At 37.7% G+C, this 72,089-nt stretch overlaps 2 protein-coding genes across 2 annotated transcripts; both read left to right on the top strand.

The window, feature by feature from the left end:
- The first annotated feature begins 3,331 nt into the window (after positions 1-3,331).
- On the top strand, positions 3,332-10,540 carry LOC106543057 (proepiregulin). The gene is made up of 5 exons (XM_014058961.2): positions 3,332-3,866; positions 6,621-6,707; positions 7,709-7,826; positions 9,036-9,185; positions 9,970-10,540. Exons 1-5 carry the CDS (start codon positions 3,818-3,820, stop codon positions 10,061-10,063), a joined length of 498 nt encoding a protein of 165 aa, XP_013914436.1. The 5' UTR covers positions 3,332-3,817; the 3' UTR covers positions 10,064-10,540.
- A 27,893-nt stretch (positions 10,541-38,433) lies between these two features.
- Positions 38,434-56,507, top strand: LOC106543050 (amphiregulin). The gene is made up of 6 exons (XM_014058948.2): positions 38,434-38,714; positions 39,921-40,094; positions 47,219-47,405; positions 48,528-48,686; positions 53,860-53,958; positions 55,332-56,507. The coding sequence occupies exons 1-5, from the start codon at positions 38,663-38,665 to the stop codon at positions 53,945-53,947; spliced, it is 660 nt and encodes a 219-aa protein (XP_013914423.2). The 5' UTR covers positions 38,434-38,662; the 3' UTR covers positions 53,948-53,958; positions 55,332-56,507.
- The last annotated feature ends 15,582 nt before the right edge of the window (positions 56,508-72,089 follow it).

The following is a 72,089-nucleotide window of genomic DNA, read 5'->3' as shown; positions in this document are numbered from 1 at the left end:
TGTGGACACAACCTCCCCAAGCTCCATTTTTGCTGGCAGAGGGCTAGCAAAACAGACTAAAAGCAAAACAAAACAAAAGGAGAAATGTTTCCCCTTTCACATTTGAGCATCCAAGACAGGACAAGAAAGGAGTAAGGGAAAGAGGGAGGGCAAAGAAAAAAATGGGAAGAGAGCAAGGAAGGAAAAAGAAGGGAAGAGGGGAAGGAAGAAGAAAGGAGAATGAAGAGGGAAGGAAAAACGAAGGAAGGAAGGAAGGAAGGAAGGAAGGAAGGAAGGAAGGAAGGAAGGAAGGAAGGAAGGAAGGAAGGAAGGAAGGAAATTATAATGGGAGGGAAGATTTGGGGGAAGTCCTGCCTTAGCATTTGACCACCACAGGTGCCCCTGACACAAGCAATGCTAAACTGGCCACAACCACTCTGGTCACACACACACACAATGCCCCTCCTCCCCTGAAATCAAACACAACCCTAATGCGCGGCCTTCAATGAAATCGAATTTGACACCCCTGGCCTAAACACTAACTCTGAGTTTAGCTGTAAGCATTGCTAGTATAAATTATCTGGGAGGCCAATGAACAGATCACTTTGGAAAGTTGGCTGAAATATTCTAAGATTGTTCACATACATGCACAGACACACAGAAATCCCTGGAAACTGTCAAACTATTTAGAGTTATGGGATAGATCAGATTTCATCAGCTTGCAACATTCAAATATGCTGCTGACTAGAGGCCAGTCATTCACTGCTCTCCTACCTCATAAACCTGCATGTACAAGTTTAAATCTCTTAGATCTCGCTTTTTCATTAAATTTCATTAAAATCTAAAACTGGACCTGGGGGGGGGGGGAAGCATTCAGCAGAGGCTCATATTTTATGGGTAAGGAATTAAAGCTTGAAATGTTTAGTAGAGCTCAGCTATTGAACAGGCAGTTCAATATTTGTAAATCAATTACTTGGGAAACTCTCAAAGACCAGTTAAAAATTCAAACATAAATCCTCATATCCATGTTCATTTTTTATTTTTAAAACTAAAACACAAAACAAAAAATAGGAAGCAAATTAACAACCACCCAATGCCAACAACAGAAACAAAAAAAAAATGTACCCCCCAAAATAACAAATAATGAATACACCATTGACACTAACACTGAATATAAAAAATCCACCTTGGTTGAATTCTAACAAACATATAAAAAATCTGGTGTACCGTATTCTCTTCGCCTCACATAACAAGTCTACATGTAGTTATAAACTTTCCTATCTACATTATATTTGATGAAAATACTATATTACATAAAAAGTTGTCCCTGTTGTGAAAATCTATTTGTCTAGCAATCAAATGTCCCAATCTCTGTTCAAACAATCAACAGGTAATCTCAAAGATAAAACTAATCTTCAAATTCCTCTGTTAACAATCAGTTGTTGTATTGTATACAGAGAAAACCCACAAATCACTTCCAATCTCTTACAAACTTATCTAATCCATTGTCTATAATCAGTGCATAAATCCTTATATTTTGTTTTCGTTATACAGTATACAATTTTTGTCTTTTTCCCATTTCCCTGTTACTGTTTTCCCTCTTTATTGAATAAATAAAGCAAAAAAAGCAATTTTCATGAATATACTTTATTTAGGTGAATGGCTTCATTTTAGTTAAACTATCACTCAAAAACTGGGCTTGGGAAACCTAGAAGACCTAATACAAAATTCAAGTAGCAAGGTATTCATTGAACAAGGCAGTTGAAAAAGGAAGGGACTATTGAGGGACTTTTGTTTTCCTAATCCCAAGTAATTATCATGAATACATGATAGTGTTAATATATCTTGCTATATTGGTCTTTAATACTAAACTGTATAGGTAGTCCTCAAGTTACTACCATACCTTCAGTGATCAATTCAAAGATACAATGGCCCTGAAAAATGTGATATGAATATTTTTCACACATAGGACTGTTACAGCATCCCTGTGATCATCACATGATCAAAATTTAGATGCTTGGTAATTGGCATGTATTTATGACTGTTGCAGTATCCCATTTTTTGCAACCTTCTGACAAGCAAAGTCAGTGGGGAAGCCAGATTCACTTAATTGTGTTACTAACAGCGGCAGTGATTCCCTTAACAGCTGTAGCAAGAAAGGTCAGAAAATGGGACAAAACACACTTAACAACCATCTTGATATTTTGGGCTCAATTCTGGGCATAAATCAATGACAACCTCTAATGTGCATTATGCGTAGAGATTCTCAGTCATCCAAATCATGGTTGTCCCAAAAGTGCTTTTTCAGGAGGCAACAGGATCTTTCATTTCCCACTATACTGTCAGAAGCTTCTTGGATGGAAAGCGAAACATCTTCAAAGAAAAAGCAAGGAAGTCCCGTTGCCTCCTGAAAAAGCACCATGACAACCAGGACCTGGATGACTGAGAGTCTCTACAGACTTTTACCTATACAATTTGGGATGAACCCTCTTTAAATGATGTGGGACTAGGAATGGATTTCCAGAGAAAGAAATGGCAGACTACAAGAACCAGGAGCACTACTCAGGTGACCCCATGGACACAGATAAACCTCTAAGTGCTTCAAGGACCCTCTAAAAGGATGCACATTACCTCTCTGCAAGGAATATAAATCCTTCCATTCCCCACTATCCTGTCACAGCTGAAGAAGCTTCTTGGATGAGAAGCCAAACCTCTTCAAACAAAAAAAAACAAGACAGTCCAGTTGTGCCCTGAAAAAGCACCTTTGGGACTAATGTGTGTTGCTTCTTTGTGGTTTACTGAGAAGTAAGGTCCATTGACTAAACCTTAATAATGTCCAAATCTAGATTTCCATGAAACCTGGATTAGCACTATATGTAACACCAGCTTCAGAGTGGAATTCAGTGGGAGGCATCTACTTTAAACGCGTCTAAACCGGGATTCGATGCAGGAGAATCGGGTACTTTGGATTTGACCATTAAATGGCCTTTTCTGCCATCTCTATTGCGTTGCCAACATTCAGATGTTTCAATTGAGAGCCGAAAGGTCATTTTCACAGCCGCTTGAGGACTCACGTCACTCGCGATTGATACCTATTCAGATTATCTAATCTGGCTGTTATTTCTTTATTTGCCAACCTCATCACAACAGGAATTGAAGCAAGAAACAGCAAACCAGTCCTTAAATGGGAGCTAGCCCTTCCGCTTCCTCCCTCTTACTTCCCCCGCCTCTGGATCCGCAGCTGCGATCGCGGAGTGGGGGGGGGGAGGTGAGAAAAATCACCTGCCCTTGCACCTGCATTTTCTAGTCCAGCTCTACCTATCAGGACTCCGCCCGCAGACATCCTGGAGCCATGCCTGGAGCTCTTGGGACCGCACCATTGAAAGAAAGGCTTCCTCGAGAGGAGATACTACTGGAATCCAACTTAACAGGAAACCAGAATCAGGCCCAGATTCACCTATTTCCCAACAGAAGCGGTGAAGGTTCCGCGGCCGCCTTTTTCGCGCGGTTGAATTTGAGAGGGCCGCGCTCCCTCCCTACTTCCTTTCTGCCTTTAGAACGAAGCAGGTGAAGGGAGCAGCCCTGCCTTCACCTTTCTGTGGAAAGACACCTAGCCGTGATTTCGTCAGCGGGGAAATTCAAACGTTTTGCATAGGCTTGGCTGTGCCCGGCCTCCGCCCGCCCCCGGATCCGCAGGCTATAAAATGGGAAGGCGCGCCGAGCGTAGCAGAAGAGTAGCGCTTTCCTTCGACGGCCAACAGAAACCAGGCGGCAATTCTTTACTTCGCGTAAAAAACTGCCCGCCATCAAAGACAGCTTGCTCTGTGACAGTGGACAAATGGCTAGTTGCAGCTCTCAGAGCCTCGGAGGCGCCCTGCTCTTCTTAGGTAAGCTGTCCTTCCTACTTTTCCCTCCAGCCGCTGACCAACGACGCGAATGCCCGCGCCCGGTGCAAACGAAAGGCAGGATAGCTTACACTGCTTTCGATCTTACCATGTCTTTATTGCCTCTTTGGGTAGTCATTGCCAGTCACTTAACTCCTCTCCGGTGATGTAGGTAAATTTTTAAAGGAAAGAGAACCCACCTTTAACACTGGTATAGTTAAAGCTGCCCTAGTCGCAAATTGGGAACAGTACACAGTTAATGCCATGGGGATGTGGCAAGTAGAGATGTGGCTGAGGCAGAGTTGTGTTGTACTTAAATACAAGGGGCGCCATCTCCTAAGAGTGCTTATTGGTCATTCCATTGTAAGAATTTCCTGCTGCTGCTATCCAATGATTTTGTTATAGAAGTAGAAAAAAATGTTAGCTGTACAGCATCATTGTTTTGGGGGTGATAGGATGGATACTTCTGGCTGGATGCAAGGAAGAGAAACATATCCCTGAGGATCCAGATGCTGTATTTTACAGACTTGACCCAGAAGATTATTGCAGTTTCAACCTTTTTTTTTTTAATGCTGAATTTTTGGAGAGTGAATGCAAAGATAAGATCATACCTTTTCAAGATCTCTTTGCCATGGTCCTCAAAAGTTAAAGTGTGAATAAATATTGAGTTTCATGTGGCTGGTCTTTCTTCTGCAACGCAGTATAACAGAGTTGGAAGGGGTTCAGACAAATGGTTATCCAATCTCTTCTTTAAAACTTCCAGTGTTGAAGCATTCACAACCTCTGGAGGCAAGTTGTTCCACTGATTAATTGTTCTAACTGTCAGGAAATGTCTCCTTAGTATTAAGTTATTTCTCTCTTTGATTAGTTTCCACCCATTGCTTCTTGTCCTGTCCTCAGATACTTTGGAGAATGACTCCCTCTTCTTTGTGGTAACGATACTGGAACACTGCTATCATGTCCTTCTTCTCTTGTCCTTTTCATCAAACTAGACATATCCAGTTCCCGCAACCATTCTTCATATGTTTTAGCCTCCAGTCCCTAATCATTCTTGTTGCTCTTCTCTGCACCTTTTCTAGAGTCTCAAAAATCTCTCCAAAAGAAGAAATTATAGAATATATTGTTTGGGAGAGGAGAGGAACTAATCACCAAATTGCACAACAGCTAATTTCCATGAGGGGAATTCAGTTCATGAATTTAAATATCAACTTAATTAATTCAGCCATCCTTTTTCCTTACGTAGGCTTGGAAAGTTGAAAATATCAAAAGAAACTCTGATTTCCCAATTCTCTTTAGAATTAAAACTAGGTTAGCCTTCTGATAAGTAGCTCCTTCCAAGGTGGATAAAATGAGGACTTGGATTGTTGGGGGCAATATGCTGATTCTGTAAACTGCGTAGAGGGGAATGTAAAGCACTGTAAAGTGGCATTTAAATCTAAGTGCTACTGCTATTTAAGCTTTGCTGAATATGGTTTAGTGTTAAAAATTGAGTTTATCCAGTCCATTAAAAGTCAGAGGTTGTGTTGATACATTACGTTAAGCTAAGTATTTACGACCTAAAAACCTGGCACCTCATACAATATTCAATAGTTCAGAGTACAGCTTCCAGAAATTCTCCCAAGAATTATTCATTTCTAACTTTGATGATAAACTTATTAAATACAAAAGGACCAATGCAAGTTTATTTCATTTTAATTAAAATTGAATGAAAGCTCTCAAGATAATATCTTTACTAGTTTAACTCATCAGTCATAGAAATTTCAGCAACTTTGTGATCCTCTGCTATAATATAACATAAATTAAAGAAGTGATGAAATTACCAAGAATTGTGTTTAGGTATTAGAAGTGCAAATTGCCTAAATCAACACTTTTACTCTTTGATTAAAAGATTTGTTAACTGAGTTGTTCAGTGGCTCAAGACTGTCACTTTCAGCATATTTTCTGCACTTTGAGAAAATTCTGCGCTTTTCTCAAAGAAATACAGCTACTAATTTCATCTCCTAATTATAGATCAGGTCTTTCATCTGCCAAACCCATCTCAACAGGAGGTGCTCAGTTTGTTGTTGTTTTTTTACTCCAGGATATGTAGTTTCTTCACCATCTTATCCATTACGCAACATTCTGACCCAACACTTGAATGTAGGCAGTAGGAAAAGGGAAACCTGATGATAAAAGGAGTGCTGCTACACATATTATACCACTACTGGAAATATTTTTGGTACATCTGATAGCAATTATGGACCACTGGCTAAATTGGAGAACTTTGTTCTGTATAGTCTGTTCATGAAAGACACTGTTTAGGGAACAGGATTCTTTAGGCAAACTGCCTTCTGGCTACAGTTTCCAAACAGTTTCAGCTGTACCTTGAACTTTGAAACTACATAGTTTAGAATTGCTGGGGCCAAGGAGAAGGATTCAACATTTTAACTGCAAGGTTGAATCATTAGTTTTTTCCCCTCAGTGTTTAAGAATGCAATATTCTCCTTGTTTGCACCATAAATTTGATTATGAGTCTAGAAATGGGGTGACTCCTTCTTTAACCTGAGATTTTCCTTAAATTAGGACTACTGTGTGTCAGGGGTGGCTGGAAATTTGTAGATGGCACATTCTGTTATGTTAGCCTTTGAGGTGAAGTAAAGTGGCATAAAACAGTGAACTGTTCATTGACATGACACAATGGAAACTTTTCATGATGACATGGAAACTTTTTCTGGAAGTGTCTATTTCTCTTAAAGCTGTTTTTTTGTTTTGTTTTAGGATGGCACCTAGTTCAAACAACTCTTAGTACAACAGTAATTCCATTATGTGGCATCAATAAGACTGAAAACTGTGTAACTACTGTAGGTAAGTCATATTATTCTCTAGTATTCAGTATAATATCAGGACATCATCCAGATAATGAATAAAATAAATGAGTACTCCCAGTATCCTTAAGAGTTGGCATTTCTTCTGCTTCTTGACACTTTTGCACTCCTCATAGTCACATCTTCTTTCTGTCAAAATTAATACTGCATTTCCTTGGAAATGAGATTTGTTTCTGAGTTTTGTTTCTGCTACATGTTCCACTCTAAAGTGCCAGGGATACAGATGGCATCTTTAAGCATTTTAAAGGCACTTTTGTGAATTCTTAGTCAGTTTCCATTCCAATCCATTTTCCAATAGACTTTTCAGAAAATATTTCAGATGCATTGTGCTCTAAATGGCAAACCATATGAAATGACCACATTAAATCTGGAAGCCCTTATAATATCAAGATATTGAAAGCAAATGGTTTTTATGCACTCTAAAAATTTTTTAATAAGCCAACATCTCATCTTTCTGACAAGTAATTATTGTTTTTCTAATGAGTAATACCATTTTAACTTTCTTTTAAAAAGAGACATCTGGAAATAATAGAAAAATATTTTATATTTTTAAAAAACCTACCTTTTTACCTTTGTTACAATCCTATAAAATAAGTTAGATTGAGAAAAAGCATCAATCTGGACTGTATATATTCCCAGCTGAGCCTGGATTTTCTCAGACCTAATTCTAAAGATCTTACCCTCTTTGCCATCTAGCCTTCACCTTCTGCCAATCCATGTTAAGGAAGAGAAAGTTTTATCCTTAACATGAAAAATAAATTGACTCTAGAGATTAGGAAGACCAAAGTGAACATGCAGAAAATGCATTACACCAAGTTAAAGGAGGAATCCATTTTGCCCATGATGGTTGACACCATAGCTTTCAAGACTAGTAGAGTCATCCTACCTGCATGTCTTTGATCCTTGAAGAAAGCCATGTCTTCACAGACAGTAATGCAGGTTAGCTTTTATTTATGTACATGTTTACTGTCATTCAAACAGGAACTGCTGTACCTATAACTCAGGTGGCAAGAGAGTCAGAATGCAAGCCAGAATGGCGAAGTTACTGTTTCAATGGAATTTGCAGATACTCAGAGACTTTGGACCGATATTATTGCAGGTAAAAGAGATGCTGTAAAGTAAAGGGCGGAAATGGTGGTGATATAAATAATGACGATAATGCTTAGCTTTTTAAGTAAACACACTTTTTTAAAAACTGCTGCTCCTGTCCCTCTACTTTGAAGACACAGAAATTTAGGAACTATTTTTCTCACCTCCATATCCTTCTAGAAGCTTGCTGTTAAACTCGAACAGAATTAATCAAAGTTTGATCACATTCTAGCTTGATATTGATCTTTCTCCTCCCTGCTTGAACTAATTATTGCATAGAAAGTGTAGAAACCTTTGAAACTGTCAATAATTTTGATTAATGATTATGTGTCATTGAATTGGCATCTTAAGTGTCCACACGGATTGATTTTCTCTATTCAACCTTATCTTCTCTGCTCAATCTGATTTTTTTCAACACTTCTAACCCTAACTAGCTAGATAGAAACAACAAGAATCCCAGAATACTTCAAAACTAGCCACAGTTCTGTTTTATTGGGCTTTATCTTGTTAGTTGGGAGATAAAAGCTATCTTTGTGCATGGATTCTAATGTTGCTTGCCCTTTTGATTTAGGAAAAAATATCTTATAACTGCTTATATTAGATAATATTTCTGGATATAGGAAAAATACCACAGCTTTATTAAACATATGGCCCTAAGAATCATTAATGGGACTGGACTGGATTTTTTTTTATTTTCTTTATTTTTTTTTTATTTTTTTGCTTCTGGATGTCATTTTAAGCTGTAAGGACTCAGCCAAAGGCAGGAAAGTGAGTCACATGTTAAGAGCTTGTTTCAGGAGCTGCTAAATTGTCATCATATTGGGGTTGTTGTTGTGGTGTTTTTTTTTGTTTTGTTTTTTGGCAAATTGCACGCACATCAAACTGGCAATAATGCCAGCAGCAACCTACTCCTGACCCCAGAGTGCCAGACTGCATAGTTAGGGAACTGCTAGGGGTGATATGAAATGAGAAAGGTTGACAAACTGTGTCTTAAAAGAATTTTGGGAATCGTAATTTGTTGAGAACATCAATAAATCTGTTCCCTTTCCCAGAAGTTCACTCCTTCGGATTCTCTATTAAAAAGGAGTTACTGCAATGTAGTACTTTGGTGGATACTTTGGAATAGTGCTTCATTATTCACTGTGGTCTCAGCTTGCAATTTCTTTGATACTAACAAAAACCAGTATGCCTACTATTGACTTTTTCTTGTCTCTCTTAGGTGTAAGGAAGGCTGGATTGGTGAACGATGTAGCCATTCAAATCTGAATCCGGTCATAAAACCCCTGAGCAATGAATACTTGGCATTTACTATCCTTGTGTGTCTATTTTTCTTCAGTGCAATTTTATTATCAATATACTTTTACCGAAGGTAAGCTACACTTCTAGAGATGGGATGGTAAACATTCCACAGCTTCTATTTAATAGTAATTCAAATACAAAGCTAGGCTGTTGCATTTCTTTTTGTATTTTCTGATATATACAAACTCTTCAAAGTGAATTTAGCAAACACACAAACACAGACATGAGGATCTGAAATTGGGAATAAAGAACATTTTATCTGAACAAAATCTGCATATCAAAAAGCTGTCAAAGGGACAGAAGCAAATCGGGGGCTTTAATGCATTTTAAGAGTCTAATCTGATCTCATTTGCAGAATGTCATGATGGTATTAATAATTTTGTTTCCATTTCTGGAGCTTATTCAGATCACTACATATGCACAATTTCTTGCTGTTTTTAAATATGCCCTTTTGTAAAATTCAAGTAAAGCATCTGTGCATAGTGTGAAAAAAGATTTTGATATAATTATGATATTGACCACAGTGATAATTTTTTACAAATTCAAAATGTTATAGCATAGGCCTTCATGCCTTAATTTGCTAAAACGTAACTTTTGAAATCCTCTAATTAGAAAATAAGAGAAAGAGAATTCTAGAAAAAGCAAATATCATAAAACAGGGACAGATGAGGAAATCTCATTTACATATCTACACCCCTGCCTTTCTCTGTTTTTTAAACTTATTGTAACATCTTTTTAAGGTATTAACTTAGAACCTAAGTTGTATATTGAAGAAATAAAAGAAGATAATTCCATGACCTGAAATAGATTCAACTTATTTTATGTTCTTCTAAAGATGTTCTTTCTTCTCACAGGTATCTAAAGAAGAAGGAGAGACTTGCTACAAACAAAAACTATAAAGAGGTTACTACAGATAGTGAAAAAGAACAGAATCTTCTTCATGTGTGAAATAAAGATTCATTCAGAATCCATTTATTTAATAATATAAACACAAATATTTTATTAATATTTATAAGTGAAAGAATTTCAAAGTTTTGATCAGAGAAGAATATATGTAGAAGCACTATTTTTATAAATATCATTTATATTTGTATTTTATTTTTTATTCAATGCTATGTCTGTGGAATGTTTTCATAATGTAATTCAGTGATGTCTTGCATTCATACCTGTGAACTGTTACATGTGAATTCATGTAAAATTTATTTTATCATGGTTATATTTAATGCACTACAAAATATTAAATATTGCTGTTTTGTTCACTGGAAGAAAGGTTTTAATTGGAAAAGATTAGAAGGAATCTTCATTGGTTATAAAGATGAAATCTTACTAATCATTCTAATTAGCTGTTTCCTTAGAAATAAGAACAGAAAATGTCATATTATAAACTTGTGCACTTATTTATTTGTTCATTAAAATATTGTTTGCTTACCCAGTCTTTGAAAGAATTGGATATTTATAAAAGTTCAACAGCACAACTAAAGTAAACACAAAAAAACAAAGCTTTCTTTAAAATATGCAATATAATTTCCATCGAAGTTATCCAATTTTTTTTAAAAAACCCAGCATCTTAATCTTAAAAATAGGTAGTGTTCTAAATATAGATAATACAATAAAAATGAGGAAATAAATCATTTTCAATGGTTTAGATCAGGGATGTCAAAATCAATTTCATTGAGGGCCACATTACCATTATGGTTGCCCTCAAAGGGCCAGTTGCATGTAAAATTATGACAACTCACAGCGGCCAGGTGTGGTGTGGCTGAGTGGTCACAGCTGGGTTGCCACAACTAAGTGGGGATGGCTGGGTGGGCCAGCTCAATGTGGAGACAGCTTGACAAGTGCCTTGTCTCCCCAAACTGCTGGCAAGTGCGCACACACTGCATTCCACATTTGGGGACTTTTATCCACAGAGGAAGGAAAGGCCTTTCTCCCTAAGCCCAGGCATGATTGGCAGTTTGCTAGTTCAGATGTGGATAAATTTCCAAGCTTGGAATGGTATGTGTTTATATGTACTCCAAAGGAGACATTCTTCTCCCAATCTCAGACATCGCTGGCATTTCCCTGTCTGGTGTCCCTACCAGCAAAGCAGGAGGTGAAGGACAATGCTGCTGCATTTGGAAGTACGGAGGAGAAAGTTTGCAGGAAGCAGTTTCCTCTGAGTCCAGCTTCTGCCTTGACAGATGTCTGGAGAGAAGGAAGGAGAGGCACAGCAGGAGGGAAAAGGTGATGCTGCTGCACGTGGGGTGTGGAGTCCAACTTCTGCCTTGACAGATCTCCGGAGAGCGAGAGGAGGAGGCAGGAGAGCAGCACTTCCCTGTCCTGCAAGAGGGAGGCTGGCCCTTCTCGAAAATGAATCCTCATTTCCATGCATAGCAAGAATGCTGGCTTGTTGAGCCACAGGTTGGGAGAGGTTCCTGCTGCCCATTCTCTGCTTAGTGCTGCTGCCACTGAAAAGATACCCAAAGACGCAATGAGATAACTATTCAATCACCTACTACTACTAGTCTGCTTGCAGGCCACATATAAACACATCACAGGCTGGATCTGGCCCATGAGCCTTGAGTTTGACAAGTCTGTGTTAGATAGTGACACTGCAGTTAAACAGAAGGAGAAAAGGCTAGTTTGGAAAGAAATTCCAATTGGAAATTCAATCTTGCATATGAATAGGAAGCAATAACAAAGATTTAAGAGGCAGCTGGAGAAAGGTAATTGAATGAGATAATGGAATGTAGAGATAGACTTGAGTGCTACCAGCAAAGAAGTGGCTATGAAATCTATGTGATATAAACATGTGACTTCATAACAATGTATAAGTTAAGAAATAAAAACTACTCTGGTGCTTTGAAGGATACAAAGACAAAGAAGCGTCAAAGAACAGGAGCTGGAGAATTCTGGAAGCTGACATCCACATCCATCTTAGAGTTGCTAAGATTGACAAAAACTGCTCTGAAAATACTAGAAGCATAATTAAATATATAGGAAGGGAACCATTCAAAGTCAACTCGAGATTCTAACATAAAGAGAGTAAACCAAGAGAGTGGCTTTTAGATAATTGTGTTTGCCTAACATTAAATGGAACAAAAGGGAGGACACTGGGCTCCACCCTGACTTGGCATGCCCACTGTTCACCCACTGCCGAACCACTTTGGATTTGCCCTGGCACCAGCCCGAGGGAACGTGTCCACACAATGAAGTTGGCATGCCAGCCTCCACTAGAGGCTGCTACAGCACCAAACAAGAACCACAAAAATGAAGAATATTTTGAGCCTGAACATAGAACATATGAATATATATTTGAAAGAATTCAAATATTCTCTAAAACTAGTTAAAGAAGATCATTTGGCTTGAAGTCTAATCATTTGACACAGAGTTTTATTTTGTTTCTTTTGTCCACCACTCACATTTGGGGGATTAGCATGTTTAGCAGACATCTTTAACAACTTTTTTGATTGTTTATTTGTAATCTATACAGCTCTCCTCCCCGACTTATCCGAAATTGGGCAAACATAATGGAATATTCAAAGACTGACAGCTGTCTAAAAATCATTCCAATGTTCATCTGAGATATTCAACAATAACAAGATTCCTTATTTGGTTGCCTTTCAGTTACCATAAGTTCAAGTGCTATAATTTACCAGTGATGCTCTCATACTACTTGTAATCTCTGAGACACACAGGATGTATTTTATTAAACAGGAGGTTAAATATTTCAGATTAAATCAATTATCTGGCTTTATTCTGAGCAGAACCTCCAGAATTCAGGACCTCCCCTTGTGGAAAATGTCACAGTGCTGTGGCAAAAATATTTCAAAGTTGCTGACATCACAGAAGTAACAGCAATATAAGGTGTTCCTGGCAAACAATATAATTTCCAAGGAGGCTTTAAACAAACATGTCAGCAACAGCAGAAGAAAATTCCTGAAATAACTTTCTTTATTTACAGTATTTAATTCTTTCAGGAGGTGGAGTGAGGGGGAACCTCCTCTAAGATATGTGAATCATTATGTTTTGTTCTGGACTTTGTCCTATTAAATCTACATATCTGAAGAACCAGTGCCCCAAATTAGTTTGGCAACCAATGCAGAGGAAAGAATTCTTACTTAGACTGACGCTCCTTGAGTAAACAAGTTCAGTATGTTAAAATTAAGCCTGAATTCCATTTCCAGTAATTCTGAAAGAAATAATAATTAGGAAAAGAAAAAGAATATTCTGAAGGATGTTTCAACAATTTAAAAAAACCCAACAATTAGCAATTGCCAAGTTCAAGAATATTCAAAATGGTGTTGAATTATACTTTTCTAGAGAACATTGATTGGCAACTATTTGTGTTCTAAGATAAGACATTCCTTCAGCACAGTGGTGGGATTCAAATTGGCCTGGTGGGCGTGACTTTATGGGCGTGGCAGGGGAAGGTTAGTGCAAAATCCCCATTCCCTCCCAATCAGCTGCAACTTGGGAGTCAGAAAATAAATGGGGGTGGGGTCAGTCAGAGGTGGTATTTACCGGTTCTCCTACTCAAAATTTCCGCTTCCCGTTCTCCAGAACTGTCAGAACCTGCTGAATACCACCTCTGCTTCAGCATTCCTATGCATCATCTAGAATGGTGACAGACAATTCTTAACTATACCATGTAAACAAAAATCATTTCACTGAAATCAAAGGACAAACTGTTTTTCAGACCTAGCCAGTGTAAGCATAGAGACAGTTTATCAATGCACAAAGCACAAAACTGCTTTGATCACTTCCTTGGTAGGTCCATTACATTTTTTAAACCGTGCAAATTAGCTGTGCAAAAGAAGTTGCAAAAATTAATAGCAAATTATTATTTGATACTGTCCTCTATAATTATTTTTTAACCATTATCCTTCTTATTTTGGGGAGCCAGTTCCTATTGACCGGAGTGACCAAGACAGCATGACTTTTCATTCAATTACATTTAATGAGGCCAATATCTCCAGGACTGCAGCTCTGACTCACTGGATATGGGAGCAACATTGTGAGATAGTATTGGCCTCTTGAAGGAAGAATGTGGCCAAAAAAGGTGGCCATGTGTCATGTTAATTTGCTCTCTTTCCATTCTGGTATGCAAGGGTGCTCTGCAAGGTACAGAAAAAAAAGAACTCAAGATAGCCATCACAACAACATAATGAAAATTTTTCCTGTTTGTTATGTGCATGACACGTAAAAACAGGGTGAGCTTTGATTGCAGCATTGTGGTGGCCATCTAGACTTTTGGATCACATCCTGAGCATCACCCCATGCACCCTGGATGGCTACATACAAATCCTATTCTTTTAGCTGAAGTTCATTTCTCTATACATAAAACATCAAAAGCATTGATTGATTGATTGTACCCCATAGGAATCTATCAATTCTCAGCAGCTTTTACCCCTGCATGTAACATAATTACTGTTAAAACATCCACGGTAGCATATTCTCAAAGACTTTGCCTAGCGACTGCCCTGATTATCAACTGTTACAATGCACTGAAAAAATAACATTATGACCAGTCCTCTTATTGGTGACAACTACAGCTAACAGTAAAATCACAATTCATAGTCACATGATGACTTGCTTAAAGGCCACAGTGGAATCAATGATCCCAATTTTGGTCATTATCTGTAGTGTCATCATGAAATCCCAATGAACTTCCCCCACAAAAAACAAACAAGGGCTAAATATGAAAAGGGGTTCAACATAAAAGTTAAGGAGAACGCCCTGCATAAAATTCCTTTTTCAGCAATTATCTGAAAGACATCAGGGAAAGATGAGCCTCCCTTCCATACAGAGGCATTTGCTCAGCATTTTCACTGCCATAGGAAAGCAGCGCCTTCTAGTCTCGGTGTGTGTGTATGACTTACTCCATGTCTTCTTGCTTCTTCTCCCTTGCACTACTCTGGTGACATTCTGCTAAACAGACTGGCTGAGGATGGACAGTTGCATTCAATGAGAAAGTCACATGACACACAACAATTGGCAAAGATAACGTAAGTGCCTAAAACAGAGAGAAATTGTTCCAACCGTACTGGGTTCAAGATATCAATTTTCCACCATCATTACTAATCTCAGCTAGAGTTCTTGAGTTCTTGACTGAACTGCCTCTAGATCAGTGATTCCCAATATGAGGCCAACACACCACTGGGGGGCAATTTGATTTTTAATGGGGGCAATTTGAACGTTGTTTAAACCAAGTAAAATGCCTTTTAAGCTTCCTCTGCATGAGTAGAGTTCACTTTTTGAGTAAAATAAGAATTATATGTCACGGGCGGGGAGGGGGGTGGCATCAGGATTTTAGAGATGATTAGGTGGGGCATGGCCAAAAAAAAAGGTTGAGAACCACAGCTTTAGATCAATGGCTTTCAACCTTTTGGACATCAGGGACCAGAACAATAGAGTAGCCAACCCAAAAGATTACAATCCTATGAAACAAACAAAATCCTTAAAAATCATGATATTTATATTGTTATTTACCAAGGATATCTGTTGTGGCTCAGCAGGAGCCTTTGGAACTGCCACCAGACTCCGACAGCGAGGGGTCCTATGCGTCAGCCCTGATGCGGGGGGACCCTGGACAGGGTTCTGACTCCGAGCAGGGCTCAGAGACACTAGCTGGTCCCCAGGTGACAACTGAGCCTTGGATCAGTGGGGAGGAGAGAAGAGAGATTGACACAGATATCTAAATTATATTAAAGTAACCAACATATATTTACTATTACCAAAGCATTTCACAACTTTTGAGCACCCCTAATATCTGGAAATTGAAAGTTAAAAAGTTTAACACGTCCTAAAATTGAAGTAGCAGAAATCCAAAGGACGCATTATTGCTGATAACTCTGGCAAAACACACTGGCCAACATCCTCTGTAAATCAACTTGAATCAAATGGACTGATGGGGAGGAGTGCTTATACCAACCCATGGCAAGACACCTTGCATCATAATCATGCAGAGTGACAATTTGACAGGCAGCAAAGCATCTAGAAATCAGCTCTAGACTTCATTCACCAAAGTGCTTCTGGTTAGTCCAGCTACATTCCTCAAACATTCATTCTGTCACATAAAAAGAATCCTTTTTGCCACAGTAAAAGTTTGCAGGTATGCTTGGGTTGACTATGCAAACAAGGGTGTCTGTAAAAATTTGCTGAGTTTCATTCTGAAATTGGATTCTTCAAGCATTGCAGACAATTGTAATGAAGTAGAATGGATTTCATCTTTGTTCTAACCCTTACAATTCGAATAGACGAGCCAAATAAAGGTAAGACTAGGAAAACCACATGGATGACTACATAGATTTAAAAAGTGGAAAAGTAACATTCTCTTTCCTCCAGGTCATCTGCACATTCCTGGGTGTGTACTACAGTATTAACCCACAAACACAGAACACTCCAGCCCCTTCTTTTCAGAATTAAACTACATCCAGTTTATTTTTAATAATTAATATGACCTTTTCTATAATAAGTTGAAATGTTTAAAATGCCTTTGAATTCATCACAATAGTACACATTTTAGAAAATTATCTTGCTCTCAAAATGCATTTAAATCAATAGCAACATTTTTTATTTGAGTATTTGAGTATTTATTAATACTTATAGGCCGCCCTTTTCCCTGAGGGGACTCAGGGCGGCTTACATAAAATGAGGGGGGGTATACAGACAATAGACACAAACAATACATAGAAGTAAAATAGTAAGCAACATTCATTCATCATTCGGGTGGGGACAGTTATCTTTGTCCCCAGGCCTGACGGGCTAGCCAGGTCTTAAGGGCTGTGTGGAAGGTCTGGACGGTGGTGAGGGTACGAATCTCCACGGGGAGATCGTTCCAAAGGGTCGGAGCTACTACTGAAAAGGCTCTCCTCCGTGTAGTTGCCAGTCGGCATTGACTGGCAGATGGAACTCGGAGGAGGCCTAATCTATGTGATCTAATTGGTCGCAGGGAGGTAATTGGCAGGACACGGTCTCTCAAGTACGCAGACCCACTACCATGAAGGGCTTTATGAGTGACAAGTAGCACCTTGAAGCGCACCCGGAGATCAACAGGTAGCCAGCGCAGCTCGCGGAGTATAGGTGTTATGTGGGTGAACCGAGGTGCACCCACAATCACTCGCGCGGCTGCGTTCTGGACTAGCTGAAGTCGCCGGATGCTCTTCAAGGGCAGCCCCATGTAGAGCACATTGCAGTATTCCAGCCTAGAGGTCACAAGGGCCTGAGTGACTGTTGTGAGGGCCTCCCGGTTCAGGTAGGGTCGCAACTGGCGCACCAGGCGAACCTGGGCAAATGCCCCCCTGGTCACAGCCGTCAGATGGTGGTCGAAAGTCAGCTGTGAATCCAGGAGGACTCCCAAGTTGCGAACCCTGTCTGAGGGGTATAAAATTTGACCCCCCAGCCTGAGCGATGGAACACTGGTCGAATTATTGGGAGGGAAACACAACAGCCACTCGGTCTTCTCCGGGTTGAGTACAAGCTTGTTAGCCCTCATCCAGTCCATAACGGCCTCAAGACCCTGGTTCATCACGTCCACCGCTTCATTGAGTTGGCACGGGGCGGACAGATACAACTGAGTATCGTCCGCGTATTGATGGTATCTTATCCCGTGCCTCCGAATGATCTCACCCAGCGGTTTCATGTAGATGTTAAATAGTAGGGGGGATAAGACCGAACCCTGCGGCACCCCATATGCTAGGGGCCTAGGGGTCGATCTCTGCCCCCCCACTAACACCGACTGCGACCTGTCCGAGAGGTAGGAGGAGAACCACCGTAACACAGTGCCTCCCACCCCCACCTCCCGCAGTCGTCACAGAAGGATACCATGGTCGATGGTATCGAAAGCCGCCGAGAGGTTGAGGAGAACCAGGATGGAGGCATGGCCTCCATCTCTGGCTCTCCAAAGATCATCGGTCAATGCGACCAAAGCGGTTTCTGTGCTGTAACCGGGTCTGAAGCCTGACTGGAAGGGGTCGAGATAGCTTGCTTCCTCCAAGGACCGTTGAAGCTGGAAGGCCTTCAAATAGCAAAAACTAGTTGTAATTATCTTGCTGAATATGTAATCTGGTAGTTGAAAAATAATTCATATGATTTGGGTATGTCCTATTACTGCTAGGAATTGATCTGAAACTCATAGGAATGTTAACATTACAGTAATTACTCTACAGGGTTCATACATATTTTTGGCAACATCTTGGCTATATGAAATCTATTGAAGTAAATTATTATGAAGTTATTATGAGAGCTAATTTGGTCCAATGGTTATCTAGAAAACTGGAGACTTGAATTCTAATCCCACCTCAGGCATGAAAGGCAACTGAGGCATATATCTATCTATCTATCTATCCATCCATCCATCCATCCACCCACCCACCCACCCACCCACCTACCTATCTCAGCATATAACGTCACACTCGGGTGACAATCCAGCCACTCAATTCCTGTCATAACTAAAGGATCAACACTTGCTTTCCAGCAATTTCCAGGAAAATTGCTACAAAGAAAAAATGTTAGTTTCAATTATTATACAGGTGACCATGCTCCTGCACCTCAAAAATAATACCTCCCTGAAAATAAGGCCAAGCACTTATTTCAGGAATCAAAAGAAAATAAGACCCTGTCATATTTTTGGTAAAACTCACTGTCATCCTCCAGCCAGAGAGCAAAAGCAGGAGTGTTGTTTACAGGGAGGTCCTGAGCAATTCATATGAGGGAGAAACTGAAAATCTATGCTATGCAAGTTATTGACTACTATTGACTACTAAAGCCAGGGGGCATTTTCCCCTTTTTTCCTTTTAACTGATGTTACAGTAGAAGGAACAGTTTCATCTGAACTGAGGAGAGTCAGTGTAAGAAGTGAATTGGGGCTGGGACACTACGCAGGAGACATTCGGTTCACAATTGTTGGCTCAGTGGTGGTCGGTGATTGAAACTCATAAATTTGAAATATATACATACATACATGCATACATACATACCTACATACACATATACATACCTACATACCTATACACATACACATACACATGCACATGCACACACACACACACACACACACACACACACACAATGCATATTTTTCAAATTTCATTTTTACTATTTAAAATTATTTCACTGTTGTTTTAACACTGTGGATTATTATATAAATAACTGAGACTAATCTGATTGATGCAAATCTTATTTTTAATAAATAAATAATTGCTTATATCTGGTTATACTGTATCTTATGCACACAATATAAATTTGTGACCTTTAAAACCATCTATTTCAACTATATCAAATTCTTTCAGTTAGGAAGAAACATTTCTAAATTAATTAATCTTTACTGAATACAACTAGTACAACTATGTACCAGCCCCCATTATGGGGATATCACAAAGTCTCTCAAAATGCTTTTTAATATGAATTTTGATCCAGTCCCAGGAACAAAAAGGTTAAAAACTATCAATTGAACTAATTTATATTACATATTAAATTGCTGGTAGAGATGCAGAATATGAATTTTGTTTTTGCTTTAAAGATAGCCTTGATTTAAGGCTAATTGAGCCCAACATTTCCACTGCTAAGCCAGATAATTAATAAGTGAGTTTTGCCTCATTTAATGACCTTTCTTGTCACAGTTGTTAAGTGAATCACTGCAGTTGTGAAATTGGTAACCTCGTTGTTAAGTGAATCTGGTTTCTCCACTGACTTTGCTTGTCAGAAGGTTGCAAAAGGTGATCACATAAGCCCAGGACACTGCAACTGTCATAAATACATGCCAGTTGCTTTAATGGTAGTAAGTGTGAGAATTGGTCATAAATCACTTTTCTCGGTGCCCCTCTAACTTTGAATGCTCACTAAATGAATGGTTGTAACCCAAGGATTACTTATTTTTGAAAGTTATTTGGGGGAAAGAACTTGCTAGAGAGATGAGAAAGTAGAATAATTATAATACCCAATACTTCATTTTAAATGTTGGTTGATCAATGAAACAGGGTCATTATTATATGTGGCAATCACTTACTTGTTGAGATTTTTGCAACAATAGGTCACATTCAAAGTTTTTCAATATATTTCTCAATATCATGTACTCAGTCTAGAGATCAGGTTAGTATACATCCAACAATTAGGCTGGCTAAAAGCCAAAAGTTTAGTAATTCAGAAGGAGAATTTCAAGACAGCCATCCAGACTCAGAAAAGCATTTTTGTATGAGCTCAGGGCAGGGCCACTAATATAACCTGACTTCCCACACTAGGAAATTTAAGGATTATGCTGGCTGCAAAATCAGAATCAATACTTTTATATGTTATTCTTCTCTATGTCTATCTGGTTATATCTGTTATTTTTTAACAGTTTTAAATCATTGTTCTAAAGAAACCTCTGTGTGTGTGTGTGTGTGTGTGTGTGTGTGTGTGTGTGTGTGTGTGTTGTTTATGGATTCATAGCATTGGTAATTTTTTTTCAAATTTAAGTTTAAAAAGCTACGTACATCTTTATTAGATGTACATGTGAAAAGACAAATTATAATGGGGCTGTCCTTGAAGAGTGTCTGGAAACTTCAGCCAGCTTAAAATGCAGTGATCCTCAGTTTTACACAAGCCAAGATTTGCATGTGTCACCCCTTTTGGAGGAGCAGCATTGGTTACTGATCTGGGTGCAATTAAAGGTGCTGGCTATCGTATCACCTTTAAAGCGCTACGAGGGTTATTTGAAGGAATGCCTTTCCTTAGTCACATGTACTTGACTCATCAGAATGAGAAGGCAGGACATGTTGCACATTCCATTTTGAGGGAAATATATCTGTTGGGTCTCCAAAAAAGTTCCCTCTCAGTGGTAACTCCCGCCCTATGGAATATCATTCCCATGGAGATAAGATTGTTCCTTACCTTGTTACTTTTCCAGAAAGCTGTGAAGTTGTGGTTCCATCTGCAGGCTCAAGTATGATACAGAACCAATCAAGTTTTTGGTATAACTATATTTGTTGCAGCTGTTGGTGGGGGAATTTTAGGCTTTGGGTATAAGCTTCCATGAATCAACATGTGTGACTTGGGCAGTCATATACATACATACATACATACATACATACATACATACATACATACATACATACATGACTGCCCAAGTCACACTTGTTGTTTCATGGAAGCTTATATATGTATAATTAATTAATTAATTAATTAATTATTCAGGGAGGACAACCCTTTGTGGCTGGATGGTTGACCATAGCAATGATATTAAGCAGTGATGTAGTAAGCATAACTGGGATTTCTAGTTTGTTAATCTGATTCTTCAAGATTTTAAAGGGATAGATCGGGAGTGGTTTTAAAACTGTACTAAACTCATCTAAGAGTTTACATGATTATTTCCCCAATTCTTCCACTTTAGTATGGCAAATATACTTCTGGAATATGACTGAGCACTCAAAGGGGACTCCAAATGGTTTTAAAGTCTCATGGCAATAATAGGGTTTCACATCTTTCTTTTTCCATTTTTTGAAAAAAAAACCAGGTCACAGGTACAATCTGGATAAAACACATGACATTGGGTAGGAGATTTCTTGCGGGATGTTCAAAAATATCACAAGGGCAGCTACTTGCATTTACAACACTCTTATAACCATTGCAGCATCCTCACAGTCATATGCTCAAAATCAATGTGCTTGGCAACCAATGGTAGTTACAGCATCCCAGGGTCATATGATCTCCATTTGCAACCTTTCCAGCTGTCTTAAATCAAGAAAAGTCAATGAGATGAACTAGATTGATTTAATAGCCATATGATTACTGAATTACCAATGATTTACATAACAACCAGGGCAAAAAGGTTACAAAATTGGGCATGATTCATTTAACAACCATATTTCTTAGCAACATAAATTCTTCTCCCAATTGGGGTCATAAGTCAAGGACTATCTATACAGCATATGTGATGTGCATCTAACAAAAAGCCAGAGTTGTGGTCCCATGGCTGTGCCCAACAACAGGCCATTAGCTATCCATATATTAGGAAGCTTGTTATATAAAAAACTCCCCACCTACGAACTATTTTTTGTAATCTAAAGACATTACTATATGGTCTGACCAAGAAGACAGCAGTAATTTATTACCACTTTTTAATTGTATAATACAATATTACTGCATTTGTTTCTATTGTCAATAGTAATCCCTTCATCATAGAGAATGGTGAAACTTTCATAAATACAGTAAGATAAACTAATTTTTCATATATGTTGTGCTTTCCACAAAAACTGGACAAAACTTACAAGATCCCTAGTGCACTGATCTCATAGAAAATTGGGTAAAGACACAACTTACTTAGTTCTGCTTTGTGAAGAGCATACTGCATATATATAGAATATATACATGCAGATCCTAATTTATTTGGTGGAATCATTACAGAAAATTGCTGATATAAAAGCACTCATCTTGTGGTTCTTTTTAAGAAACTATGACCAGCAAGCTGCCTTTCAGCTTCATTCATAAAGATAAGTACAATCAAAATGTTATAGAAAGTGTTTACTTTACTCTGAAAACAAAGAATAGGGTGTTTTCTGAGTCAGCTTGTTTTGGCTAAGACAAAAATATAAGTTCAAACTGGATAATTTAAAAACAGATTTATTTTAAAATAAAGTTACAATCTTTCTGTTCTACTAAAAAGACTATATTTAGGTGAGAATAATTAATATAATAAAGAAACATACTGGTGTGCTATACTATGTGATGTTGACTATACTTCCTAATGCTATTATTTTCCACCAAAGTTTTTAAGAAACAAAATATGTAATATTTTCTAAAAAATACTTTATGCAAAACCAGTCTGAGATGATAGTGGCTGTCTCTCCAATCTAGTGCTTTAAACATTAATGTTTACATTGAGAAATAGAAAATCCTATTCCTCATTAAGCACTGAAACAATATTTCAATTGAGGGTTATCTTTTAAATGAAGCTCCAAGGATGAGCAAGCCTTCCACCATCTGAGCTACATGAGGCAAATATCAGAAGTTGTGAGAACATCAAGATTAATTTCCATTGGATTAAAGACACTACTGTCATGTTGCAAGATATGGATGTATCATCAGGCTGAATGGAAGAGTGGCCATGGTTCAGTATTCCAATTTTGACCATATAGGTTGTTGATTTTGTGCTTGCTATCTCTATCCTAAATTGACCTAAATCTGAAGGGTCAAAAGAGAAATAATTTTTTTTTTGCCTGGGACCATGGACAGCAGCTATTCATCTGAGTAGATAAAAAAGACCACAGTACAGAGCTAAGCTACCAACCACAACCTTCAAAACTCAGTGAACAGTATGGACCATATTATCATTATTGGGCTTGAGTCACTTGGTCAACTTTCTACATGAATGCTGCCAATTTTGTCTTAAATTGCTTAGATGTGCTTTCACAATAAAGCTTTAAAGATAAAACCTAGCTCAAGTTACATTCAATTTCTGGTACAGTAGCTGCAATAACCTGCCCATGCAAATTTCTAGACAAAAAGATTGAAGTGGTTTCCCTTTGCTTTCTTCTGGGATATTTATTCAACTTCCTAATATAGCTCTCAGGCTTGGGATTTCCTTGTTGTCTCCCAGCCAAATGGGTGTTTCCCTTTAAAAGTTATTGCAATTTATTTCCTACTTGCATTTCCAGTATTTGACTTTATACTAAGAGATGGAGTTTGGATAAGACACAGAGCTTGTTTTAACAGTGAAATCAAAATCTCTCATGCTGCTTTTATGATTTCAGTTTCTGCTTTTTTGAAACTGTCATGCTTTTGCAAAAGCTTTTGAACAGTAGATAGTGATGATTAGTTGTCATAGCAAATGTGGCCATCAGATTAATTCTGCAAGGTCATAAGAAATTGAATTCATTGCCTAAACAAATCCTATAAAAATCTTGATTGAAAATATTGTAGCCTGATCGTTTCTTAATCCCTATTGCAAACAGTTGGTGAAGGAAAAGCTAGAGAAAATTACAAATTAATATTCCTCCCTATTATCTTCTATGAAAACAGAAAAGGGCTTCAAGGGAGTGGATAGATTCTCTTCTCCCATCCCATATTGGCATAGGTGGTAGGGAAAAGTCTGAAGATGTTTTTTGATGTTCTAGAAGCAGCTTCTCCAAGCTTTAGTAATTTCCTTTTTCTTCTCTGCCCTGGTATTGTGCTTGTTTGTTTTAAGCAAAACATCCTTTCTTGCTCTCTTTTGCTAACATGTCTTTGAATTTTGTTTAGTTACCACCTATGTCTCTTTCAGAGATTCCTTCTTCTGTAATGTAATGTTAATGTAATGTTTAATGTTTATTTCATTTGTATGCCGCCCTATCCCGAGAGACTCAGGGCGGCTAACAAGCAATGGGGGGAGGGGAATCCAAACAAAAGACAAAACAGGCAAGTTAAAACAGAGCAACAATCACAACAGTTTAAGTGGGGCCAGGAACTCATCAGCCCCAGGCCTGCCGGAACAGCCAGGTCTTAGTGGCTTTACGGAAAGCCAGAAGGGTGGTGAGGGTCCGGATCTCCACGGGGAGATCGTTCCAGAGGGCCGGAGCAGCCACAGAGAAGGCCCTCCCCCGAGGAGCTGACAGTTGACATTGGCTAGCAGATGGTATTCGGAGGAGGCCCAATCTGTGGGATCTAATTGGTCGTAGGGAGGTGATTGGCATTGGCTCTACAGATATTTTTTTTCCACTAGGCCAGATGCTTACTTTTCATCTTCAGCATCCCTTATTTAGTTGGACATTAGGACAGTGATGTTGAGTATGTCAGCTACCAGTACTTATCTGTAACATCTTTACACTTATCTTTAATACCTACCTTTAATACCTACACAATTTTTAAAATAGCCAGAAATAACAAGATCTTATCAAAGTTTCACGAGATAAGGAAATATCCTCTGGGAGGTTTTCTTGATTCTATATCTCGAAATTTCTACCCTTTTAGGCATATACTCTAATTCTTAAACAGAATGGTGAATACTTAAGACTATATCATCTTCACTGTAACATATTTCCTCAGCACTGGTGCTGCTATGGTTGGGTTAATAGGTCCTGTCATTGAAAATTAGGAGCATGGACTAACAAAACAGGATGGAAGATATAGAAAATTAGGTGAAAGTCTAAAGATAATATTTAGAAAAGCTCTGATTCTGAATCATAGTTTAGCAAGTTTCTTCTATCTCATTTGCCTTTAACTGGAACACTGAGGAAGGATAAGTTATGTTTGAATGCCAGGTCAATGATGCACCACACCCTGAGGACTGCAGTTCTCATCTACATGTTCAAACAAACTTATCTGTATGCACTTGTTTCATTTCCTTTCACTTTATACATTCCAAGAATAAAGTGAATGATTAATAACTTCGTTTTTATACAAAATAATAGTTTGGCATCAAGGTTATATTCCCTTCAGAATCATAGCAGAATACCATCCTAAAAAAGATAGTCCTCGATTTACAATAGTTCATTTAGTGACCATTTGAAGTTGCAACAGCACTGAAAAAAGTGTGTTATGACCATTTTTCACACTTATGACCATTGCAGTATCCCCATGGTCAAATGATCAAAATTCAGGGCTTGGCAATTAACACACATTTATGATGGTTGCAGTGTCCTGGGGACACGTGATCACTTTTTGTGACCATCTTACAAGCAAAGCCAAAGGGGAAGCCAGATTCTTTACAACCAAGTTAATAATTTAACAATAGCAATGATTCATTTAACAATTGTGGCAAGAAAAGTTATACAATGGAGCAAAACTCCATGACTTAACACATGACTCACTTAGCAACAAAACCTTTGGGCTCAATTGTGGCCATAAGTTAAGGATTAGCTGTATTTGTGGACACAAAGCTGCAACCTCTGTTGACACTCCCAGAGCGGGGTTTAGCAATTGCTATATTTAATGTCATTGAAAAACAATAGAAACAGAATAAATAATATAATTTATATCAAGAATGCAATTTACATACAGACTTTTAGACTGTCTCAAGCATCTCCCATAATTACCTTATAAATACCCAGGGTGTATTTGATTTAAATCAAGGCGATTTAAATCATGATTTAAATCATGATTTAAATCACTAGTAAAAAGGCTTGACTTAAATCAACTTAATTTAAATAATAATTTTTAAAAAGCAATTGTCATTTCTGTGCCACAGTGGCTCCTCCTCTGGCCTGCTGCTGACTCACCAACAGTCCCATTCACTTTAATGGGACAGCTGGTGATGTGGCAGTGACACAACAAGGTGAGGGATGTGGTGGGCATCAGGTGAGTGGATGCCCACTAACAGGCACTGCCATGATGGATCTGAAATGACAGGTGCTCTTTAAATGTATGGACTCATTCTTGCTGGTAGTTAGAATCTTTAATATTATTATTTGCAAACAAAATGAAGGTTTCCTATTTTGCTAATGGAGCTTGAATTCAATGAATGAGTTTACCAAAAATATAAATATTGCAGAATATACAGCCTCACCCTACATAACCAAGCTCCATTTCATACCACATAAGCTAAATTATTAATGTATCTTAAATAGAAAACTATCTTTATATAGATTTTTACTCCCAAAACATTTTATTAAAATAAATTTGATAAAAATAAATCCAATTTAAATAAAAAAATCTGACTAAATTTTTTAAATCTTTAAAAAAAAAAAAATCATCGATTTTTATTCTCCCTCCTCAGAATAATCCTTTAAAATAGTGGAATAGCATATTCCTTATATTTCAGATGGAGATCTGGAACCATTTGGCTCATGTAAGATCACTAGGAAGTTCACAAATAGAACAATTCACAGTTCCTTTCTGTGGTTCTTATCACCATTTACCTTGGGTGAACAGAAAATACTTAAGGAATAGAAAAATAAAGGACAAAAGGCAAAAACAGCAGAGGAGGAAAGGGGTTAAGACCTAGCCCCATTTGTGATTCCATCATTTCCAGTCATCCATTTATCTGAGTTTTTCCTAAATTAGATTCTTAACTGTGTGCTTCCTAGTATATCTGATGTCCCCAATAAGGAAAAATTATGGGAAAACAATTAAATGGGGAAAATCAATTATTGCAAATAATATTAAGCAGTCCCCCCAAAATGGTTAGTTCAGTCACCCATACAACCACACCAGGCTTTAATATACTCTTGAATGTAATCAAGATCTTTCTCACAATTAGGATACACTAAACTATTTCTCCTATCACAACACAGCAGGTCATATGAAATGATATACGCTACATAGGAATATTTACCAACAAATAACACAATTGTACTTCAAATTAAACAAACTGAGACATTTGTTTATTTAGGGACCACCTGCCTCTATAATGTGGCACCATGAGTGAGTACAACAAATTGACCTCCAAATGAAAATTATTATAAAAGCCATAAAAAAGTCTTTCTAAGAAGTTGAGTGTTAGAGTGAATGTGTGATAAAATTCAGGTTCTAAATGTTCTTGTATAACTAACTCTTACTATCAGGAAAACCTATGAATAATCTGATAATGTATTAGATGCCTCAAAGACAATATATTCATCATTAAACTTGAGATAGATAGGTAAAGGTAAATGTTCCCCTCGCACATATGTGCTACTTGTTCCCAACTCTAGGGGGTGGTGCTCATCTTCGTTTCAAAGCCAAAAAGCCAGTACTGTCCGAAGATATCTCCATGATCATGTGGCTGACATGCCTAAATGCCGAAGGTGCACGGAATGCTGTTACCTTCCCACCAAAAGTGGTTCCTATTTTTCTACTTGCATTTTTTAAGTGCTGTCGAACTGCTAGGTTGGCACAAGCTGTGACAAGTAACAGGAGCTCACTCCGTTACGCGGTGCTAGGGATTCAAACCGCCGAACTCCTGACCTTTCTGACTGACAACCTAAGCGTCTTAGCCACTGAGCCACCGCGTCCCTAGATAGATACAAACTATATACATACATACATACATACATACATACATACATACATACATACATACACACACACACACACACACACACACACACACACTTATAAAGCAGCTCAAAAGAACTTTGATTTTGCAAAGAATTAGGTAATAATTTTCCAGAATTTATCCTTGAGAACAGTGGCCCTATTCATTTACTGAGTCAGGTGTTTTTGATCATAATTTGTTATATAATCCCTAGTGATGAAACTGATCTTGAATTTCTAGAAAACTAGATTTTGATATATATTTTTCATGCTAAATCTGCACTATGAGCGAATCTAGAATCTTAATTAAGACACAGGTGACCTCCACAAATATTTTTTCCATACATTTTGTAGAGCATTGTACATCCAGGAACAAGTGTGGACTTGTGAATGAATGAAGGAGCTCTCAGAAATTGCAGAAAACTGTTCTGCAGTTTCAGTGGAGGAAGTCAGTAGTTTTATCCACAATAGGAGTAAGAATATACATGGGAAAGATTCATATTTCAAAGCCCAATCTTTCCAATCTCTGAAGAGTTAAAGCTTATTATTTTGATTGCTATTGTATCATTAATGATATTAATCTGAACAAATTTACTATAGATATCCAGCCATCACTAAATCACCAATTTAAGATAAGTCATCAACACATTTTACTTACCGTAGTCAAGAATTTGCAGCTGACCATGATATGTTTTTCTGAAATATTTTGACAAATAGAATAGTAACATTATTAAAAAGGAGCTATGTGCCAACTGCTGTCCTAGAACAAGTTACTATAAAACCGTATGGTGAAGGTTAATAATCAGCAGTTTCTATTGTTCAGTTCTGAAGGGGAATGAGGCAGGGATGTCCCGTCATCCCGGCTGCTTGCCTCAATCACCAAGTATTTGACAATAGCCTTTAGAAAGAATTCTTACATCAAAGAACTGTACTGTAAGAATGCCAAGCTAGAGTAAACATTTATATAGAGATGTTTTACAGTAACAACTTGGCAATAGCTCCTTGACAGCTAGTAAACTTACTAAAGAATTTGGACCCTCCCAAGTATAACCGAAACGTTAACAAAAACAGAAACATATGATTATCTTATGAAGAACACTCCAAATCACAATTTATATTTCCTTGATTTAACAAAATTGAATCCATTTTACAATTCACAATTATTATTATTATTATTATTATTAAATTTTAATTTTTAATTTAAAACAAATACAACATCTTTCTTTACATGCTATAGAAAGTGTATCAGTTGGTTACAAATAGACTTTTGTGCATCTCTTCCACAGTCAACAAACATAATTCATGTTAACTCGAGCATAGTCCAGCTTTTTTTCAAATCTTTCATATGTGTCAAACAACTTTTGAAATGCAGAGAAAATCATTTGAAACGAATCATTTGAAGCATGTATAGATGCCATGTTGTGACGCAGCTAGAAGCTCTAAGATATTTGCAAGTAAGAACACGCTGGGAGCTGTGCGATCTTATCTGATCTTAGACCAACACAGCCAAGCAATAAAAGTGTCAGATTGCAAGAAGCCAAATTGTAGTAAATTAGTTTACAGCCCACTTAAGAAGAGTCAGAGGGAATGTTGGAGTAATCTTTCCTTTATCCACGTAAATATCATTTAAAACATTTAAGAAATAGGGTAACCACCGGCCATAAATCCATTAAAAAAAACACCAATTCGCCGCTAGATTCTTCTGTTCTTTGGTTTCAATTAGCTTATATTTTAACGCGGACCGTATCTCTTTGAGTAATAAAATCAGCTTACCAGTTGAAACCACTTCCACCATTCTTAGGGGCAACCTGCAGTTTCGGTTAGCTTACAGCTAATCCAGAAGGAACTGGCAAAAGGGGTTAAATTCCAAGCCCCCCAGAGACTTGCGAACGTCTCTGAGGTCACTGGATCTCCCCTAACCTTTCACTGTCTCTCCGGGACAGCTAGGGTCCGAAATGACCCGTCCAATTTCCTTCGGAATAGGGAAATTTCAGGAATAGCCTGAAACTCTGTCTTCTCACTGCTAAGCCCCGCCTTCTACAATTCACAATTATTTTGTTTTATTTGGATCTACTTCACCCTAATTTAATGTATCTAGATTGCAACTAGTCACCCCCTGTTGCCATAACCTTAGCAAATTGTGCATGGAAAAAATATACTCTGCTTACTTTGCATTCCAGAGATATAGAATTATTATTCCACCTATTTAACTGACCAAGATCTGACCAAGCAAAGGCTGTCACATTTTATTTTATTTATTTTATTTTATTTTACATTTATTAGACTATGTCGGCACGGGATAAAATACCACCAGTATGCGGACGATACACAGTTGTATCTGTCCGCCCCGTGCCAACTCAATGAAGCGATGGACGTGATGAGCCAGGGCCTTGAAGCTGTTAGAGACTGGATGGGGGTTAACAAGCTTGTTCTCAATCCAGATAAGACCGAGTGGCTGCTGTGCTTCCCTCCCACTAATTGGCCAAGTGCTCCATCTCTCAGGCTGGGGGGTCAAATACTACGCCCCTCAGATAGGGTACGCAACTTGGGAGTCCTCCTGGACCCACAGCTGACTTTTGAACATCATTTGTCAGCTGTGACCAGGGGGGCATTTGCCCAGGTTCGCCTGGTGCACCAGTTGCGTCCCTACCTGAACCGGGAGGCTCTCACAACAGTCACTCATGCCCTTGTGACCTCTAGGCTGGAGTACTGCAATGTGCTCTACATGGGGCTGCCCTTGAAGAGTATTCGGCAGCTTCAGCTGGTCCAGAATGCAGCCGTGCGAGCGATCGTGGGTGCACCTCGTTTCACCCATGTAACACCTATCCTACGCGAGCTGCACTGGCTGCCTGTTGATCTCCAGGTGCGCTTCAAGGTGCTAGTTGTCACCTACAAAGCCCTTCATGGTATTGGATCTGGGTACTTGAGAGACCGCCTACTGCCAATTACCTCCACTAGGCCAATAAGATCCCATAGATTAGGCCTCCTCCAAATCCCATCAGCCGGCCAATGTCGACTGGCAACTACCTAGAGGAGAGCCTTCTCGGTGGCTGCTCCGACCCTTTGGAACGAACTCCCTGTGGAGATTCGTACCCTCACCACCCTCCAGACCTTCCGCATAGCCCTTAAAACCTGGCTGTCCCGACAGGCCTGGGGCTAAAAACTTCAACCCCACTCGAATAGTATGACTGTTGCGCTTTTAACGATGTATTGTCTTCATGTTTGTAACTTATTTGTCCTTCCCTCCCCTTGAATTGTGAGCCGCCCTGAGTCCCCTCAGGGAAAAGGGCGGCATACAAATAAAGTAATCTAATCTAAAACCCTAGGCTGAAAAGTAATAGATTAAGCTTGATAGATAAATACAACAGAATACTTAATGTTGTGGCAGAAGATTAATGCTGCTTTGAAAATTCAAAACATACACAATAACAAATATGGTATCAATTCATCTAAAATCTTGACCTCTCACCTTCTCAAATTCAATGTTTTTATTTAGCAATCAAGAAAGTGTGGAAATTTAGATATGGAGGAAAATGACATAGGAGGAATGGAACAGACAAAGGTGCCTCATATAAGTGAAGCTCCTGATTAATCTGTCTACTTTGGCTGGACTTTCTAGGGTTACTAAAACAAATCTTTTCCTGAAAAGAAATGAAAGCCATTATGTATATGCCAAGTGTCTGTGGCCGTTCTCAAGGAAAGGTGAAGAAAAATTTTAAGAGCAAAATAATAGGACTTCCTTTTTGGAATGGACTTTATATCTACATAGTCACCTGGCATCCAACTAAACTAAAGGAAGTTATTTGGCGACAAAAGCCAGGGACAAGTTTAAGGGATTATGAGAAGACAGACTGCTGGCTAGGTTATGGGCTGCTGGTGCCCTGCCCTTTTAAATACCTCTCCCTAACCGCCCCAGCAATGAGTGTTTATAAAAACTGGGTAGAGAGGCAGCTGGGGGTTGCCTGGTCTTAAAGTGAGAGAAAGTTATTTGTATTAGTTTGGGGAAACTCAAACAGCCTGCAACAGTCTAGGGAAATAGAAGAACTACAGTTCTCCCTAAATGGAGCTCACAAAGAGAAGTAGTGGAGGAACAAAAGCCATAGTAGAATAAGAGAGAGAGAGTGGTATAGTGAGGACTAGCCATTGAATACTTATGGGTGTGTTGCCAAGAGACCTGATGGGGTTGGGTTGGATCTCTTGGAATTTTGGAGCTCACTAACTTGTGTATACATAAAGGAACCTGGGACAAAGTGCTACAGATTTTCCATTCACTGAAGATTGGACTAAAAAAAACCAGAGTCAAGAAGGAACTAAGATAGTATGGGATAGTGTGGGATCACTATCTTAGTTATAAGGCCCCAGTCGAAGTCTAAGACAATGATGGAGAGTGAAGAGAAGGAACTAAGTATACATAAAACAGCTATCAATGAAACAGCAGAGAATGGGAGCAATCTTTAGCAAATAGGCATGTTGCTGGAGTCACATTGTTTGCTTGCATCCTGATGCTCAATACAGCATTGTTATATCTTGTGTGTATAGAGTGTTAGAATTAGAGGATAACCAGCCATTATGTTATTACAGACCCAATGGGGACCCAGCATGGGAGGGGGGGGGATATGCAGGACGAATGTTGCAGTGCCTTTGTGGTTGTTTGTAAGGATGAATGGCTGCCATAATGCTGCAACAATTCATAACTTTGGGACTGTGTTGTAAGTACTTGGGTGTGTGTAATATTGTAACTTTGAACAGGCACCATGTAACCATAACTGAAGGATTACTTTTATAGATGCCCATTATTTTAACTTTACAATTTTGACACACATATATATGCGTACACAAAACATACATATGTTTTGTTTCATATGTCTAAGAAATGATATTAATATATTAATTATTTTTTAATTAGAATGTGTAAGAATTGAGGAGTCATGACAGATAAGAAGAAACTGCTAAAAACCCTGAGTGCAGTGGTAAAATTCAAATTTTTGAACTACCGGTTCTGTGACTTGTTGCTTGGTGGATGTGGCAGTGGAAGGATACTGAAAAATCTCCATTCCCACACCACTCTGGGGTCAGCCAGAGGTGGTATTTGCCAGTTCTCCGAACTACTCAAAATTTCCGCTACCGGTTCTCCAGAACCTGTCAGAACCTGCTGAATTTCACCACTGCCTGAGTGGTGGAACTAAATAAACTACCGTAAATAAATCTTCCAGTATTCAAAATGCAGGATTGTAGTACTAGAAGCGGCTATAGTGCATTGAGAAAGTATTCAGACCCCCTTCACTTTTGTCATGCTGCAGCCTGATTCTACAGTTGTTGAAATTAATTTTTTTTCTCATTAATTTCACTCAGTATTCCATAATGACAAAGCAAAAACAGAATTTTAGAAATGTCTGTAAATTTATTTAAAAGAAAAAACTGAAATATCACAGTGGCTAAATATTCAGAGCCTTTGCAACAACAATTGAAATTTAGCACAGGTGCCTCCCATTTCTCTTGATTGTTGCTGACATGTTTCTACACCTTGATTGGAGTTGTCATGTGGTAAATTAAATTGATTGGGCATGATCTAATGATTTATATAATATATCACATATGACAATGCATACTGCAGCAGAACAAAAGCCATAAGGACAAAGGAACTGCCTGCAGACCTCAAAAATAAGATTATTGCAAGGCACAGATCTGGGGAAGGCTCCAATAAAATTTCTGCTGCACTGAAGCTTCCTAAGAGCACGGTGACCTCCATACTTCTCAAATAGAAGAAGTTTGCCACAACCAGGACTCTTCCAAGACCTGATTGTCCAGTCAAACTGAGCAATTGGGGGAGAAGGTTCCAGGACAACCATCACTGCAATCCTTATCCAATCTGGACTTTATGGCAGAGTGGCTGGACAGAAGCCTCTCCACGGTGCAAAATAGATGAAAGCCTGGAGTTCGCAAAAAAGCACCAGAAGGACTCTTAGACTGTGAGGAACAAGATTCTCTGGTCTGATAAACCAAGATGGAACTGTTTGGCTTCAATTCTAAGTGTTATGTCTGGAGAAACCTGCCCAATATCACCTTTATTAGGTCTTATCTAGTGGTGATACGGGCAGCAAAATGTGCACATTTTTCTGCCCTTGTTGCGTCCGCAGAATCTCGCCCGGCCGCCCTGTTTAGGATAACCCGCTCCCTCCTGAAAGGAAGGGTTGCGAGTGAACCCTTACAGGGAAGAGCTGAGAAATTTGTTCAGTTTCTGTCGGATAAGGTCACTCAGATTCGAACAGACCTGGACACCATTGGACAGTGCCAGCAGACATGCCGAGGGAGAGCCTTGATCAAACTTTGTGGAGTGAGTTCCAGCTTGCCACTCTTGAGGAAGTGGACAAGGCCATGGGAGCGATGAGTATTGCCATCTGTCTACTGGACCCTTGTCCCTCCTGGTTGGTTTCGACTGGCAGAGAGGTGACACGGGGCTGGATCCAGAGGATTGTAAACACCTCGCTTCAAGAGGGGTCTTTCCCACAACCTTTGAAGGAAGCGGTGGTGAGACCCCTCCTCAAGAAGCCTGCTCTGGATCCGGCTGTCCTTAAAAACTACTGTCCAGTCTCCAACCTCCCATTTTTAGGGAAGGTTGTTGAGAAGATGGTGGCCTCTCAACTCCAGCGGACCTTGGATGAAGCGGATTATCTAGATGCCTTTCAGTCTGGTTTCAGGCCTGGTTACTGCACCGAAACCGTTTTGGTCGCACTGACCGATGATCTCTGGCGAGCCAGGAATAGAGGGCATTCCTCTATCCTGGTGCTTCTTGACCGCTCAGCGGCCTTCGATATCATCGACCATGGTATCCTTCTGCGGCGGCTGGAAGAGGTGGGAGTGGGAGGCACTGTTTTGCGGTGGTTCTCCTCTTACTTCTCTGGCAGGTCGCAGTCGGTGTTGGTCGGAGGACAGAGGTTGACTCCTAGGCCCCTTGAATATGGGATGCTGCAGGGCTAAGTCCTGCCCCCCTCCTATTTAACATCTACATAAAGCCGCTGGGTGAGATCATTCGTAGGTACGGGATTAAATACCACCAGTATGCGGACAATACCCAGTTGTATCAGTCTGCCCCGTGCCAACTCAGTGAAGCAGTGGAAGTAATGTGCCAGTGCCTGGAAGCTATCAGGGTCTGGATGGGAATGAACAAGCTTGCGCTCAACCCTGACAAGACTGAGTGGTTTTGGATGCTGCCTCCCCAAAATAGTCCAGATATTCCACCTCTAAACCTGGGGGTGAAATCTTACACCCCTCAGAGAGGGCCCGCAATTTGGGTGTTCTCCTGGACCCACAGCTGACATTAGAACATCACTTGTCAGCTGTGACCAGGAGAGCTTTTGCCCAGGTTCGCCTGGTGCACCAGTTGCGGCCCTACCTGGACCGGGAGGCACTCCAAATGATCACTCATGGCCTCGTCACCTCAAGGCTCGACTACTGTAACACGCTCTACATGGGGCTGCCCCTGAAGAGTGTTCAGAGACTACAATTGGTCCAGAATGCAGCCGCGCGAGCGATACTGGATTACCTAGGTACGCCCATGTTACACCTATCTCCGTGAGCTGCATTGGCTTCCCATCGGTCTCCGGACATGCTTCAAGGTGCTGGTTATTACCTATAAAGCCCTACATGGCCTAGGACCTGGATATCTCCGTGACCGCCTCCTGCAACATACCTCCCAGCGTCCAATAACATCGCACAGGGCGGGCCTTCTCTGGGTACCGTCGGCTATGCAATGCCATCTGGCGGCTCCTGGGGGAGAGCCTTCTCTGTTGCTGCCCCGGCCCTTTGGAATGATCTACCCCCTGAGATCCAGACCCTCCCCATTCTCCTGGCCTTCCGTAAGTCTGTTAAGAACTGGCTGTTCCGGCAGGCCTGGGGCTGTTGATCTTGACTGAACTTCAGCCCCATTACAACTGAGTGCACGTTGTGTTTCTGTTTTTAAGTCATTCTCTCTTGTGTTTTAATCTTTTCTAAAAAAAAATTTAATTGCTTTTATGTAAGCTGCCCGGAGTCCTTCGGGATTGGGCGGCATACAAATCTATTAAAATTACAAATTATAAATATCATCCCAACAGTGAAGCATAATGGTGGCAGCATCATGCTGTGGGTGTGTTTTTTGAGCAGCAGGGAGAGTGGTTCACTTTCCAACATGACAACAATCCTAAGCATATCACCAAAAGAACACAGGAATGGCTTAGGGATAACTCTGAATTTTCTAGAATGGCATAGCCGGAGCCCTGACATGAATCCTCCTGAATATCTCTGGAGGGGCCTGAAAATGACTGTCTACCAACAGTCACCATGCAACCTGACTTGAGCTTGAGAGGATTTGCAAGGAAGAATGGTGGAAATCCCCCAATCCAGGTGTACAAAGCTTGTCACATCATAACAAAAAACTCAAGGCTATAATTGCTGCCAAAGGTGCTTCAACGAAGTACTGAGTGAAGGGTCTGAATACTTACGCCAATGTGATATTTCAGTTTTTTCTTTTTAATAAATTTACAGACATTTCTAAAATTCTGTTTTTAAATAGTTGTTATGAAATACTGAATATATACATTAATGAGGAAAAAAATGAATTTCAACAACTGTAGAATTAGGCTGCAGCATAACAAAATTGACAAAAGTGATTTTTTTTAATACTTTCAGAATGCACTGTATTTAGGCAATTGCATCCAACTTCAGGGCCATTCTTTGTGAGATGTGTTTGTATCAACAACATCAAAAGCTATTACAGTCATTTGTAAACTATAAATGCTAAATTGCTTGTGCTTCAAGTACAGTAGAACCTCGGGTCATGAATGCTTCTGACCATGACCAAATCAGGTGCCGAACAAAAATTTTGCAATTTTTTTGCGTCTGGTTGCAAAACAAATACTCGGGTGATGATCAAACACTGCCGTGGTGATTTTCCCTGCTGCGGCAACTTCCCCTGCCACATCATTTTTTAATGGGCATGCGCAGTCAGTCTTGCTTCCAGTCACGACCAAATCGGGTTGCGACCAAAGTCCTGGAACGGATTACGGTCGTGACTGGAGGTTCCACTGTACTAACACTATGCCTCTTTTTCCTTTATCATGATACAATTCTGCCTACAGAACTGGACAAAAATAGCAATAGCACTTATATACCGCTTCAAGGTGCTTTATAACACTAAGTGGTTTACAGAGTCAGCATATTGTCCCCAACAATCTAGCTCCTCATTTTATCAGCCTCAGAAGGATGGAAGGCTGAGCCAGTCAGGATCACAAATATACCACAATGAAATTTGCTGTTCCCATTGCCAATTGTTATCTATCTCAGTTGTCTCTTTCCAGCATCAGTAGTGCCCAGACATTTTTCAAGCTCACGTATGACAAAACTTGATACATTTTATGGTGTCATAATACAGGGGAAATTTTACTTTAATGTTGCAGCCAGGGATATCCTGATGGGGAGGCACAAAAATCAAACTGGCAGCTGCAATTAAATCATACTGGACTCTCTCTTGTGGGTATTCTTGGGCCAGGTATCTCATTCATAGACTGGAGAGGTGAGGGCAATGTCCTGACAAGGCAGCCAATGATGTTACCAAGTAATATTTGTACCTTGGTTAGATGCAACTTAGAACATAACCTTTGCTACTATGCAGTGGATGATGAAAAGTGTGGTGTGATAGTGCAGTGGTTAAAATGCAGTATTGCAGGCTACTTTTGCCAGCTGGCTGAAATTTGGCAAGTTCGAATCTTACCAGGATGAAGGTTGACTCAGCTGTCCATCCTTCCGAGGTTGGTAAAATGAGGAGCCAGATTGTTGTGGGCAATATGCTGACTCTATAAACTACTTAGAGAAGGCTATAAAGCACTTTGAAGCAGTAAGTCTAAGTGCTATTGCTACTGTACAGCTGCTTTCCATAGGGGAATAATGTGAAAATGAGGAATCTCTTCCTTCCACTTTTTAAATCATTTCATATGGCTTCTTCAGTTGCAGGGCTGCATGCTCCCTGGAGAATTCTGGGAGGTGAAATCTATGCAGCTTAAGGTTGCCATGTTTGAATGCAGAGTTACTGCTTCCATAATGCTAGAAGGAAAACGCCTGAAAAGGAAAATGTGGCTGGAATCTCCCCAAAGTCCCATGCAGTCCATTCTGAATATGAAAGGCATACTGGAGGTCCTTATCCTTCAGCTCCCTTTGGGGGCAACTCCCTTCGTGGGCAGCTCGAGGCACACAATCCGACCTGCCTAGCTCTCAACTAGTCGATCTTCCGCTTCTGAATACTTGAAAAGACTTCTACAGCCATTGAGGACTAGCGTGACCCTAGCTGACTCATCCGACGGCTTGCCGCTGCCGGTCCGCCTCCGCGACCTGCTTGCTCTTTGTGCCACACGCAACTGGGTGATGTCTCCCGACCCGAGACGCACCTGTTCCCTTCCCCACCCGGCTGACGTCGAGCTTCATCTGACCGCCCTGCCTGACTGCCGGCCTCTCAGTGGTGGCGGCAGCACTGCATATATATCCCTCGCTCGATGGGTATGGAGTGTCTTGCCGCCGCTCCGAGGATAACACTCGCTAGGCACCAAGGGAGTCCTCCTCAACCGCTTCAGCGCGCTTTTCCTTCAGTCTTTATTAAGCAAACCGGTCCCCGAGGACGCTCCTTTCCCCTCAATGCCTGCACCACTCTTTCTCCTCCTTCTCCTCCCGCTGCTCCGGAGTCCAGGTGAGTGGGCGAGCGAGCGATGGACCCTGTCGAGAGGCGGGGCAGAGGGGGCGCAAAGCTTCGGCGGCCGCACCAAGGGCGCTCGAACTGGGAATTTGGAGAGTGGTGCGTTGCTGGCATTAGGGTCGTAGCTCGCTGCGAACTTCTGAATTGGGCTCCGTTTTTCCCATTTATTTAAAGTTATGCTGAAATTGCACTGCTGTTTGGAAATAGGAGGCGCCTGAAAGGCTGAGGCGCAGTAGCGGGGGTACCTTCTGCGTTTCCTGCCAGCTCCTTCTCTCTTTTGCACTTCTTAGTTTGACTTTGTCGTTTTGGGTATTTGAAAGTGACGTATATGGGAGCCCCATTCAAGCCATCCTCAAAATCTCGTTGCTATATTTGTGATTCAGTCTATAAGTTTATGTCTATTTTATTTTCCGTACCTCCGTATCTCCTTTTTCTCTCCTTACCATACAAGAACCCTGCTAAGAACAGTTTGGCAAGTCACAAAATTGGAGATCTTTTTGCTGAGTGGGGAATTACAACTCAGCTGTCTCTTGATTTGAGCCTGCCTAAGCTTCCTTGTATTCTTGTAGGTCTTGACATAACAATATTTTGCTGTCGATGCTTCTTGTTTAATTAAATCACAAAAGGAGGCACTCATTATTTTTCCACTATTTTAGAGGGGTCAGGGTGATGAGAGCATATTGTGTGAAGCAGAATTTGAATTAAGAAGCATTGTTTACACCCCACAATGCTTGAATGGAGCTTAATTCAAAGTGATTCTTGGTCTTCAGGTTTTAAATGGTAATTTCTTTGCTAGATGAATTTTAAATATTGAATAACTGCTTATGATTTTAGAAAAGGAGAAAACATGTTGCAAACTTTAAATCAGAGTGACCAGGTATTTGTTTTTGTTAGTTGCTTGGTCAAAATCCATTGTGTAGTGGCTTGTACCCACTGTAGAAGATCAATAAGAACACTTGCTAAGATTCTGGTTAATGGAATGCAATAACTTGGAGGTTGGCCAGCCAATTTTAAGGTTCTGGGGAAATCTAAACAAATTCACCTTAGAAAAACTGAGAGCTGTTTTTTGAATGACTCACTATGGGAATAAGAGTAACTACATGTGCAATAATTGCCAAGTGTAATTTTCAGATAAACACCTTTGCCAGTTTTGCCTGACTAGTAAGAATGGTATCCATTTATTTCATTTCTCTTCCACAGTTTGCCAGTATGCCACTGGATCAGAGCTAAATGTGACCAAAGATGAGCAAAACATGCCCAACTTGAACACGTTCAACGTTGATCGGTTATCATTAGGAGTTGAATCTGAAGAGGCTGAAGATCATGCGAAGGAAGTCAGAGAATCTCAGTTCCTTGTGAATGATGCAGGAAGAGGTAGGTTAAAATATGGAGTGCTTGCCCATAATGTTCCTCTCATTTGGGACCTAGGCATCTGAGAGGAGGCTAGTGTAATGATGCAATTTTTGCAAAGAGCTGTTGCTTTGCCTCTCCTAACAAGACAGGGGCTTTCTTAGAATATACTCTAAGCACTGAAGAACCCTATTCTTCCTTTATTTTTATCCATCCATTATTTTCATCCAGACTTTAGCCAGATAAAAATGGATGTACCATGGAAGAGAATATTTATAGCTCAGGGTTGAACTGTAGTATCCTTGATGCTCTCGTTGTGGTTTTCTTGCAGATGTTTCATTACCAAATTAGATAATTCAGAGCACTTCATGCTCCTCAGAGCACTGAAGATGCTACCTAGTTTGGTAATGAAATGTCTGCAAGAAAGCAACCAAGTTCAGAGAACACCAAGAATCCCAAAAAATGAATATGTCTAAGAAGGTATTGTGTTTAATAGACTTATATATACCCTATGGAGTCTTTATGAACAACACTGTCTTTTTTCTTTATAAATAAATGAATAGTCACATGCTTGTTGTTAAACAATTATCATAATATTAATAGTTTGGATGATTGTGTAGCACTTTCCAAGGATTTGAAGTATTCTGTAGTATATACAGTATTTCATTGGCAAGGACTTTACACTAGTATGAAAGAAGTACATTTTGGATGCAAGGATGAAGTTAACTTCTGAACCTTTAAAATATAAATTTAAGCTAATGTCACAACCAATCCATTTCTCTCAGGGTGTCCTGGGAACTTTAGTGCTTGGTACTAAGTATGTCTTTCAAGATGCTCTGACAAAATATGTCTTTCAAGAAACTTTGGTGAAGCTAAAAATCTCAGAAACTTTTTTTTTTTACAAATATTAATAGTATTCAATTATTATATTCACCGTGTAGGTTTCAACTTATCACTGTATAAAAATCCCTTTTTGCAAAAACGAAGCTTATTTACATCAAAAAATTAATGGATTTTACTGTTGCTCTTAGAATTAAATCTTCAAAAAAAAAAACCAAAAGCCCTCAGTGGAATACTGAAATAAAATTTAAGAAATTATTCTGTTTTTAAATAGTCTATATTGTGCTAGATCATTCAACCTGTGCTATAAACATACTTTGTCCAAACCCCCGTGTAATATGTGAATGAAAATAGAAGGACTAAAACAAAGCCTTTTCTCTTAATATTGCTATATTGTTCATTTTGATTCTTCAAAATCAGAATAGCAGTAGCAGTAGCACTTAGACATATATACTGCTTCACAGTGCTTTACAGACTTCTCTAAGAGGTTTACAGAGGCAGCATATTGCCCCCAACAATTTGTGTCCTCGTTTTACTGACTTCGGAAGGATCGAAAGCTGAGTCAGCCTTGAGCCGGTGAGACTTGAACTCTGGCAGTCAGCAGAATTAGCCTGCAATACTGCATTCTAACCACTATGCCATCATGGCCCCAAATAGAAAGAGAGAAGCATCTGCCAGCATAACAAAGAGGTGCATAAAGTATATAAAGGCGACTTCTCTGCTGTAATGCTAACCCTGACGAACATTCTTAATTTCCCCGTCATGCCCCCCTCCCCTCAGTGAAGTCTGCCCTCATCTTTCTGTCCTGAAAGGACTTGAAGACTTGGCTTTGTCAGTTGACCTGGGGAACCTATGGGGAGAACTATACTGGAGATGGCTACTGGACTAATTAGCTGACCCAATCTCCCCTTTGCATTTCCTGCCCCGCAGACCATCTTTTGCTTGATATTATTGTACTTTGTTTATTTGTATTGTTTCATTGCTTTACTATTGTCATGTTTACATTTTTATCATTTCTTCCATTTTATTCTTGTAAGGGGAATTAATCTTTTTTTTTTAATGTATATGATTTTTGAAGTAGTTTAGTAACAGCCATTCCATTCTACTTCATTTGGGCATTCATTTAGAGTATCAAGAAGGAACTGGTATTCATAATGAAATTGATATTTTTAGGCATATTTTCTCTTAAAATGTATCTGTAACCTATTGATGGATACTTAATATGAATTGCAAATTTTGGATGGGAATATTAGGATTTAGATATTAAAATCAGATTGGATAAGTTTATCAGAATTTAGAAAATCAGAAATTCAATTAAATGTTATTTCTTGGGATTATGAATATAATGTATTGGCATTATACCTCATGTTTCCTGAGCCAATTGTCATTAATATAAACTCATATTTCCTGAACCAATGTAAATATTATTATTTTCTAATTGAGTCAAATTGAGTATCTTTCTTATAAATCATTTGAGTTAATAATTGCATTTTTATGTTGGTTGTGCTACAGTAGTCTTAGCTGAGCTAGTCCTGGAGTAGCATTTCCAACTACTTTATCTTTATTTTTTACCTCTGCTTTAGGAAAGGGAAACATTAGCTTTACCCACATTCTATTCACAGATATTCAGTGTTGATCACAAAAACTATAAAAGGAACAAGAAATATCAATTAGTACAAAGATTTTTGAGATATCAACCAAAAAGGAGAGGAAGTGGCAAACCACAGATGACCATGGTTTGCTATGTTATTTGCTGTGCATTCACTGGGTGAGTGCCATAAGCATCATTATTATTTCTCAGTCATGCTTAGGATATCCGTGAACATGGACAGAGGAAAAGACAGCAAGAACACTCAGAATTCTTTAGGATTAATGTACATCTCTACCCTAGGCAGCTATGGATAAAAATATTAATGATGCTAATAAGTATTTGTCAGACAAAATTCAAGAGAAAAACTATATGAATCTTAATTATTATAACATAAAGGGGTCAAAATGTGGCTGTCTAGCATTGCATGGGGGATGACACAAGGCCCATGGGGTTGGCTGGCCCCATGAGAACCCACCTCTCTCTTCCCACAACACCTGTTTTAACAACTATTAATCTACTATCTTGGAATTCTTCACATTCTGAATTGTTTATAATGTGTTTATAATTTTAAAACTTTTAATCCTAAATTATTCTGACTTTGTTTCATTTTATTGATGATATTGTAACACCAAGAATCATTCTCTGAAGGAGATTTGCAGTTAAGAAAAATGAAGTATAAATAAATAAATGTTTGCATTGCACTTTTTTAACCATGGACATTAACTCAAGTAAAGATTTTTGTTGAATAGGTTAGCTTAATTATCTTATTCATGTAAAATAAAGTTCTAACAAGGAATGAGTAATTCCTATAATATGTTCATTTACTTTAGAATGACAAATTATATTATTTATATTTTATTACATACATACACACCCACGCAACTTTTCTTCTAAGAGATCAAGATAGCATATGTGGGGATTTCTTATCAGGTTATCCATACAATACTTAGGACAAAAGATACAAATGTCACCAAGAAGGATCCAAGTAGCTCAGAACTTGAATCTGATCTCTCCACCTTTAATTTTGTTATTTTAATTGCATGGCATAAACCCAATTGCTTAGATTGCAAAACCTTGCTATTTCAAATAATATTTAGCATGTTCTTTTATGACCATTCTGATAACTTGCTACAATAATATATAAAGATTTCTGTAGGGCAACTAATCTGGATTATAATGTTTAAAAATGTTAGAACTAAATGTTTTGGAAGTTCTTTTTATAAAAAAGTCTAAGTTATCTGATTAGCTAATATTTGGGCTTACTTAGAAACAATTCCTGTAGTTCCTCAGTTCAGTCTCATTTGGAAGCCCTACTTACTTAAAGATAGATGTTTCTATGATGTTCAAATATTTACCGTAAGTAAAAGAAGGAGATGAATGTCTCTTTAAATTGAGATATGTTTGTTTGAATATAGTTACTTAATAAACAGTTAAACCAGATTGCAGAGTAAGTAGATTTAGTTGGATGCTTCAGAAATTATAAATGTTGGCAAAGGTGCTATTAATTCAGAATATATATGCAAATTTCTTTGTACTTAATTGAAATTAATCAGGCTTAAGTAAAATTACATAGTGGAATTGTATATTTAATAGAAAGTTGCATTTAACCCTTGCTCTCTGATGCTTGAATTTTCTAGTTTGTCTCATGGCCTTTTCTCAATATTCATTTAATGCATCACTTAGCCTAACTATATATATACATACATACATACATACATACATACATACATACATATATATATATATATATATATACACACACACATACATACATATACATATACATATACATATACATATACATATACATATACATATACATATACATATACATATACATATACATATACATATACATATACATATACATATACATATACATATACATATACATATACATATACATATACATATACATATACATATACATATACATATACATATACATATACATATACATATACATATACATATACATAGGGAGGGAGGGAGGGAGGGAGGGAGGGACTGCTTACTGGCTGTTATATATTAATGTTTATCCTTTTGCATAGCAATTAAGCAAACCAAGATACCCATAGTTCTTTCCAAGATGTACATCTGGTCACAGGTTAGTTGACTGCCTTCCCAGAAAGAGGTTGTAAAGAGTTGTGGTGTTTTCAGACTTTGTTGATGTGGAAATTAAAATAGAAAAACAAATTCTTTTCTAGAATAAGATGATTTGGCACAAACCTTTAGGTTTTGGGGCTAGAGCATAATAAGCAGAGGCTGAATCACCAGGAGGAAGCTCGTGGGCTGCTCCTGACAAACTGTAAATAAGAAAATGCTTCCTCCACAGAATACATTTTTGACATATATCAGACCAATCATGCTCTTTCAGTCTGATATAACGTAAAGGCTGCTATGAAGATAAAAGATGAAAAAAATAATTCCATTTTAGCTTGGATCACTTGAATCACAGCGTACAACTTTGTGATTATGCTCATATGTAATGAGGGAGAATTCTGGTGTATCATTCATGAGTTCCTGACTCGTTCACTCTTGTTTAGGTCCTTCTATTACAGAAAGGGCTAAATCAGCCTTCTCTGCTATATGCCCTCCAGATGAATAACAGCAAGTTCCCATCATTCCCCAGCAGTTACACCGGAGTTATAATTGAATACATCTTGAGGATATTAGATGTGGGAAAGCTGGGTTAAAATAACTCACTAAGGTTTTTGATTCAATATGCCTATATTCCAAGACAAGGGTTGCATATCCTTGGTTGTAAATAATAAAACATGAGAACCTGTTCTGGCTACATGATATGCTAGAGAGACAACCTGATGTCCTGGGATTTTTTTGAACTATAACCTCCACAATCCTGGCCATTGGTCATGGGGGCCTCTTGGGATTTCAAGTCCAAAGCATCTGGAGGCCTCCAGGTTGCTTGTCCCTTGTGGTAAGACCTTGTTGGTTTAACCACTCCTGCTGATGGGAAATACTAAATAGGAAGAAAAAGGTTTGCATGTGGTATCCATATATAATAACCAAGGATCATCTAAATGCTAGGTTTCTGCTGCATGTGAATGGGAGTTGGCCATAAAGCTTTGAAGTTAAAGGTGGTTGAACAAAAAACAGAAGTTGTTTCATTAGGGTTTCAAATCACGTTTGAGATAGAGAATTGACTATACCTCACGTGTAAGTGGAGTCATGTCAGGAAGAAACTAAATAATTCATTCAGACTATTTTATGCTGATTAGAAATGAGAAATCCATTGCAAATCATATTCTCAATCCCACAATATGCATTTTTGAATTGGCAGATCATTGTGAAACCCTGTCTAAAACCACATAATTATCTACTCTGATCTTTTAAACCCCTCTGAAATGCAAATATCTTTGGGGTTAACCATATTACCACACCTCATTAGAATTGTTAAACTTCTAAGAGAACTTTATTTAATTTATCTTATTGCTGAGCAGTAATGTTTACATTATTAGTTTTGACTTTATTGCAGAGAGAACTAAGAAAAGACCAATTATATTAAAATGTTTTGCATACTGACTTTCTTTAATTGCATTTAGAAAGGCAGAAGTTATTTTAAAAATCCGGTTTCTCTATCCTGGTTTTGAAATTCTTGAAATGTAAAATAATTGCATCAAACCAAAACTTTACATAAATGTTTACTTTTATCAAGATCATCAATGAATTCTTCTTATTTTTATTCAGATACGTAGCTAGCCCTTGCTTCTAAATATGGGAATATGATCTCTCTGAGCCAGAAGATTACACTGCATAGAATAGCAAATTGACTTTAGTATGTAGAAAACTGCATGTTTTCTTGAATTGGTTTTCTTGTTGCAGTAGAGTTGCTGGTGCAAACATATTAGTCATAGTTACACAATATGCTTAACCCAGTTAATATGTCTTCACACATCAGAAGTCATTTTGGGAATGCAGATCCCCATTCGTTTTCTTCTGGAAATTCCTGCCCTTCTATGAGCTTTGCAGAAACCATGGTCACTCCAGCATCATGAGGAAGAAAACCAATAAGATGGGGGGAGATTGCCATCCCCCCATTACAGTGACTCATTAGGTTTAAGATAAACGTCGTAGATGAGCTTAAAGTTGTGACTTTGTACAAACTTGGGACTGTTTAAAGTAAGCCACAGAGTCAACTAAAATGTAGGATTTCCATGACAAATAACCACTTCAAGTGAACATATTCATTGTACATTTCTTGTGTATATATCTTGGTCACTAATATAACATCTCTTTGCTTTATAGTTGTATTTGCAATCAAAATAGTATTCTGATTAGAACAACAGGAATCTGAGATTAAAATCTTTCTTCCATCTCTGAGCCAATCCAAGCCCTTTACTTTGTGTTACCTATATAATAAGGCTAGTGAATTGGAATCAAAGACTTCCAGTGAGTTCGCTGTAGCAGAGATAGATGCCAATATAGGTTTTTTCTTCTTTTCTTAGCATGTTTCCCTCATGCAGGATCCACTTGTTTTTGCATACCTAGTTTTTTACAGTGAAGCTATTGGTGTAAGCTGCTCCTTTGGGTGGAAAAGGCTCAAGGTTACTCAGGAAGTTTCTGTGCCTAAGGGATTGCTATAAACTAGTCCCTCTTTTTTTAGAGTTTTAGAAGAACTCTTAATTCTTAGCATTTTGATCACAACAGCACACTGTCTCTCTGCCGAAATTAAATATAATTAATAATATTTTCCCAGAGAAACCACCCATTAAGAATCCAGCAAATTTAGATGGTGGAAAAAAGAACCCTAACAAACACAAAAGAAAAGGAAACGAGAAGAAAACTAAAAGGAAAACTAAAACTCCGTGCGAAGGAAAATATAAAGGTTTTTGTGTTCATGGTGAATGCAGATACATTGAGCAGTTTCTAATACCTGTTTGCACGTAAGTTAAATAGAAACCTTGATAAAATCATTAGTATCTCTATTTTGATAGCTAATATGTTGCCACTTGAAAGTATTATTCTCTCACAGAGCTATTAATAAAGTGATGAAACAGAATGTATGGATCTACAAAAAATATTAATTCCCTATCCACCAGTGTTCTGGAAGCATAAGAAAAAATTAATATAGTGGCCCTGGCTACTATATTGCCTGTATGCATATATCTTCCATTAATCTGGATAGAATTCACAAGGTGTAATTTTTTTTGGTTGGTGTTGGATATGTTATGTGCAGCAGGCATTTGTGGCTATAATCTATGGTTTATGAACAACAAATGCAACAAATGAACTTTATCACAGTGAGCTGCAATCAAAGTACAGGAATCTGGAGATTCATTTATCTTTGCTCAGATAAATGACTGACATATGTATGCTCCATGCACTATTCTGTAGGCTGAAATGCTCCTTTTGTTATATTATTACAGGTAGTCCTCGACTTACGACTGCAATTGGGACAGAATTTCCAGTCGTAAGTCATTATGGTTGTAAGCCGATGCACCCATGTGACGACCTGATTTTGCGACATTTTTGCAGTGATCGTTAAGCAAATCACTGTCATTAAGTGAATCCATGATCATTAAACGAACATCATGGTCGTAAGTGCAAACTTATTCTTCCAAATAGATACTTTTCCCCAGAAATTAGCAACAAAGTTACAAATCATAGTCACATAATCATGCGATGCTGCAATTGTGTGTGTGTGCGTGTGTGTGTGTGTATGTGTGATAACATTTTACAATGGCCTAAAGTGACTATAAAACTCTCATTCTGGGCCCATCATAATTTCAGATGTTCATGAAGTGGCTGGTTATAAGTCAAGGACTACCTGTATCCCTGATTCAACTAAAATGTCCTACTATATATATATATAAAAGTGTGTGGAGCTGTTGCATTATGGCCTCATATGAAAATGAAGTTGCCTTTCCTGGTGCTTTCAACACAAATTATCAACAATTCAAACTATTGAATTGTTCCTGAAGATATTTTGAACATCATTTCAGTGTTCTATATATGTTTAGAATAGCAGTGACGCTACTCTGTGCATTTTCACGATTTGCTTTCAGATGCCACCCAGATTACTTTGGTGAACGTTGCGTGGAACAGTTTTTGAAGACAAAAAGAACCAATAATGAAACAAGTGTCTTAAAAATAGAAGTTGTGGTAGTATCAATTTTCTTCGCGATGATCAGTTTCGCCATCTTTATATATGTCATCACTGAACAGTAAGTCAAGTTATTTAAATCCCCTAGTAAACCAAGGAAAGTACAATAAAATAGTGGCAAAAAAGACTGATAGATATCTGTGATACTTAATATACTAAACAATGTTGTCAGCAACAGAATACTAAAGTTTTGTAAAATTGCTTGCCAGAATTAAGAATTATGGTGCCCCAAAATAAAAAAGAAATTTGATTCTTATTTTAATGCTAGTTGATACTTTTTAAATATACACTTATGAAACATGGTGACTATATTCATACAAAATACACTTATGTATTTTACAGTGCACTCGAGTGAAAAGTATATGCTATAATGTATATATTAAAAACCCGCCCCGAATGGTATGAATGTTGCGTTTTAATCATGTACTATCTTATATGTAAAAGTCTGTCTCCCCCTTCCTTTTGATTGTGAGCCGCCCTGAGTCCCCCCAGGGAAAAGGGCGGCATACAAATAAACAATCCAAATCCAATCCAAAAAGCCTTCCACAAAAGATAGTATTTTAGAGAAGACATATATCAAAGTACATATACAAGTTGACTCAGAAATAGGATACAAAAATGTAAATTGGCAAATGTGAAACTAAATTCATTTGTATTTCTCTATCCTTAACTTTAATTATATACATTGTGCCAATTTTGTAGAGCAGTATTTACCTCAATTTACCTCCGAGAGCTATTTAGAACTTCATAAAATAATGAATAATGTAAGCGGACAGACCAGTATGGACACATTAAAATCCAGCATACCATAATCTTGAAGATTAAACTATATTTGACAGGTGATGATCTCATTAAGTCTGGAAGAAATGAGCAATGGAAACAACTAATGTGTCCTTTTGATTTTATGAGATATATTAAGCTTGAAATTGATGAAACTTAACATTTAGGTTTAATTATTTCAGTGTTTATTCTAGCTATGACTCAGTTTGGATCCTATGAAGTAAATGTATCAGTCAAGCCTAATTGAGATACAATAAATGGTAGATTGGGAACTTTAACAAGTATGGTTTTCAAATAACAATTTAAGACTGTTGTGTTTTGGCTGTTGTGTTTTTCTGTGGAAAAATAGTCCTGTAATAGAATTCAGTTGAAATTTCAGCACTATTTAATTTTATTTAATTGAGCTTCATGTTTGGGGCCATTAGCAAATATAATACTTATTGCTTTTAAGTTTCACTCCTGAGAAATAATGTTTTAGGTACTATCTGCTGCTGTTGAACTTAACAGCACATTGGTCAGGTTCTCTTGCTCCCCATTATGTAAAGTCTAAATGACTGATCCTGTGAGGTCCTGTAGATTTCATATCAAGGACCATATAAACTAAGTTTCCACAGTGCAGAACTACGAGCACTGTATGTTTGTGTGTTTTTACACACCGAGACACACACAATGATACTTGCAACCTATAGGTCACAGGTGAAATCGCCACTTCAATTAAATATTCATCTAGTGACAATTGCAGTGGCAAAATTTGGTCCCTATCATTTCCACTCCTGCACAATTCTCATCCTAAGGCTAGAACTATACTGTACTGAATCCATAACACTTCCTTTCCCCAGCCGTCTCCTTTTCTCAATCTTTTGTATTAATATTTTTCTCAAACTGTAGCCTATTTTATAGCAACTTGTGGTCCATGCAGCAGTCTACACCCTACTCCTGTCCTGAATTCCTTAAATAGAGTGCATACTTACATATCAATAATAATAATAATAATAATAACAACAACAACAATAATAACAATAACAATAACAACTTAAAGAAGGCAAGGTCAGCTAAAGAACAATCAGGTCAAAAGCAGACTGGAAGCAAGATACGATTTGGAGAATAAAGAGATTGCAATAGTAATTGAAGAACTGAAGCTGAGGGTTGTTGCCGTTGCTGAAAAGGTTAAAAGATATGAAAACCAGATAACTCAATTCAAGGAAAACTCACAGTTCAGAGCAAATCAGCACCAGTTTTATAAGAGCTTAGAGATGGAGATGGAGTAACAACAAATGAAAAGCCTGATAAAGAGAAAACTCTGAAATTCTGGAAAAATTTGTGGGAAAACAACAAGAAGCACAGTAGAAATGCAAAATGGATCAAACAGATTGGGGATTCTATTAAAGTGCATAAAATGGAAGATGTGAAAATAACAAAAGAAATGGTCAAGAAAAGTAAAGAACTGGAGTGCACCTGGATCAGAAGAGTTACATGGCTTCTGGTTAAAGGCACTTACAAGTGTGCACAAAAGATTGGCAAACCAAATGAATCAGATCTTTAAAACACCTGAAAATGATGAATGGATGACAACTGGAAGGACATTTTTGATCCAAAAAGATAAAGAAAAAGGAAAGGATCCTGGAAACTATAGGCCAATCACCTGTTTGCCAACAACACATAAGTTCCTTACTGGTATCATTGCAAACCAAATTTATGGATACTTGGAAAGAAATAACATAGACATTGCAATACCAGGTGACAGCAGGGTCGCCAAGAAGGAATATGAAAAAATCACGAAATACCAGGACTTAAAAATCGAAATTCAACAATTATGGCACAACCAGCAGTGGTAATTCCAGTGGTAATCAGCACACTGGGTGCTATTCCAAAAACACTGGAATTACATTTAAAACAGTTCAAATTGACAAAATCACCATTAGTCAAATGCAAAAGACCACACTGCTTGGAACTGCACACATATTACGAAAATACGTTATGACGTCCTAGGCCCCTGGGTGGGGCCCGACTAGTAACCAATGCCAAATCCAGCGAAACAACTGGCAACTGTGATACAATTGTATAATAATAATAATAATAACAGCAACGAACTGGTGGGAACATAAGCCTGAAAAAGTCACTGAAAATCAGATGGTCAAGATCTTGTGGGATTTTCGCATACAAACAGACAAAATACTGGCGCATAATACACCAGACATCACACTGGTTGAGAAAAATAAGGTTACAATCATAGACATCGCAATAGGCCCCTGAGTGGGGCCCAACTAGTAATCAATGCCAAATCCGGCGAAACAACTGGCCGCTGTGATACAATTCTGTTGTTGCGAATAATAGTAATAATAGTAATAATAGTAATAGTAGTAGTAGTAGTAGTAGTAGTAATAATAATAATAATAATAATAATAATAATAATACCAGTTATAAGATACACAGCTGGTATAGTTAACTGGACACAAGCTGATTTGGACCTTTTGGACCGAAAAACCAGGAAACTAATGACAATGCACTACAGTTTACATCCACGTGGTGATACTGATAGACTATATCTGCCCCGAAAATCAGGTGGCAGAGGATTATTACAAGTGAAGCAAACAGTTGAAGAAGAAAAACATGGACTGGCTGATTATTTAAAAGAAAATCAAGAACATCTATTAATCGAAGTAAAGAACAAAAATCTACTGAAGGCCCAACAGACGAAACAAGAATACAGAAAAGATGTGATAAAATCAAGAATGGAGAGTTGGCAGAACAAAGCACTGCATGGCCAATTTCTGGAAAAAATAAAAGATAAAGTGGACAGTGAACAAACTTGGTTATGGTTAACAACAGGTACATTAAAGAAAGAAACAGAGTCACTAATCCTGGCTGCGCAAGAACAAGTTATCCGCACAAATGCCATTAAGGCCAAAATCGAAAAATCCTCTGATGATGCCAAATGCAGACTTTGCAAAGAAGCTGATGAAACTGTTGATCACATACTCAGCTGCTGTAAAAAAATCGCGCAGACTGATTATAAATTGCGGCACAATTCAGTAGCACAAATGATCCATTGGAATTTGTGCAAAAATTATAATATCAAAACAGCAAAAAACTGGTGGGAACATCAGCCTGAAAAAGTCACCGAAAATCAGATGGTCAAGATCTTGTGGGATTTCCGTATACAAACCGACAAAATACTGGCGCATAATACACCAGACATCACACTGGTTGAGAAAAATAAGGTCACAATCATAGACATCGCAATACCAGGTGATAGCAGGGTCGCCGAGAAGGAACATGAAAAAATCGCAAGATACCAGGACTTAAAAATCGAAATTCAACGACTATGGCACAAACCAGCAGTGGTAATTCCAGTGGTAATTGGCACACTGGGTGCTATTCCAAAAGCACTGGAATTACACTTAAAACAGTTAAAAATTGACAAAATCACCATCAGTCAAATGCAAAAAGCCGCACTGCTTGGATCTGCACGCATATTACGAAAATACGTTACGACGTCCTAGGCCCCTGGGTGGAGCCCGACTAGTAACCAATGCCAAATCCGGCTAAACAACTGGCCGCTGTGATACAATTGTATAATAATAATATGTAAATGCTCGCCTTGGGACAATATTATGCATGTAACACATTGCTTATCTTAACATTTAATAAATAATTTTGACTTGGATTCTGATGTAAACTGATTGTTATAGCTTGGAAGGTTTGTTTCTGTGTTGCTGAATGTCCCTACCACCACCCTAAGTTCCCAAGAGTGTAATAACAAATTTTGCTCCAAAGTTTGACTTTAAGATAAAAAGGCTAAAGATGGGGATGGAAATGTAAGGTCCTGTGGAAATAAAATGCTTCCATTCCCATAAATTTCTTGAAGTCCCAAAATTATGAAATATTGGAAAAGGTGTTTTCAGGTAACAGAGTTGTGTCATTACAAGGTTTTTTTCAGGACCCATTGATCATTTGAAACCTAAATTACAGGGCCATGGTTAGAAAACTGCTCCCTCCCCACCCCACATTGTTCAACTGGACATACCATTCTATTTATGCAGAAGTTCTGAAACTTTTTTTCTATTTTAATTCTTGGAAATTTAATGTCTGGTTTATATGGGGTTTCTTAGAGAAAGAATGGTCTACTGTATCTTTTGATTGTTAAACATGTCAAACTCTTTTATATTCAAAATAGATGCCCCCAAACTTTTAGACTTTGAAGCACCTTTGAAATGTTGAGAGACTGTTGAAATAACAGTAGTTGCATGGTTAGATGAGGTTTGCTCATTCAAAAGTGTTGTGCCTTTGGCGACTTAGGTACTCACAAATGAAGAAAATTAAACAGGGCAAGAAACCTGATATCCCACAGTTTTTCTGTATCACACTTATAATTTAAAATAATTTTGTACTTGAGCAATTTTAAAGCAAAATAATTCCACAAAGTGATGGAGATGAATGTTTTTATTATTCAGGGTAAGAAAAAAATGCACTAACTATAATGAAATAGAGGAAAGGAGAAATCTCAAAAAAGAAAATGGAATTCCCAGCAGTAATGTCTAAAAAAAATGAAGGTAAGGATTCTTTTAACTATATCTTATGCTATTCTTCCAACTCCAGAAGTTTACAACTATTTGTTTTTTCTTTATCAATTCTCTTATCATATTATGAGGCTTTGTGTTATAGTACATAGTAACAGGAATCTTTTTAAAACTCATTCGATCGAATTAAAAAAGTCATTATCTTTTAGTGTCAACCTGGGTTTTTTTAATAACACGGACATATTTCACATTTGAAACAAATAGAAATATACTCTTTTTATTATATGTAGTCCTCGACTTACAACCACAAATGAGCCCAAAATTTCTGTTGCTAAGTGAGATAGTAGTTAAGTGAGTTTTGCCCAATTTATAATCTTTCTTGCCACAGTTCTTAGATGAATCACTGCAGTTGTTAAGTTAGTAACATAGTGGTTAAGTGAATATGGCTTCCCCATTGGCTTTAATGCTCAGAAGCTCACAAATCACATGACGCAGGGAAATCGCAACAGTCCTAAATATGAGCCAGTTGCTAATGTCTGAATTTTGATTACGTGATTGGAGGTGCTGCAATGGCCATAGGTGTGGAAAACAGCCATGCCAATTTTTTCAGTGCCATAACTTCAAATAATACCAGCTATCACTAAACAGACTGTTGTAAATTGAGGTCTACCTATATTGCATTACTCTAGGATCCCAATCAATAATTCTGCCTTCTTGGAGATGAGCTTCATAAGAGGAGTTGGGTGTTTTTGAACAGGTCTTTACTGTATGTATAATGTAGAGCATTTCCTGAAAACAATGTTACAGAGTCTGGCACTATAATTGCAGAGATACTTGGTCAACCATCAAATGTACAACTCTCCTAAGGCTTAAAAAAAAAAAACCAACTCTCTACCTAACTGACTGATAACTACATCCAAGAATTGTCTGTTCTGCCAGCTGTAATTCTGGCAATTTTTGCAAAAGGTTCTTGGTTGAGATGGATGTCCAGAAATTAGATCAGAAATTATTCAAGTTATAGCTCGATGCATGCGTTCAGATAAATACTGTGAGAAATATTCAGAATAATGTACACTAAACGTAACGTAAAATAAATGCCATATTTTGTTACCTGTTGGTATGTAAGCACAGAAAATTTTATTATCATAAATGTGCTTTCTATTGAATACAGTATTATTGCACAGTTGTGTGACTTGATAATTTGATAATTTTATATAGGGAAAATCGTATATTGTTATTTGGTAACCTCCAATAACCACTGCAATCCTTATATAGTTCACCCAAATCTTTAAATTGTCCCCAAAAATCTTTTTAACAAAATCCAAGTTTAGTAGTGTCTGTAGCAGCCTCCTTTGTTCAGCTTTCCAGAAAGTCCCATATGCTAATGCCATGCTTGCCTCTTCCAGATAATAAAAGAAGCTGTTGCTGAAGCATGTCCTAATTCATGGAGGCATCTCTGAAAAATCTAAACCAAGAAATCAAGGCAGAACCTGAAACTGTGTGTGCTGCAAGGAGGATGATCATCCCTTTTTTCTTGGCAATAGCCAACTGTACATGCAGGAATGAATGGCTTTGGTTTCACAGCAGCACCAGCCAGCACACCAGCCAGTGCTGCTCAGTTGTAGGAGAATACCGAATGGTTGCTGCCCCGCATAGTTCTTTTTTGCACATGTTACCTTTGGCAGAGATGAACTGATTGAGAGAGTATGTGAGAAAGCATGAATTTGAAAGGCACTTGTGATTGTATTCTTTGCTGTGTTCCACACACACCCAAGAAGGTGAAAGGCAGAAATGAAGCTGGCTTTGAGTAAGTCTCTCACGCTGCTTAAAGAGCTCAATGACTCCTAACCGGGACAAACGGTGCAGGGTGTGCCTTGTTTCTCCCACGCCTCCAACCTTGTCATCTGGAGGATTCCCGTTTGCTTGATGAAAATGTGCCAGGCCAGAAGTGCCAGTGTTGAATGTAGTTTTGTCTCATTGGAAAGTACATAAGCAATTGGAGCAGCTTCCAAGTTGCTGCTCTGGTTTTAAAACATGTGTTTGGGGAGATGCAATCAGTTTGCAAAACTATCAACCAACAGAGTTATTTGTTGGTGGCTTTGAGATTAGTCTAGTCCTTAACATCTGCAACATATCCATTCCAGAATGTTCAGTTTTCCCTTTAATGTTTTAAGGTGGGGAATAACCTAGTATTTCAGCAATAAGAATTGTGAGATTTGGTTAATGTAAAGACTTTATTTTAAACAAATGCACTGTTGTTGTTGTTTTCTCACGCTTGTTCTTCCTGGCTCTTATCTATTACCATATCAATATACTAGTAATTTAACATGTAACCAGCATCTGTATAGCCAAATGGTCGTCTTCTCTCTGCCTCCTCCACTTATCTCTAAATTAAATCCTACATCTGTCTAACCACCACATACATTTGATTGACTAAGAATTTCTATCAGATTCCAGATTTCATAACAAACACTAACTAATTAGTGAGAACTGCTTCTCCCCTATCTTCTCTGGGATGAACAAGCATTGCTCTGAGCCAAAATTGAGCATCTTCTACCTTATAAGATGTGTGTGCGTCTGTGTGTGAGTGAGAGAGAGAGAGAGAGAGAGACAGAGAGAGAGAGAGAGAGAGGCAAGCAGGCAGGCAGGCAGGCAGACAATATTTATTTTAAAAAAAAGATCAACATGAATACACTACTGTACTATCAACTTCCAGGGATTTTTCTTTACAGAGTATTAAAGAGCAAGATAAAGCATTTTGAATTTAGTTTGCAATGTTATTAGCTTTAATATTTTCTCTACAGATATAAATTGCTTCCACAAAGAGGCACCTTTAATTCAAGTTATAGTTCTAAGCACATGTTTAGGTAAACTATGAAATGTAATGGGACTTATATAAGAATAATTCTACATAACTTTATTGACAGTAGCTTGTATGTAAGATAAAAATAGTTTTTAGATTTTTTTTTAATGTAAATATGTAAGTATAGAGGTTTTCTATTTCTGTAAATGTGATTCTTATTTAATATATTCACACAACTCAATGACTTATTTATTTTATAATTTTTCTACAGAAATAAAAAAACTGAGTTGTAATTTATATTGTCACTTGTTCCAAGTGTTCTCTGCATTTGCACTTTCCCAAAGCAGCACTTCACATTAACACAATCAGCACAATTATTATTTTTCACAACAGTTGTCACCTGAGACTGTTGATTTTCAGAAGGTGGTAGAGTTGCCTATCTTACCATCACTTTTCTCTGGTCTCTTCAGATTCCAGGCATAGGAAAGAATAAGTCAATTTTATTTGTAATATAAGCATATATAAAGGAGAAGGGGGGGAACTATACCATGCCCAGTGACATTGTGCAGGTGACATCACTGATGTACTTGCATCAGGTGTGGCAGAACAAGCATGACTTGTGTAATCACATGATGTACATATTATGTTCATGCCTTTATGCTTTGCAACAGAGTCCTCTGTTTAAATCAGTGGTAGTCAACCTGGTCCCTAGTGCCCACTAGTGGGTGTTCCAGTTTTCATGGTGGGCGGTAGGGATTTGTTGTAATTCTGCTTTATAAATTTTATAAAGTAAAGTTACTTCCCTACTTTATAAATCACCATTACTGTGGAACCGGTGGGCGGTTAGAAAATTTCACTACTAACAGAGATACAAAAGTGGGCAGTAGATATAAAAACGTTGACTAAGCCTGGTTTAGATAGTATTCTTAATTAATGGAAGTCTTTGCTCAAAAGCCATTTTTGGGAGAAATAGAAAAGTACATTAAGATTTCGCAAATAGCCAAAACATTTCTATTACTTTAAATTTCTCACTAATTTTGCCAATATTTCAAAAAAACACTTTAAAGGAGGAATTCAAAATTCTCTTGAGTAAATGGATTCCTTAATTTACCAAGGCAGTTGGCAGTTGGTAGCCATCATTGAGCAATATGGTTAGAAAGAACATCACGTGGTCACATTGCTTACCAACAACAAACCAGGCTATCCCAGTTGCAATCTCAAGTCACACAAGTCTTTAAACAGAAAAAAACAGGGAATTCCAAGTAAGGAACACAGCAATGTCATGGGATGGGGAAGGGTTCAGGACACCCAATTCAGGCTGTATGTGAGTTGGGATGGTGCCAAAACATGAGGTCAGAGAGGGTATGGGGGTGCAAATGACATGTGTGCCAGGAAAAGGGCACATGGTATGTTTTGTGAGCTCAGGGAAACGGGGGAAAGGAGATGTGGGGTTTGTGAGTGAGTGAAGGGAAGCCGTGGCATGACACTGATAGGTGCACGCAAGCAAAGAGGGTGAAGTTCATACAAGCAAATGAAGGCCTGTGGGTGGAGATATACTGTAGCAACCTGTGACCTTTCCTGCCAGCTTCCCCAATGACCCTGGGGGAAGCCAGTGAATAAAGTTAGCAACAGCAATCACATGACTTTGGGGTGCTGCAAGGGTCAGCCGATTGTCAAGCACCAAAGTTTGTTCAAATGACTGCAGGAACGCTGTAATGGATAGAATTTTGAGAACTGGTCATATGTTCCTTCTTTCAATGCCATTGGAACTTCAAACAATCTCTGAATGAATCAAAGTAACTTGAGAACTACCTGTATTTGAACAACTATGGCACAATAATTTCTGGCATTGTTTCCTTCCCAATCTCTGTAAAAACAATAGTATTTTTATATAGTTCTTATGGTTTGTAATGGAACTTATGAAAGAGAGTGTGCACTCAGAAACCAAAGAGTGACTGGGAACAGCCGGTACTGTGAAGCATTTAAAATTTCAGATGGACAGTGACTATGGTGAAACTTCCCCAGAGCTATTATTCTGATACTTGTAGTCTTTCTTGGTTGGCTCACCCTGCGTCTCATCGGAATGATACTGTACTATGGGGCACCAACCCTTTCTTAAAAGAGCAAGTAGAACAGGAAAAACAGAATGTGAGCTGCCAATTACAGTGTGTCAACAACTTTTTCTCAAGAAAGCCACAAATAGCATTTCAAATTAATAGTTGTCATCCTCCTTCAGCTTGTTTTGGACATACCATGTCATTGGCTGGGGGTTGTCTCCCTCATAGAAAGAGTGGCCTTGTTGTGGAAGAAGCCCATTTAAGGTTGAAAACTGTACCTCATTTGCTTTCCAGGAGTCCATGGATTTTAAGATAATGGGTTTTCTGATGCTAATCTTGGCAGATTGTCTAATAAAATGAATGTTTCTACCCTTAATAACAACAGTATAATTCTTTCTCCAGTACATTTCCAAGAAGTGAATTAGTTGATCTAAGGTGAGTAGTACTGCAAGTGTCATTGTCTTACTTTTTCAAAGGTGAATTCCAGAATTATTGGAATTGGAAAATTATTGAACTGGTGCCCAGGGAAGCAGATAGGATGGAGGATAGTTATTACATAAGCAGGACCAAGAAAAGGGATAGATGTTGCAAATTAATTGTAAAATATCAGAACACCAAGTTTGAACTGTTATTTTTAAAGACTTCGTTAAAATAAAGTCAATTAAACCATAAGCTAAAAGGCACTGACTAAAAATTGCAATTGTTTGTTTGGATGTTACTGAATAGTTTAAAATGCAACCATTAATATTTACACATGTAGAGAAACATATTCTTGGTGCCTATGTCCAAGGATACATGTAGATGTGCCTACGTCCAAGGATATGTCCAAGGATACATGTAGAGGTATAAAAATACAGTCTAATATTGTTACCCATTTCTTCAATTTCTCTATCACATACAAAGTCAGACTATGAAAAAGAATCCTGTATTTTAATTGATCTCCATTAATTTCAGTCTCTCACTTTGTTGTCTTTCTTCTCTGCTCCAAGAATGCCTATTTTCAGTGTGCACTTCTGGAAACATCTGAAGGCTGTGGAGATTTACCTAGGATCTCTTCATTTCTTCAGTTCATTAAGTAGGTTATATTGAAAATACACTACAAACCCTGTAAAATGGCGTTCAGACTATTCACACTTGTTCCAAAGTGAGGACCATATTCTGCCCAGACTTTTGTTCAAGTTTAATAGTGCAGTGTGACCCAGGACACAACAGAAAGAAGCATGCTTTCTCTGAAGACCAATATTTCTAATAATGTAGCCTTCTGGGAATGAACTTTGTTTTACAAGTTAAAATATAATCCAACTATTTCTTGGCCAGATCCCAACCAGGGGACTATAGATAGACTTGTAATCCTTCTGCAAAATAATTTTAATAAAAGGAAACTATAGTTTACTTGACATCAACAATTCTACTCTGCTTCACATTTAATCTAAATCTTGCTTCATAACATGATGTTATAAATCAAACACTAAACCAGCCAAGGATTTCCATGCAACTGCATGAAGACAAGTCTACTATTCCAAAACTCCCTTGGGAGATATTAGTAATTTTTGTTTGTTTGTTTGTTTTGCACTGGTCTGTTGATATCCCCCCACCATTGTCTTTACCTGGTTTGCACTGCAGTTGCCTACAGACTTGTAGAACTAGTTTTTAAATATTTAATCAGAGACAGAAAATTGTATTGACCAAGCTTTCAAACCAGTGTCATGATTTTTTTTAAAAAAAACCATGCCACATTTATTTTATATTGCATGCCAGGTGAGAAACTTTTATCTTGAATTGAAATCCATTGCACTAATATTTTTTGTGGGCAAAAATGTTGTTAGCATATAGTAATTAAGACATTCCATAAATAAATGCCTGGGGAAATGCAAGACAGGATCAAAGGAGAAGATTAGGCTGCTTGGCTCCCATAAGAAATGAATAATGGCCCAGTGGACCTTTACTTCTAAGTAACTGCTTCCTACATTTCATAAAAATGTATTTTATTTCATAAGAATGTGGAAGAAGGATTCTCTTTGAGAAAATCAAAAATAAAAGTAATTAATCCCATCATTTTCAGTTTCATGTTAAAATAAGGAGCTGAATGGGGTTTTTTTTAATCTCAGTAATTTTTTCCATTTCATTTCAGAAAGCTTTTTATCTCCTCTCATCAAATCATGCACAATAAATTTCCCCTGTCCCTAGGTTATCTTTCATTCTTAATTATAAGTATTTTCATCAGTAGCATTTAGAGCTTTGATAAGGGACCAATAAAGCATTTGACAAAGTAGACCACAGCCTACTTCTTGGTAAGATACAACAATGTGAAATAGATAGTACCACCACCAGATGAATCTGCAGTGGATTGACCACCTGCACTCAGCATGTTGTCCTCAACGGACTGTCATCTGCATGGGGGGAAGCATGCAGTGGGGTACCTCAAGGTTTTATCTTAGGCCCAGTAGTCTTCAGCAACTTCATAAATGATCTAGATGAGGAGATAGAAGGGGAAATCATCAAATTTGCAGATGACATCAAGATGGGGATGGGGAAATAGGTAACAAGATGATAGACTTAAAATTCTGAAGAATCTTGACAAACTTGAGCATTGGGCCCTATCCAACAAGATGCAATTCAGAGGTGAGAAAAATAAGATATGTGAATCAACAGTAGTAACTCTAGAGAGATCTAGATGTCTAATAGACCTCGACTTAAGTATGAGCCAGCAGTATACTGCAGCTGCCAAAAAAGCTAATGCAGTTCTAGGTTGCATCAACAGAGGGATAGTGAGGTGAAGTGATAGTACTACCAGTACTTTATATTACACTGGTGAAACATTTGGAATACTGAATCCAGTTATGGTTACCACAATGTAAAAAAAATGATGGCATCCTAGCAAGTGTACCAAGAAAAGCAACAAATATGATTAGTGGATTGTAGGCTAAACCATAAAATGGACACTTGGGGGTACTAGATATGTCTAGTTTAATGAGAGAAGGACTAAAGATTACAATGGCAGTCTTCTAGTGCTTGAAGGGATGTCACAAAGAAAGTACTATTCTCCAAAGTACTTGAGGACAGAACAAGAAGTAATGAATGGAAGATTTTTAAAGAAACATTTTACTGCCGGAAGTTGTGGGTGTTCCATCACTGGAGGTTTTCAAGGACAGCCATATGTCCAGAATAGTATAGGGTCTCCTGCTTGAGCTTCTGCTTCCACGGTCCCCTCAAACCTTATTATTCTATGTTCTATGAAATAGCCATTTAAAAAAAAAACAATGTCTCAAATGGAACATTGATGGTCTTATTTCTGTCAATTCTTCAGAATGGGTGAAAAATCATGCAGACCAGGTGAAATGCTAGATAATCCAAGGAGACCAAATGTCCTTATTTTCTGAAAGGAAAAGCAGGAAGTACTGATCAACCAGTTTTGTATTACTATCTGGGAAGATTTGAGGGCAAACATAACTATATTGATCCAGATATTTTGGAATTAATGAATGGTAGAAAGAATAGATCTGCTGATAATACATCTTACTTCATGTTGTTTCTAATCTTGTTTCATTTTTCTTTTTCAATTTCCAGATTTGTTTGAACGCTATGGAAGTACAAAATTTGACTTCTATAAACACTTGAGAAAGTACTATGCAGCATTCCGATAAGCAAATTAATTAAGTATGAACTAGATAGATGTCAACTGAATAACTATGATAGATTGGAATGGGGTATCAAAATGTGATAACATATAGTTCAGTCTTTGGCTCAATAATCTTCAACATTGTCATTAATTATTTGAAGATAAAAGAATGAAAGCTTATCAAATCTACAGGTAGGTTAGAACTGGATTGGAGAGCTAATACCAGATGATCTTGGTTAACAGCATATTCTAAAAATAACACAATGAATTTTAACAAAATGTAAAGTTTTTCACCTAGAAGAATAAAATCAAATCAATCTTAAGATGAGAAATACTATTTTCAGGGTAAAATTGATCCCATGCTGAGTTTAAACCAGTAGTATGATATGGAGGTTAACAACAGTTTTGAATACATCAATAGAAGTATAATTTCTAAAACACAGTAAATAATAACTCATTCTTCAATTCGTATACTCTATTATTTTCAGTTCATGACTGTACCATTTCAGAAAGATTCAGAAAAATCTTGAATGGGTGCAAAGAGAAGTCCCTTGGGATGGGTTTTTATGAGGAAAGACTGAGGAAACTTGGAAAGGATTACTGAGAGGATATAAAATGATGTTTTTCAAGTATTTGAAGGTATATGTCATGTAGCACACCTTCATTTAAGGGGCACGGTGGCTCAGTGGTTAAGATGCTGAGCTTGTCGATCAGAAAGGTCAGCAGTTCGGCAGTTCGAATCCCTAGCACCATGTAATGGGGTGAGCTCCCATTACTTGTACCAGCTTCTTCCAACCTAGCAGTTCAAAAGGATGTAAAAAATGCAAGTAGAAAATAGGGACCACCTTTGGTGGAAAGGTAACAGCGTTCTGTGCACCTTCGGCATTTAGTCATGCTGGCCACACGACCACCGAGATGTCTTCAGACAGTGTTGGCTCTTTGGCTTTGAAACAGAGATGAGCACAAATTTTCTTTCCCAACGAATCACATGACATGACATGGCATGGCAGACTTCAACAATAAATTCTCATTTCCCATCCTCTACCCCACAACATTTTCATACAATAATATTGGAATTTTGATACACAAATAAATTCACACAAAGAGCCATGATGGCACAGTGGTTAGAATGCAATATTGCAGCCTAACCCTGCTCACACTGCCAGGAGTTCAATTCTTTCAATCCTGGCCTGCTCAGAGTTGACTCAGCCTTCCATCCTTCCAAGGTCAGTAAAAAGAGGACAATCAGATTGTTGGGGGCAATATGTGCACTCTGTAAACTGCTTAGAGAGGTCTGTAAAGCACTGTCAAGTGATATATAAGTCTAGGTGCTATTGCTACATTATCTCTCTTTTTGTCATGCTGGTTTCGTTCAATTTCATTTCCGGTAGAGAAGGCTAGAAGGTTATCCAGTTCCTCCTGTATAGCAGTATAAGGATCTTCTGGTATGTGCCAGCTTTGTGGCAGCAAGAAATTTCATTAGCATGCTCCACTCTTTGATGCCAGGACCATTAATTAAAACATTGTATAAGATGGGTCTCATAACAAATTCCTGAGGAACCTGCTTAGTAACTAATGTCTGGAGGGAGAAATCATTCTTCTGTTATTTAAAAAAAAAGTCATCATAGTCTCATCAGTTGATTCTTACCTAATCTTAAAGTAATTTATTAATTTTTATGTTTCCAATTAAGAACATGTTGATGTTCTTTTATTTGTTGAATTCTAGACAGAAATAGACATTATCATTAGGTCTCTTGGAAAAGATAGGATGACAATTATATCCAACTACTTCGTGAGCAGCATGCTTACTTGGGGTGTTTTAGGATTATCTGACATAAATGAAGTAGCATTGGATTCCAACAGTGCAATCTTAATGACATCTATAAAAAGGAGAAACTGCAAGGCAGAGCATAGGTACCACATAAGGACACTATTGTAGGCAGTATATGCAACAACTTCACCCATATCACTTTAAATTGCATTTGAGCATCTTAGATAATCTGATGGCACAATCATGTACGTCACATTTAGAAGTCTAGGCTTCTAAAGTACTTGTAACTGGGCAGGGTTGGAAATAATACATCTTAGGTTTTGCAAGCAGTAATAATGTGGTAGATAAAATAGTAGGAGAACAGACTAGGTCTCAGCTATAAAAGCTGATATTTTTGTTACTTCGTCTTTTGCTCTATGTCAGTTTACAGTGTGGACTCAGATCAAGAACTCTTATAGGCACTTCCTTTCTCTATAGTAATAACAGGCTCAAAATTTTCTGTAGAAGATCTCAGGATTAACTGCAGATGCCCACTCAAGGATATATGTCAAGGAAAATGTCCTCTCAAAAGGAGCTATGTTATTTTGAAATATAGGCTATGTCTGCTATGCTGTGCTGCAATGCAGAAAAATATGCCAAAATAAGTTGCATTGCCCTGTTGAACTCCATAATGCTACAGGTTTAATATGGGACCAATTAAGGAAAGCAGTTGGTGAATTCTCCTGGATTTGTCACCCCTCCCGTGAGTGTCCCCTGCTTTGTGTGAAAATGAGCCACCAATTCACTCTTCTTAACATATTTTGAGGAGGATTGGATAAATCAGTGTGAGTACCTCATGGATGAAGGAAAGAGTACAAAACTAATGTCCCGAAATAGCTCAATTACTAGGTCACAGGGGCAGAAGCAATGTGAACAAGCTTTATCCTGGATGAGACTAACAGCACCCAGAAGTATCTGATGGAGATGGTACAAAGGCATATATGGAGGCAAAATGACAACTCCTTCCCCAGGTAATAAAACATCAAAAGGTACAGCTATAGAATGTTATATAGGTGGAAGAAGGATTTATAACAACCAAAGCAAGAATAGGGCTTTATTGCTTAAGCAAGCTTTCAGCCTAAGATCTAGTACATCATATCCCATCAGATTCTCCTCCTCCTCCTCTTAAAAAATCTTAAAGCAACAAACTTTAGAGATCATAGAGAGATTATCATAATTTGATATCTTACCATCAGCAGTGTTGGAGAGAAAATACTGTGAAATCTGATATACCAAAAAGACTCATTCCCTATATAAATGGAAACACTGTGGCATGGGATTATATATTGCTCTACTATCATTTTTTACCTAAATCTTATGGTGAGTTATTGACACATCCTCACCCATTTCCAGGTCAAATAGAAGAATTCTATGTACAGCTTCTTTTGGCAATGATTTTTTTCTACAAATAAAGATCTTAACTCTTGGTGTTGCAAATTATATAGACTTAGAATTTTTTTTACAATAGAGTAGGCTATGCACAACTACAGGCCTTTTTTATCATGCATTCTGTATCTTAGCTTGTATTAAGGTACATATTGTATTTTAATGATGTCTGGTCCAGTGACCTGTAATATGGTTTCAATGAATTGATTAACCACCCTAAATCATTTCAACAGCAAAAATTATGTTGAGAAAACAGGGAAAACTGGCATTAGAATTGCAACAGCTAACAATAATTTTAACCTGTTTTAAGTATGAGTTGAAGATAAGACACAGGCAGCATCACATAGATATGTCAGATAAAAATGGCTGGATCATATTCATGCCATGGTTAAGGGAATGTTGGGATGAGCTTCAAGATTGCAAAGCATTATTAATTTGCTAAAAGAGGCACATGATTGTTGTGCAACCATGTGCAAAATACTCCAGATTATCATCAGGTGGCTAACAAGAAGAAATGCACATATGTTTTCTTTCAGCATATTCAATGTAGAGACAGGTATATCAGGGACATGGGATACGGAAGCGTGTTACCAGATTTATCTGGATGAGTCAAACCTGCTTCCTGAACTTTCAAGCTTTGCCTCTTGAACTTTGATCTTCTTTGCCCTGGTTCTCATCCCACAAGGTCTTCACCATGCAATTTTCCTTGTAGGAGTGGTTTGGTAAGAACTTTATTTTAAGGAGGGAATGAGTCACAATTAGAATAAAAAATGCATAGCAGCAAAACTTTTTGTGGTCTTCAGCCAGATTCATTAGATGCTTATTGCTCAGACTGGATTAAAAACCCTGTTGAAGAATCAGGTTACATTAGAACCGACACCAACTTTTATACAAAGCAAAATTGACAGGCAACATAGCTGAAAAGTACAAATAGCGGTGAAAATGTATTTGGTAAAACTGGATGGTTGCACAGATCATTTAAATGAAGAACTAATTTTTTTTCTAGACAAGTAAACATACTTTCAAGGGGGCGTGATGGGTCAGCAGTGAAGACAACTGGAAATCTGACATCCCAGATTCGAGACTTGAGCACCATATCACTGGATAAGCTCCTGTTATTTGCCTCAGCTTCTACCCACCTAGCAGTTCAAAAGCATGCAAATGCAAGTAGATAACTAAGTACCACTTCAGTGGGAAGATAACAGCATTCCGTGCATCTTGGCATATAATCATGCTGGCTACATAACCATGGAAATAGCTTTAGACAAAAAAATGGAAGTGACCACCACATCTTAGAGTCAGAAATGACTGGACAGGGGAAACTTTATCTTTACTTTATAAACATACTTTTTTAAAAAATACTATATTTATGTTCTAAGGAAGGGTCCTTAGAAATGGACAATAGATTAGAAAAGATATATGAAAGATTCCTAATTCTTTAGAATTTAATATAGGAAATTGTCCCCAAAAGAAAGAATTCCTGGAAAATATTTCTGATGCCAATTTAAATATCTAACATAGATTACAAAAACTTTGGAATTAATAGAATAATAGAATTTCAGAGTTGGAAGGGACTTTGGAGATCTTCTAGCCCAACCTCTGCACAAGCAGGAGATTCTATATCATTCTGGAAAAATGGCTATCTGATTTATTCTTAAAATCCCCATCCAGTAATTGGGCACCCACAACTTCTGAAGATAAGCCATTACATTTGGTTGATCGTTCTCAATATCATGAAATTTCTCCTAGGTTTGTCCTCTCCTTGATTAGTTTCCATCCACTGCTTCTTGTCCTGCCATTATATCAACAGTATAAAATCAGCAGGGTGCAGCTGGGATAAAATAATCAGGAAAAGCTCTTACTGTCAGTGGGATGAATAAAACAGCAACAAAGAACAAATTAATAATATTTAGGTTAAAGAGGTTTTTTTTTTTAAAAAAAAATTAAATTTGAAGTCCTGGAAAAAAAGGAGAAATTTATCAGACCCCAAAACCAAAGAAGGCATGCTGTATAAAATTCTCTGTGGCACATGTTATCACCAACTTGCCAGAATCCTTTTCTTTGGCCTATGACCAAATGTCACATATATTCTCATCCATATTAAATTGCTTAAGTGGTCCTTCTTCATTCTCAGAATGCACTTGAATTTTTGCATTCTTCTTTTTTCACATATTTTCTACTGGCCTGGCTTCTTTGACAGTTGATCTAGACTGCTTTTTGTCACCAAGACATCCATGGATGGTTTGCTAGCCCTGGTTCTAGATTTGTTCTAGATTTGGAATTTATATTACTGCTGATAGAAGCTCATAAACAACATTAATAAAAGCTGCTGAGTGGTCTACACGGGGTAGCATAGAAAGAACAGGGAGAAGAAATAATCGAGATGGAAAACAATACATTAAGTACAAAATGTAAATGGAGCATCCTCCCCCACAGAATTCCTGTGTAATTATTTCCCAAATCCTGAAAAATAATTTAATTAAGATGCCTCGTAAATTCCATGAGTAATTTAGAGGTGAAGAAAGGAACTTGGAAGACATCCCGCAGAGGAAAGCTGATATTAATGTGTGACTTCAATTACCATAAAGACTGAGTAAAGAAATAATTGGATTATCACAAAGACATAGTTATAGAACTTCCAAATGAGTATTCTACGACCCTGATTGATTTTATGACATCTGTTTGGAGAGCTGAGTTTAATGTATTATTGTGCTCTGGCTCATTAGTGCTACAAAAAAGATGCTTCTCTTTTTGATTGCTGCAATTCTGCACCCAAGATAGCAATCCATTTTATCATTGCTGGAAACATTTTTCTTACCACATCTGCCAGTTTCTAAGTACAAGTTAATTATGCCTCCCTTCTCCTTCCCTTATGACTTCCCCTCCCCAATTAAAGAAATTCAGTGAAAGTTCTTGAAACTAATTGTTTCCTTGTCATTTTAGGACCAAAAGCTCTTTTAGAGCTTTAGGATTGTGTCTTTCTTGTTTCTTTTACTATATGCAGGTATATCTATGGACACTGGGGAACAGAGTGTTCAAACCTCTCCATCCGTCACTTTCTTTACTGCTTTTCCAGGGTAGATATTAGTTAGAACCTAGCCCTCCAATCCAACTACAATAGTATTTCTGTGATTTTTTGCCACAGCTATTAGAAAAATGCTGGTTGCAGATATGAGGGACCAGTACAAAAAGAATGCATTGAGGTGGTTATTTCATGTAGAAAGGGAGAAATGGGGATCAAATTGCAACACAAATATAAAAAGAAATATAAACAAGAAAAAGAGAAAATAAAAAATGTGTGGTTGAATGGAATTGATTAAATCCTTTAAAAGAAAGGTGAAAAAATTAAGGAACAAACCTGAGCGGTATATGAAGAGATGCAAATATGGATAGTTCAGAAAGATAGAAATGTAGAAACGCAATATATTATATTCAGGTATAATGAATGCTGCTGGTGAACTAAAGCCATATGCCTCCATTTGTTCTCTCTTTTTTTTTGAGAAGCACCAATCAATTTTAATAAGCTCTTTCCAATTCTCTGTTAAAAGCAAAAATGTGCATGAGTATTACTACACTCTAAAGGAATGAATCATTAAAGAGAACAAAAGATTGTGCCTGCTTTTAGGCATTGTTACCACCTAGGATATGAATACACACCCAGCCATTAACCCTTTAGCAAAGAGAATAAACTACAGTCAGCACAATGGAGGCTTAACTTCATTACATATACAAACATTAGAAGATTCTGGTATTCGCTGCCTATAAGCAAAATAAGGTTTGACCATCCAATTAGCAATGTTTAGATCAGATTTGTCAAATCTTTGCAATTTTAAGAGTTGTGGACTTCAACTCCCAGAATTCCCTAGCCAGCCTGGCACATTTTGTAATTAACAAAAAAAAAAGGATACTCACTATGGTGCCTGTTATTAAACCAGCCTAAGAAATATTCATATATTTTGGCTAGTTGTTTATTTTTGCTCAACATTTTCCCTGCAATGTATGCTCATTTAAAGCTTTAGTAAACAGATAGGATTCTTCTCCTTTTCTTACTCTGAAGAGGCCATTAAATATTTCGCGAATTGAATAGAAACAAAGATAAAAGGACCTCTCATTTCTCATCATCCTCATCAACCACATTAACTCCTTAGGAAGCTCACATCCTGTAACTTAACTTTTCTTGCAGAAATTTTAGAAAAGACAATTACTTTCAATTGTCTGAAATTAGGTGAACATTCTACTTTTTCCCCATTGTGTTTGAAGCACTCCACTATCTTAATGTTTATCTGCTTTTGCTTCATGTGATAGTTCAGTACATTTTTATTGCTCGAATTGCCTTTCTACTCAAATTTCTTTTCAATTTATCCATCAGCTAGTGCTTCTGAAATGTTTCCAAATAGTACTGGTACAATTACATTCTCCTGTTCATGTTTTATAAAAATTCAGGTACAGAAATCAACCTTCACTGCTATTGAAGGTAATATGTTGCTATCATGCCCAGAAAGCCTTAATAAGACCTCCAGAAATATGGCTTTTAGTTAAAGCTCCCTAGAAACAATTCATTTCCATCAATGTGGCATCACCACTGCAGTGCTGTGTGAAGAGCAAAGAAAAGTCGTGCCCATAGATCCATCTGGTCCAGTCTTCTTGTGTTCCACCATTGTCAATTGGATGCTTGACAACTATCCTTTCTTGGGTGTGATTCTGGAGGTCATACATAGCCATCCATGTCACTAAACATTGAGTAGCCGATGCTCCACAAATATATGTCTCCTCTTAAAATATTAAAATATTGACAAAATATAGATCTTCTAGAAAAGATTGAAAGGAATATGGAATATAAGAAATTCTGAGATGGTGGACTCTCTTAGCAAGAGGAATGCTGTATTTTTAAGGAAAACTTTTCTTTTTAATATATATTTTTATTTTTTAATATAATACACAACATATATATTTTGTGGACAGTGTATTGACTGAGTCAAATCTTTTTTAAGCAATGCTAACAGTAATAATAAAAATAAGTATGCATAATCCTGATCTTCCAACTTTCTTTCTTCTAACATTCTCTCGTTATCATTTTTCCATTAATTCATTTAAACATAAATAACATTTATTTGCACCATGTATTTGTTATCCCCTACTAAGTTGCTCATATTTAATATTCAATCCTGGGAATATATCTCCAAATCCCCACACTTTTTAATCTTTATAAGTTCACAATATACTGTACTTTAACACAGTATTAATATTAATAATACAAGTAGATTACCTAATCCTAAACTTCCACCTACTAAATTTAGTTTATTTTTACATATATAGATTCTATTGTCTGTTTTTTTAAAATATTTTTTTGTTTTTAAACAAGGACAAAGAAACACAAAAAAATAAAAAAATAAACCCATCTTCCATTACAAATGTAGAAAGTGTGTCAGTTGCTTACAGTATTTCCATGCATCTTTTCCATAGTCGCCACCTGCTTTTCATATCAAATCACACATTTTAAATTCACCTATATTCATGTATATCACAATTATCATATCTCAACCTTAATTTGACTATAATTGTTTTTACATCCTTTTATATATAATATTCAAAATCTCGAATAGGATTATACAATAACATTCCATTAAATCATCCTAAAATCATACAATCACAATACATCTTTATAACAGATTCTAGATAAAGCTTTTAAACCTCCTCTCATAATCTCCATATATTGTTTATATAAAATTTCATATTATCAAACTAATATATCTATATGTATTGTTATCATTATTAATCATTATTTAACTATAGCTATTGTCACTTCATTTTATACATACTACTAATAAACTTAATTCAGCTTCATTTTTATTATACATTTTCATTGTATCAACCTGTATCCCTCCAGCAATGGTACAGTCTTATATCTCTTGCCATTTGTAGCATTAATGTTCTAATTACTTTCTTAATAAATCTTGTATAAACCTCCCTATGCTGTTCCTTTCGTATTTCACAAAAGCTTGAAACCAATATCTGCTCTTTCCATCAGCTTATCATCATTGAGTGGCTTCTACACTCATTTCTTTATTTTCTTTATCTTTAGAAAATTCCCTTGTTTCCTTTTTCTTCTTAATAGTTTTGTGCATGTTTTTCAAAATTATTTCTTCATTAGCCTCTATTATCCCCTGTATATCCATTTTGTAACAATTTAATGAAGATTATTCAGTATACCACTTTGGTTCCAACGTCTCAATATTTAAAAACTCCAACTTAATAAAATTCAATCAATCCCATACTTATGCCTCCAAATGCCCAAAGTTTATAATCTTTAAAATTCTTTAGTAGCTTGCAGTCTTGTAATCAGTTCAGTTAGTTCAGTTTATTAAACTTGTATGCTGCCCTATTCCCTGAGGGACTCAGGGCGGCTAACAAACCAAAAGGGAATGGGGACAATACAAAGAGAACAAAACAAGACAAAAAAAATAATACAGAAAACAGATTAAAAACTCT

The sequence above is a fragment of the Thamnophis sirtalis genome, unplaced genomic scaffold (assembly GCF_051295495.1).
Source record: "Thamnophis sirtalis isolate CommonGarterSnake01/CBP01778 unplaced genomic scaffold, rThaSir2_p1.2 scaffold_4, whole genome shotgun sequence".
Lineage (NCBI taxonomy): Eukaryota > Metazoa > Chordata > Lepidosauria > Squamata > Natricidae > Thamnophis > Thamnophis sirtalis.
This window is presented reverse-complemented; position numbering and strand designations above follow the sequence as displayed.

Coding starts and splice junctions, on each gene's coding strand:
- LOC106543057 (XM_014058961.2), top strand. CDS start 3,818: ATGGCTAGTTGCAGCTCTCAGAGCCTCGGAGGCGCCCTGCTCTTCTTA. Junction 6,708..7,708: donor AAACTGTGTAACTACTGTAG/GTAAGTCATATT, acceptor TCATTCAAACAG/GAACTGCTGTACCTATAACT. Junction 7,827..9,035: donor TTGGACCGATATTATTGCAG/GTAAAAGAGATG, acceptor TGTCTCTCTTAG/GTGTAAGGAAGGCTGGATTG.
- LOC106543050 (XM_014058948.2), top strand. CDS start 38,663: ATGCCTGCACCACTCTTTCTCCTCCTTCTCCTCCCGCTGCTCCGGAGT. Junction 40,095..47,218: donor TGTGAATGATGCAGGAAGAG/GTAGGTTAAAAT, acceptor ATATTTTCCCAG/AGAAACCACCCATTAAGAAT. Junction 47,406..48,527: donor TTTCTAATACCTGTTTGCAC/GTAAGTTAAATA, acceptor ATTTGCTTTCAG/ATGCCACCCAGATTACTTTG.